Source organism: Gavialis gangeticus, unplaced genomic scaffold (genome assembly GCF_001723915.1).
Source record: "Gavialis gangeticus isolate Ggan-Ray unplaced genomic scaffold, GavGan_comp1, whole genome shotgun sequence".
NCBI lineage: Eukaryota > Metazoa > Chordata > Crocodylia > Gavialidae > Gavialis > Gavialis gangeticus.
This window is the reverse complement of record NW_017729032.1, coordinates 203,834,517-203,900,933: the sequence shown is the minus strand read 5'-3', so window position 1 is coordinate 203,900,933 and position 66,417 is coordinate 203,834,517. Positions and strand designations below refer to the sequence as shown.

Here is a 66,417-nt window from a genome sequence, read left to right as displayed (position 1 = left end):
TCCGACCCTTAATCTATGAATCTATGAATCTATGAAATCTCACAAGAATAATAAAGATCCCTCCCCCCCTTGCTTCAACGAACAGCCCCAAATATTTTTGTTCCCCTTGCCCCACCTGCAGTGCTTTGGTATTTTGTGAAACAGAAAGCAGTCTATATAAATAAAACCTCAGCTAGTCTTCCCTGCTTCAAAGTAGGTGGCACAATGTCACATTGGCCCTTATGGGTCACGTCCACATGAGTAGGGGCATGCATTTGCAGCAGCACAAATAGTAGCAGCACAAATTTGTGCCACTACTTTGTGTTGCAGTGTAGACCCCTGCTCAAGCACTTTGCGGTGGGACACGCTGTCCTGCTGCTCCATGTGCTGCAGTGGGAGCTGGTTAGGGCACAGGGTGCCTCGGTGCAGGGTTAGCCAGCAGGCAACCCCCCTGCTGTGGCACCCTGTGCCCCAGCCAGCTGGAGGATGACATGTGGAGATGGGGGACCAGGTAGCCTTGGGCTGCTTGGTCCCCCATCTCCGTATGCAGCGGAGCCCCCATGCTGAGGCATCCTCTGCTCCAACCAGTCACTCCCCAGCTGGCTGGGGCACAGCGTGCCTCAAGTTGCGGGATCCACATGCCTCAGCATGGGGGCTCCACAGTGGAGCCCCCACACTGAGGCATGCAGAGACAGGGAAGCAGCCAACCCAGGGCTGCCTGCTCCCCACATCTTGAGGCACACTGCACCCCAGCCAGCTGGGGGAGTGGCTGGTTGAGGTGCAGGGTGCCTCATCATAAGGGCTCCGCAGCACATGGAGGTGGGGGAACAGGCATCCCCGGGCTACCTGCTCCCCCATCTCCATGTTTGTTCTGGCACACAGTACTTTAGCATGCTTTGTGCACCTTTTTTTCTGGTAGCAAATGTTGCCTTGGTGCTGCAAAGTAGCAGCACCGCACACTGTTTAATATGCAACATGTGTGGTTTGTGGCTGTTTCGACATTTCGCTGGGGCGGCTGGGCTGACTCCCCATCCCCAGTGCTAGATCATGCTGGGGAAATGAAGCAGCTGGTGAAATTTTGAACCAGCCCTACTAGGCAGTAGTTTTATTACAAAAGATTAGAAGTGAGAAGAATTTTTGACAATGTAGTTTTCCATTGGAAAATGCAGTTTCACACACACAATGAAATGTTTTGTGGAAAGTTGTTAATTAAAACATATCAGGAAGAAGGTGAAATAATTCTTTTTACTTTCTAGTCTTGTTCTGCAAATATGAAAATATTTTATTTCATTTTTAACATGTTGATATGTTTTGGAAAGATATGATATGATATAGTTTCATAGTTTCATAGTTTCTAGGGTCGGAAGGGACCTGAGCAGATCATCTAGTCCGACCCCCTGCCATGGCAGGAAGAGCACTGGGGTCAAATGACCCCAGTAAGGTGGTCATCCAACCTCCTCTTAAAAACCCCCAGGGTGGGAGCCTGCACCACCTCACTTGGAAGCTGGTTCCAGACCCTAGCCGCCCTGACCGTGAAGTAGCGCCTCCTGATGTCCAACTTAAACCTTCCCTCCGCCAGCTTGTGACCATTGTTCCTGGTCACTCCTTGCAGCGCTCGGGGGAACAGGGACTCCCCCAGCGCCTGCTGATCCCCCCTAACCAGTTTATAACAGGCCACAAGATCCCCCCTCAGCCTTCTCTTTTGAAGGCTGAACAGGTTCAGGTCCCGCAACCTTTCCTCATAGGACCTACCCTGCTGTCCCTTGATCATACGAGTGGCCCTCCTCTGGACCCTCTCGATGCTGTCCACATCCCTCTTAAAGTGCGGCGCCCAGAACTGGACGCAGTACTCCAGCTGCGGCCTGACCAGTGCCGCATAGAGGGGGAGGATCACCTCCTTGGACCTGCTCGAGATGCATCTGTGGATGCACGACAAGGTGCAGTTGGCCTTCCTAGCCGCCTCCCCACATTGCCGACTCATGTTCATCTTGGAGTCAATAATGACTCCCAGATCCTTTTCCACCTCCGTGCTGACAAGAGGGGAGTTCCCCAGCCTGTATGTATGGTGCCGATTGTTCCTCCCCAGGTGCATCACCTTACACTTGTCCGTGTTAAACCCCATCCTGTTCTCCTCCGCCCATCCTTGTAACCTATCTAGGTCTAACTGTAGCCTGTTGCTCCCCTCAATTGTGCCCGCTTCCCCCCACATCTTAGTGTCATCAGCAAACTTGAACAGGGTGCTTTGCACCCCCTCATCCAAATCACTGATGAATGATATGATTTTCACTGATATGACATGATATGATATGATATGATATGATATTCAACATCAAAACAAAATTTACTTTTGTCCAAAAACAAGATGTATTGGTGGTCTTAAGTAGAAATCAACATTTCTGAAATGGTTGCAATTTTCATTGTATGGGAAATTTTACATTTTTAGCTTTTTGTTCCAATTCAGAATGAGAGAGAATTCCAACTAACAGCTATAAACCTCTGCATAACATAACAATAAGTTGCAACTAAATCTTGTGACAGCGCCTTAAAGTAATGTCTCCCCACATTTTTCTTCCGTTAACAATCAACAATAGCATCATCCACACTTAAAGACCCATAAAGCCCCTACTAAATAACAAAGTACCGAAGTGCTGTCATTTGGCTTTGCAGCTTTCCCCAAGACACCAACCTCACTGTGTTCATACAGCAGTAAATTCATTAGCTCTGGCTGTGTCATGTCCTGGGGCTCAACCATCTTAACCTGCTGGGGTGTTGCCTGCCTGAAACCATCATGGGCAAAATGGCTGAGTTCCCCTTTATCTTCCTTTCTTCTGGCAGCTGAAACAAGTGCCGTCTAGTCCTTTGCAGTATGTGTCTGTCTAGGGTGACAGCCTCATAAGACTATGGAGCTATTTCTTGTGGCACCACTGCTGTTTGCAACCATTGTTCCCCATCATAGATATGCATAAATGAGTGCTGTGTTTTTCTAAAGGCACCAGCCAGAACCCTGCTGATGCATCGGTCATAGAAAATGAAATGGTGGCAGCTCCTGGGAACTCCCCAGCATATTGAGTTTTGTTTTGCCCTCTCTGGCTGTCTATACATCTGCAAGTGCCCAATGACATTGCCCTCAGTTTCTGACATTCTTGCTAATTGTTTTCCTGGACAGGGTGTCAGTACATGCAAACCTATGCTTCACTGGTGCTGTTCTATAACTTTACAGTGCTCAATGCAGATCAAAAGCTGAAACCACAGCCTTTTTTTAATTGGTTGCTTTGTTATTTTGACACCATTTTCCAGCAACCCATTAGACTAGGAATTCCAGTTCAAAACCCATACTTCACTGCAAACTGATTAAACACATGCCACTAAACTGTCACTGCCTGAGAGACATGCTGTGTCAGGGAGCCCATGTTTAGTGACAGCAATATATCTTGGACTTTTCTTATAGTTTACTCAGTCCCTAAAAGGCGGTAAGGTATCCTTTTGGGCAACACTTTTAGAAAACACCATCGTGTTGCCTTAACACCAAATTCTGTCTGGAACTGAGAACTCCCCTTCAATTGGTAATAGAGGCTGGGAATATTGTATGTGGCCCATCCTGTGCTAGCAGCCTGGATTATTTCTTTCAGGTCATATCCTGAACAGTAGCTTGAGTAAACAAAGTCCACATTTCATCTGTGATTGGGTAGTGGGTTTTTTTTTTCCTGTATTGGATTGATGTGCACCTTCTAGCTATGGACTTTGCTCCACTGTATTTTTGCTCATTGCTTAGAGACTGTAACCTTCCATTCTCTCCTAGGTTTGAATTTAATTTGCGATGCATACATTTGTAGCTGATCAAAGTAGCCTCTCCAGTGTGCACTGCACTGATCTGCTGCTACAGGGCTGGTGAGCAGGGACATGGCTAGGAGCTGCAAGTCTACTCTGTGCCTGTCCAGCTTGCCAGTTCTCTAGCCATAGCATAGGCTCCAGGATTCGGCCCCACTGCCTGGGCCTGTCTGGCCTGGATCAGGGCCTGTTGCCTCCTGCTGGCTCAGATCAGGCAGATGAGCACCCAGCCATGGGGCAGCAGGGACAGTAGGGGCAACATGATCTGGATTCAGGTGTGCAGAGAGCTGTTGAGCCCACCCACCCCACTTCTGCACCTGTTCAGCAACTCCCCACCTACCCATTTCCCTTCCCCTCTGCCTCCTTTTGCCTGCAGGGCACAGGCTGGATCCAGGCATGCAGGGAACTACCAGGCCCACCTGCTCCCTTTCTGAAGCTTCCTGGCAGGTCCTTGCCCACCCTCTCCCACCCCCACCCCTACTTCTCTTCCTCTCCCTGTTCTGCCCTCCACTTCTGCTCCCGCTTTCCCCTCCCCACCTCACCTCTTTTACTCTGCCCTCCCCACTCACTTGCTGCCCATCTGTCCCCGGTTGTCAGTTTAAGGCCACTGAGTTCTGGAGGCCATCTAGTCCAGGCTCCTGGCATGCTGGAGGACTGCAACTGATTGTTTCATCTCAGTGAGGCAGGCAGAAGTTAAGGTAACAGGGTTCAAAGACAATCCTCCCTCAAAGTGGCATAACTTTAAGATACCGAGGCCAGATCCAGATGTGGTGCTGCAAGCCTCTTTGTGATGCCACCAACTGCATGTGTTCCACGTTAAACCGCAGGTGTGCGGTGCTGCTAATTTGCAGTGCTGGGCCAAATTTGCTACTGGAATTTCCTAGCAGCAAAAAAAAAAAAAAAAACCCTGGAAAAAACGTTTTGCAAAGCACACCAAAGTGCTGTGTGTTGGGTCAACATGGCTGCCTGCTTCCCCATCTCCACACACTGCAGAGCTTCCATGCTGAGGCATCCTGCACCTGAAGATGGGGGCTCCATGTGCCACTGTGGGGGCTCTGCAATGGAGCCCTTGCACTGAGGCACTCAGAGACAGGAGAGCACCCAGGCCAGGCCTGTTCCCTCATCTCAAGGCACACTGCACCCCAGCCAGCCAGGGAGCAGCTGGCTGAGGTGCAGGGAGCCTCAGTGCAGGGCCTTGCTGCACACGGAGATGGGGAAACAGGCAGTCTTGGGCTGCCTGCTCCCTTGTCTCCATGTCCTGTGCCCCAGCTGGCTGGGGCACAGGGTGCCTCAATATTGGGGCTGCCTGGCAGCTAGCCCCACACTGTGGCACCCTGTGCCCCAGTCAGTATCCCCTGCAGCACACGGAGCGCAAAGTGCACAAGCAGGGGTGTGCACTGCAACACAAAGTAGCAGCACAAATTTGTGCCACTACGATTTGTGCTACTGCAAATGCATGCCCCTATTCATGTGGATGCGGCCCTAGAAGGCACTTAGCATTTGTTAATGAACATTAATATGTCAGCATTATCATTTTAAGACCCCTTAATGCATGAACACTGCATGCCCCTGGAGGCTGGGTGGGCACAGCAAGCTCTGGCAGGCAGTGGCAGGCACTGTCAGGGGCAGGAACATGGTGGTCGGTGGTGAGAGGTGAGCTCCCGCAGGCAGCTGTGGTGCCGTTGGCGGCGGTGGGTGTGGGAAGCAGGAAGGTGGCAAGTGGGGACCTCCCACACGCACCTCTGGCAGTGTTGGTGGCGACTTTTTGCAGGGAGTGCACTGCCATGCTCAGGGAGTACAAATGGCCTCCAGTTTTAACCAGATTATTGAAGAGTATTGCACTAATACCCTGCTTGGAGGCGTTTTTGGTCAATTTGGTTTTGCACTCACTGTCACAATGCATTCAGGACTGGAAACCCCTTCAGTTTTTCTATTATTTGATTACAATTTTCATTCTGTGTCCATTGAACGTCTTTGTATGAAGTAGTACTCCAGGCTTCTGGTTCAGGAAGACTAGGCATTAATTTTCCTACATAGTTCACCTTTCCAAGGAACATTGGTTACCCCTTCTGTGTCTGTTGGAGCTGGTCATGTCCTCAAACTACCCATGATCTTCCTGTACAGCCTGCTGTGTTAATTTTTGTCTCAGGCAAATTTCTCTTGAGATCCCTTCCAGCTGTCTTTCTCTATGACTCTGTGGCTCAAGGTATTTACTCTTTCTGTTTGTTTGGCTTTAGCCAGTAGCGTTGGCTTTTTCCAGAGCTACTCAGAGTTTCTGGTTATACTATTTTACACTTTTCTCCCAGATTCAAACATCATCTATGTAGACCTGAAAACCCACTGCAGCAGGTAGTTGTATTTTCCTGTGAAATACACCGGATGCTGAACACAACCTTGTAATCTGAGGAAAATGGCTCCCGAAGCGGGTGAATGGGCACCAGAGTATGTTCCATATTAACAAGAGCACTTGCCAGAAGCCTACTAATGTGTAGACAATAACTTGGCATCTCCTTAGAGGTTTCTCCCCTTGTAGTTGTAGGGGAAAAAAATCCCTTTTTTAACATATGTAATTGATATAAAACCAGAAGGTCCTTTTAGTTTGTTTTTTACAATGATCAGCTGCAGGCTGTATAGTTACCAAAATACTGAGCCTATTTATCTCTTCTTTTAGCCTCTGCCTCAGAGTGAGAGGAAATTTTCCAGGGGTATGAGCTAGGAGATGGCCAAACTTTTAGACCTCTATTCTTTGTTTTGTTGAGAGCTTCCCTGCCTCTTGGAAGACATCCTCAAACTTCTTCTCAGTTGATTTGTTCCTTTGTGTCTCCAGTGATTACACTTGAGATCAAGATAGGACCAGGGTCTTGACATATTTTCAGTGGATATGCTCTTCCCTGGTACTATTACAACTCATCTTTTCCAATTTGATACTTACTCATGCATTTAGTTCACATACTCCCTTAGTGGATATAAAATCACAGCTGGACTTTTGCCCATTTACCTTCTGCCTGTGGTTCTTATTTCAGTGCTGATATTGCTGTTTCTGGCAGCACATTGGCTTATACAGCTATAAACAACTAAAACTTTAAAAATGTCCCATTTGTTTTTAGGTCGCTCATCCACTCATCTCCTTCTGTGTCATTTTCTATAGCTCTGCTGAAGTGTTCCTTCAAGTCAATCATGCTGTTGTAGTTCACTTTATCTATGCAGTGCAGCCTATGCTGGTGCTTGCAAACTCTTGTAAAGTAATGTAATTCCTTGTTGTTCTTGCAATACTGAGCACTATCTTGACTCATGACATTTGCTATAATGTGGTCCTTATGATGCTTTTTGTGGATTATGAAAGTGCATGCTTTCCAGCCAGAGGTGTCTTTCCTAGTGGTATTTTGGATTCTCTGTAGCAGCCATAGCATTAGAGCTCCATCCACCCTCCCTAACTATGAGGTCTCCTGATCTGTGGCCCATGGACCTTAGTCTCTGAGAAGCTGGACAGCACTGCTGTAGGTCTTCCAGTAATTTCTCTCTCTCTTTTCTTTCTCTCTCAGTGCTCTTCCCTAGATTCCAGTCACAGTTTGGCCTCTTATCTGGAACTCAGCTAACCTCTGCAAAATTGCAAGATAGGCTAGTCAGCCTTAGGTCAGTTATCAGTTTAACTCTTATTTCTGTTTGGTGTGGTAAAACCCATCACTCTTATATTTTATTTTCACAAGGAATTCAGTACTCCTCAGATTCCTGTAGTAGTTTCATAGTTAGCCATCCTTGCCATAATTAACTAAAAACTATTAAAGACATCAAGTGCTTCAGAACTGGCTCTTCCTGTTTGCTGGCACCTACTGCTTGTGGATGCAGAATGAAGCACTGCTTAAATCTTTTTCAGCTGTGTTTCACATTTCTGGAGACTTTCAGCTCTAGTGGAGCTTACTTAACTTCTCCATTTCCCACTCATGGTATTTTCTGAGTTCATTTTATCCCTGGTACCATGTGTTGTTCAGCAATCACTCAATGCACAGACAGAAGTAACAATTTTCACCTGATCTGGCCACAGAAAGTGGTCTATAGCCATGACCAAACACAAGTGCATGACTGTAGACCACTTCAAAAATGGCTGATCAGGCGAAAATCTGAATCCTCATTGCCTTTTTGCCTGATAGGTCATTTTTGAATCTGTCTGCAGCCATGCATTTGTGTTTGGTGGGGGAGGGACTCAGTTCACCCACCCTACCCTCCAGCACTGGCTGGGAAACTCCTAGAATGAGCTCCCTCTGCTCTCTTTCCCCCTCTCATTGTGAAAACAGGGGCAGGCTGGGAGAGAGGAGAGGCCATTGCTGGGGGAAACCAGCTGCAGGCTCCCAGCCAGCAGCTAGATTCCCCTCCCCACTAGAACCAATAGTGAATTTCTCTTCACTATAGTGAATTTCCGGGGGTCAGTGTAACTCAGAACGCTTTCTGTACAGCACGGATGTGCACTTCTGTCTGTGCTCATAGTGTTATATAAGCCTTTACATCACACAGCTACCATTTCCAGCTGGCTCTTGTAAAAGCCACATCATCACTGGAACAAATAATATGGAGTATAATATTCAATGTTCATTCACCTAGAACTGTACCAGAATCATATATGCCATTGCTTGCTCATAGAGCCTACAAAACACAAAGGCTTGTGGCATAACACTTTAACCTTCCTGGACATTCGGTCGCCGACCTTGGGGTGGCTGTTCTTAGGCAGAAAATCTTTAAAAAACAATGGGAAATTGTGAAACTTCTGGTCAGCTGCTGGGGAACTCCCTCCCCTGCCCCCCCCCTCGGTTGGTGATTGGCTGCTGAGGGACTCCCTCACCCTCCATCGGCAATCTGGTGCCTCCCAAACTTGGGAGGCACCAGTCACCCATGCAAGAAATAGTCCACAGTCTGGACTGTGTTAGTTAAGGTTAATTACAGGGATTATGGATTCTTATGAATTACCTGGCTGTGCTTTTGTGACCTTTTTGTTCCTATGGGTTCTTTCTTGTTTGCTTCTTCCAGCACTGCCACCCTCCTTCTTTCCCCTCCCTCCCTCTTGTCCCGACTTCTGTATGCAAATCATTCTCTCCATTCTATACACTGTTCTGTGCTTATCCTTTCACAGCATCTGATGAAGTGAGCTCAAGCTCACAAAACCTTATGTGATAGCTAGCTAGCTAGATAGATCTGATTTAGTTAGTCTATAAGGTGTAAATCTACCTTGCCTTCTACCTGGCTTCAGACTAACAGAGCTAACTACTTCTCTTGTAAGAACTTCTAAAAGGTAATCCCTCCTACACGGAGCTATTGCAGCATTTAGAGATCACCAAAGTGGAAGGGCATCTCTGCTATGCCCCATTTTACCTGCACATGCCCACTACAGTACGGGCAGGAATGTGCTAGGTGGAAGAATGTTTAGGGTCACTTGTTGCTACCAGATGAGTCCCAGAATTTGATGTATCCTCCACTGAACAGCTTCCCTGGCTTTACAGTGCTGTGGACTTGGATACCAGAGTAAACGTGCTAGAATACATCCAAAGACTGAGCCCATTTGATCTCTGTGGTATTTTTGGCAAAGCAGCCTTCTTTTCTCTCACCATAAGATCTTTGGAACACTATAGTATCTCTAGCTCTAACACCTCAAACCTTTTCTCTCCAAAACTTTGTGGCACACCTCACTGTACCAGGGGTTTAGTGTTAAATCCAGCATAGTATCTTGTGGGGGGAACTGACATGGACCTGGGAGAGACTTCATAGATTTCATAGACATTAGGGCTGGAAGGGACCTCGGAAGATCATCGAGTCCAGCCCTCTGCCCAAAGGGCAGGAAGTCAGCTGGGGTCATAGGATCCCAACAAGATAAGCATCCAATTTGCTCTTGAAGGTCCCTCTGTACCTTAACTCTCTCACAAAAGTAAGCCGTTAGTAACATACAAAGGATCTAAGAGGATGTCTACACCACCTCTGTAGAAAGCCTAGATATTCCACTGAAAAGCAAACTCTGTTCAGAATGTTTCTATTCAGCCTGCACCAAAGCCTAGAAATGAGGCAATGTAGCCAGCTTAGAGAGGCTGAAAATGTCTGCCAAGGAGACACACTTGTGATGATGAGCCTGAGAGCAGGACTGGGAACGTGCTTGGAGCTGTTTTCACTGGCTACGCTGCCTAATTTTCAGGTTTTGGTACAAAGTGGGAGGGATATGCTTTTCAGTGGCAGTCCCATGCTCACCACAGACGAAATGTAGACTTTCTCCAAAATGTCCTTTTTAAAGTAATAATGTGGCATATTTTAAGGTGGCTGTTTTGAAGTTCAAAGAAGTGTAAATTTATAACTGAGTGCCTTTATTCTGGTTTTGTTCGTAGAGCCTGTCTCTGATTTATGGCTGCAGTTTTAAGGGTATGCTTTGTCATAAAGAAAGGTGTTCTTTTTCTTTGAAGAACCTCATAAAAATTGAACAAAAATCCAAAAAAATTACTTACTCAAAACAAAACCTATAACAACATCTCTTTAATTTTAGGCTTATTTGATGGTACATTGATTAAGTTCACATGTTTATTTTGACTGAATAAACTGGAGTACTCCAGAAGACATGAGCTCAGTGGTGTTCACCCCATACAGATATGGAGACTTATGAGAGCATACAGCTGTGCTGATACAAATATGGCCCAGGTCTTCAGGGGTATCAAGTCACATGATTTTGTTGAACTTAACAGAGCTTGGCCAATTCACATCAGACGATGGTCTGGATTCCTAGATTATCATCTTCTATAGTCTCATTCACACAGCGATGGATTTTCAAGCTTCGGCTCATGCCACTATGTGCATATGTTTAAGAACACAGCTCTCATGCATGCAAATGCAATATGTGCTTGAGTCCCTGGTCCTGCAAACACTTATACAGTTGGTAAGTCCATCTGAGTTCAAAGGGACTTTTGACACACATAAAGTTAATCACTTGCATAAGTGTGTGCAAGATTGGAACTGTGGGAGCAAGCATACATGCATAACCAATGAAGGATGAAATCCTGGTTCCATTAAAATCAATGGGAGTTTTGCCATTGACTTCACTGGTGCCAGGGTTTTACTTAATGTGACTAACTTCCCATATGTGCTTGGAAAAAATGCACAATTTCTGGGTATGTATGCATATTTATTTGTACAAATCATGCAAAAATATATGCACATGCTAACTGGATGTCTGGCCATCCATTTTAAATTATTTTTTCTAATAAAAGTTTCAATAATAGTAATAGTAAAAACTTAATATTTGCTCAGTTAATACAAAGGGTTTTATTTTCATCTTCTTACTTTGAATTGAGGACAAGTGTGCACATTGGGTAGCAACTGAGATTAAAGTCAATTATGAATTACCAGTTTCCTGCCCTAAATAGTCTTTCATCTCAATTATTGCATGCAGGGCAAACTGGCTTTCCATTTTAAACTGTCTTGTTTAGCTGAATCTGATTTAAATTTTATGTTTTCAGTTGACATGCTTGGCTTTGTACAGGCAATGAGCATGCACAAGAAAGTTGAGAACAGGTTGGGAATTTTTTATTCTAAAGTACTTTGGAAAAATGCCTGCACCATTTAGTTTATTTCATTTTAATTTCATGCAGGTATAAATGCCAGTATAAATGGATCTGCAAGCTAAACTGTAAAAATCACATTCTGATCTGACAGTGTTTTGCTGGAAAACTTTTCCGTGTGAATCAAGCTAAGCCGTGTCCTACAGCTCTCAAAACAACAGGGCAAATCCTAGTTTTTCTTGGTCTGTTCTCTGTTCTTTCTTGCACAATTTTTCATTGGAATGAGGGCCCTCTTCAGGATGTGAAGCTTAAGGAAGCTATGTGAGGTCACCTTTAAAAATGTTATCCTGAATTTCTGCTCAGGCAAATCTTACTTAGGCAAAACTTGATCTAACTTCAATGAGAGCTTCACCTGAGTAAGGACAAAAAGTCATATTCTGCTGGATGGATGCACAAGGCCTGAAATACAGCAGAAATACTGTATAATATTTCCATTTGGTGGACATGCAATAAGGAGCCAGGTTCTGCCAGATTGCCAGTGGTGTGAAAAATAGAGGATGCATCCAAACATCAATCTCTGGCATTGCTCCCAGGGCTGTGGGGGGTGCAAAAATTGCGGCAGTTGCACTGCTGATGTCTCTGCTGCCATACCACCAACAATGCAGCCTCTGATGCTACCCTGTGCATCACTACTACCCAGGGCGCTCAAGCATCCAGTTATGTCTCTGGACTCCATGGCTTGTGAGAGTAATGCACAAGGTGGTATTAGAGCATGTCGACAGCTTTTAGGTCCCTAATTGGAACTTTGGACTTGCTGATGTCTGGTTTATATACATGGGGACAGTGATTTAACTGACATGCATAGCTGGCCAATTTTATTTGGATCCATATCAGTGTGGAAAACAGCACCCACAAGTTGTGGTTGTCCAGCAATTTTCTAGATCAGGTGTCAAGCATATGGCCTGCAGCCCAAATCCAGGCCATGGAGCTGATCCTTCCAGTGGGCTGCTGTAAGTTGGGGGCATGGCTAGTGGTGGGCATGGCCTGCTGCAGAATTTTGGGCTCTGAGGCCTCAGTGGACATGGCCCTTGTCAGCAGTCAGGGGAGCAAGGGCTGTACAATACAGCCATTTGTTGCCCTGCACCTGCTTGTCCCATTGCTGTTGCAGTGACTGACACCATGGCTGCTGCAGTAGTAACTGCCACCACTGCTACAGTGGCCATGGCCAGTGCCCCATGCCCTGGGCCTGATCTGGCCCATGATGAGACCCACAATCCAGGTCTGGCCCAACGGATCAGGGAAGTTGGACATCTCTGATTTAGAAATATAAATTCTACAGCAAACTTAATTCCTAGCATGATTTATACTTTATCAGTTCAATAATAATCCAGTGCCCCACTCCAGAACATACCTTTCCCCTCTATATCTTTCTGTCTTCAAATTCTTGCAGTACTTGTACATACAATTTTTCTGATTTTAACTGGAGTTAAATAATTCGGGAGGTCTCTACCGGCGAAGTCAACAGACACATCAAGTACCTATTCTGACGGTGCTTTTGACAATGTGAAGAGTTGCTGCCCAGTGACAAAAGAAAATGAGACTATTAAATGATTTTATATAAACTAGATGGGCAATAATTTGATAAAAGAAGAATTTGAAATACTGATTTCAAGGTGAAAGGTTTCCTGGTCTGATAACCAGTTACCTAAACTCTGCTGTATCTCAGGTTCTTAAACCATTGGCTATAGACTTTTCATTAGTGTTTTCAGCTTGATCACACATGGTATTGGTTTTGAGAAATAAACCCATAACTAAAGAGAGGTGTTACAGTTGTCTTCAAATGGAAAACTGCCAGAGGAAAAGATATGGAATGGCAACAGATGAGACTACTGCAAATTAAAAATAAATTGATTTGGGTATAAAAGCTTGCAATGCATGTCACAATAAATCTGTGACACAGGGAATGTAAGACTGCCCCCCCTGGATGTCAGTGGCAAAACTCAAATTGAGTTCAATAGGACAAAGACTTCTCTCCTACTAAATTATAGGAAATTCTAAGATCCTGACTTCCTATAGATGAATAGGAGTTAATAGTTGCTAGAACAAGAGCATGCCATAAAGGAATATGGTAGAAATGAAATCAAGGCCTCAGTCTTGCAATGAGATGCAATGCACTGAATCCTTGAGTTCACTAGAACTTCAGGCAGATGAAGGGGCTCCATCTCCTGAATACTCAGTGCATGTCAAGGCCTAAGTCACCCCCGGTATATCTATACTGCTGTGGTGACGGGGTCAGTCAGGCCATTGAAGGGAATAATCCCATCAAACTGCTTCAGCTCTGTGTGCATCAACCCAGAAGCAAGAAGATGAGGAGACTTGGGGTATGCTCCTTGTCCCATTTCCAAAATCTGCATTTCTAGTGTCCCAAGAGCAGCAGTGTGAAACACCCCCAGGTCATCCTTACTCCCTGATTTCAAGGATTGTTGTGAAAGGAATGGGAGCAGGTGGCTGGGGTTAATTTCTTGGCAGTGTAACTGAGTAGTCTTTCACCTCAGTGTGGCCCATGAGTGGATCTAGTATTTTGAAAAGGGGGTGCAAATGATGTATCACATCAGTACATATAACACATCACTTATTTTTCTCCAGTTAAAGAGAAAATAGATGCTTTACTAATCTGCTAGGGGGCTAGTGCTATATTATTCAGTTTAACAACAAAGCAAAAACACATCTATTAGAATGTGCACTAATTAGTTAGGTTATATCTATTTTTAAAAACACAAAAACCTAGACAAATAAGAGTTAAAATAGTAAAAAAAATTGTGTCATTAGCCCTGTAGTCATTATAGAAAATGTATGTCTCTTATAAAACAAAATCTAGTTTCCTTGAGTGCCTTGACAGTGCTTCCAATATGTCACTGTCAGTCAATTCTACATCTGAGTTAAGGTTTTCACCTGTAACTAAAGGCAGTCTGCAGGACTGATGTAAAAGGGGGCCATTTCCAGGAAAGGTTAACAGATAGCAAAATTGCAGAAGAAAGGATAGTTTGAATAGCGGACCTTCAAGACCATTAAAAAGCAGAAAAGTTTTTAACACTTATGGAGTAAAGAGACATTAGCAGGAATCAGGGAGATAATGAGCCATGAAATTATGGGCACAAGCTGTTGGAGAGGAGGTATAGATTGAACATCCGCAAAAACTACTTCACCGTTAGGGCAGCTAGGAGCTGGAACCAACTTCCAAGGGAAGTGGTGCTGGCCCCTACCCTGGGGGTCTTTAAGAAGAGGCTGGATGCCCACCTAGCTGGACTCGTTTGAGTCCCATTTCTCTTTTTGGGGTTTTTGTTGTTCTCCCGCCCTGGCGGGGGGTCGGGCTAGAAGATCTACTAGGTCCCTTCCGACCCTTAATCTATGAATCTATGAATCTATGAATCAAGTGACTTTCTCAGGGCTACTAGAATAGAAATGCCTATGTCCCTTCCAGGATTTAAAGTTTGGGTGGAGCAGAAATCAAAGGGGGTGAGGGGCAACTGCACCTCCCATCTGCCCCTGCTCTGGATCTGTCCTTGCCGTGGCCTAAGAGCCAGATTTTCAGATTGCCTTCAATGGGATTTTGCCATCTATGGTTCTGAAATACTTTTGAAAATCCCAGTAGGCATCCATTTTCATCTTCAGGCATCTAAACTACTTTGATAATTATCTCTGAGTCCTTGAGACTTCCTTTTTAAGGTGTTCCTTCCAAATTTCCATTTTGCATGGTGATACCAGCCCTAATGACTGAAGGACATGAAGAGCTATGAATGTTAAGCAAATGTGGGCCATATTTTAAAGGCTCCTCCAATTTTAGGCTTCAATTTGGTGAGAGTTAATTTTGGGGGTTCCAAATGGTAATATATACAGTAATAACCATCTGATTTGTAAAATTGAGCAGGTAATTAGAACTCAGTATTGTATTGTTTCCTCCCACAAATGGATACAAAATTGAAAGTGAAAAATTAGAAACATTTTAAATGTATTGTCCCAATATTTATGGTGTCCTTTTTTCCTTTTGTAGATATTCAGCATTAGAATAGAAAACAAACCAGTATTTGTCATCACCATTGAGGTTCGTTGGATTATTATTATTTACTAAGTATCATAAGCGTGCACAGTACCTAACAAACAACTAACAGGAAGTGTAGACAGGCTCTGCTGTAGAAGACTTAAAGACACCCTATCTAGGCAGCACACACACAAATAACCTAGGAGATATTACTTCAGTAAAGACTTTGGGCACGACATCTCTTGTCTTATGAAAGGCTTGCATAGACTCTCATCTTCCATATTCCAATTCCTTTATGCAGGGGACCAATAGCAAAGAAGCTTTCTTTCTACTGGAAAATGGAAGAGACCTTCATATTTATTATGAACCTGGCATCAGAAAAAAATTAAAGAAACCATCTTTGGTGCCTTTCATTTTAAAGGTTTGTGGTTACTGTATTAAAAAGATTTTCCAGTCAAAATTGGCAAATTTAAAAACAGAAGGACTATATTCCAGTTAAGTATTGTGTAAGATCATCACTGTAATATTAAGTGCCAACTAAAATGAAGGTACTTTAGGTAGAGGCTTTAGAGTATGCACTTCACCATCCCATACCTACACAATCAAAGTTGATGATGGCAGGGAGGGAGTCACAAAGTTTATTTGCACAAGGTAAATGGCATGCAGGCAACTGAGAGAAGGACTAGATTCGTATAGAGAAAAGACAAAAACAAGAAAAATAAAAAACCTAGCCGAAACTCCAGTTCTGAGACTGAAGTTAATATGGCCAATGTATTCATCCTCCATCTGACTCCATAGTAAATCAAGCCAAAGAATGTGTTCTTTATTGTTTCCATGATACCTACTCATTGACAAGCCATTCCCCTTTTAGATTATTCTATTTTTAAGTCATAATTTCCATCTGTTCTTTGATCTTATACCACATAAGATATTTAGCTAATAACATCATCTGTCAAATAGCAACTTTCCTTTAGAGCTGAAACACTATCAACCCAGGATTCAATCCATCTGGTGATCAGTGCCTCTTAACAGGTATGTCTTGTGAATGGCCACTTCTATATACAAGGTTATCAATTTATTTTTAATTATTCAGATAGCTTTGTTGTTACTTATGTTACACTTCTGCAGTCACTGGATTGATGTTTGGGTGACTACAATTCTGTGGCAAATGACTGAAACACATATCATACCTCCAGTATGCCCCAGTGGAAATACAGGAAATATTGTCATAGCTACTGTATTCTGTCTATCAGACGAATTCATGTGGCCCTTGTTGTTGTTTTTTTTTTTTTTTATAGATTTGGCTCTGTTTTCAACTTCTTAGGAAATTAATGATTATTATGCATGTCACAGGTAATATCTAAACAAATAAATTAATTAAAAAGTCTGAGCTTTAAAAGCTGATACTCTATAGAAAAGATGAATAAAGTGAAAAAAGAAATTTGTAAATATCTGCTTGAATTTTTAACCACAAATATTGACAATGCTTGTATTCCTTGTATGAGACATTTCAGAGCTGCAAGGAGGATTAACTGCAAAAACTGTATCTGTGCATTTAAGTATGTATATAGGAAATGTTTGCCGACTCTTCCAATTACAAAACAGAAGAAATACCATGTGACTTGTTTGATGACTTGTAATAAAGTGACATAGCTTGAAGTTGGAATATCTGGAAGGAGCCTATAAAGTAAAAAGTCCTCAATGTTATTTAACAGGGAAAAAAAGAATAATAAATAAGCCCAAAGAAACTGCAGTTGCCTTATGGCTATTTTCCAAGCACAAATACAAATACATTATTAGTTGCAAATTATTCACTCAACACAAGCATCTTACATCTCATGCTGACTGTGTTGTCTTATACACAGAACATCTGAGGAGGGAATTCCATTCAGGATATTTACTTCACTGCCTTTTATGGCATGACAATATATCTCCTGATTTAAAAGAAAAAAGTACATTTACTTCTATTTCCTGGATCTCCAATAATAAGAAGTCCCTGCAGAGGGGAGCTTGGCTGGTGGTGTTTAGTGATTTCTCAGATAACAAGAGCTTCACATTTCTGTGGAATTCCCATTTGCCAGTGAGCTGCTGCTGCCGCTAGCCTGATTGATATATGACTGCAATGGCACTTTTCCATTTGACATTCTCTCTCCCTCTCTCGCACTCTCTCTCTCTCTCTTAAACAACAGCCCTAACTTTTGTGTGTTGCAAATATAAAAGGCAAGCCATGTGACAGAGGACAGAAGAACAAAAGCATTTGGAAGTAACAGGACCTCTTTTTAGCTCTCCGAAGAGTGTAAGGGAAGGAAGGAGCAGCACATTTCCCAAAGGTAAGCATAAGAGCTTTCACCAGATTTCAACATACTCAAATTGAGCATTTACTCTCTTCATCTGACAAGCACACATTCTTCATCTATCATATTTTAAGTTAAAGTGTATTCACTTAAAATATACTTCAGCTCTACTGCCTGCATCTGCTTATCATCATTATTTCTTTGCTTATGTGTCTGTATGAGGATGCATATGAAAGCACCAGAAAGTAAATAGGTAACATATACAATGGTTCTGAATAAAACAGTGAAGTACTTTTCTTTTGGGAATGTGCTGGGCTTCTGTCTGTGACTTGGCACTGATACTCAGTTGTAAGAATTTGGGGTGAATGGAAGCACTGGATTCTGTCCTGAATTCACAGAAAGAACTATAGTATCCCCAGCACTGTCTTTGTCCTATTACAATAAGGCTCTATGAAGACAGGCAAGCCTGCTCGTTTAAAATGGAACTGTTTACTTTTATTACTACTTATGTATGCTGATCTCTTGCCAGTCATCTGCTGGAGTGCTTGGAATAATTTGAAACAATAGGCAATATTTATTTCTAGCTTTGTGTGTCATGCTTTGCAGGGGCGCTTTTAACTTGCATATTATTATTTGTTGAAACTTCTGGGAAGCTTTACCAGGGACTGAACCAAACTAGTTATGGATTAGAATGGATTTAATGTATGTCTTTGATTGGCTAAAAACTCTGAGGAAACCCACAGTGTTTGTCTTGGCATTAGCATTGAGTGGTATATTTAGCAGTTAGCTTACCCCCACAGCACAACAAACAATGCGATGTGGATATGCGGTCAGTAGATCAAACTGGAGGATGCTCAGGCAGGGCACTGCTTTCTTCTGCAATCTGCAAGACCCCGAAACATTTGCAGAAGAACATAAGGAATCTTTCAATCCCCTGAAATCATTGTTTTCCAGGATAATATTTCACTTTAAAAGGAGTATCTCTGCAAGAGGCATGAACATAACTGTTTTTTATGTGTGTAGAACAAAAGAAGAGTATGACTGTGAACTGAATGATAATGTATCAGAGTACAGTATAACTGGAATTCATTGTAATGGATAAAACCTCATAAGAACTTAATTAAAGAAGACAGAACCATGTATCTACTGAGATTCAGGTGAGTCACTCCTGTAAAAGCTAAAATGTTTTGCTTAAATAACAATAATAAAAAACAGAAGGATAGTTAAAAACATATCTCAATCTTATTTTAAATGTATTAATGAAATGATCTAGTATTGATGTAGCAGATCAGCAGTAAATGAGTGAATGCAAAAACATTTTACTTTTTAATTTTTTTAAATTTTCAAATCAATAGTCTGGTGCTTATTGCTTGAGACTAGGAGTCAGAATTCTAATAGTCATTCTGAAGTTTATTTAAACAACTACCACAGTTTTCTTTTCTTTAAAAAATAGCCTAAGAGTCAGTACTTATTATTCCTACCTCACAGGGATGCCATGAAGGTTAATTTGCTGATGTTTGTACTGCTCTTTGAAGACAAAAATTGCAATAAAAATGCTAAGTGTTATCAGCAATTTTGTATAACTTCATAACACAACCTGTCATAATGGGAGCATGGAAGGGACACCATGTACTAGAACTGAAAGGAACAATCAAAGTGATCATTTAAAATTGCAGTGAATTCTCTTCATACCAGTGCTGTGTTTTAAAATGATTTCCTAGTGGAAGCAGCCCAGATGGTTGGTAGAGTTACTACATGTAGGTATAACAGGCATGATTCTGTTATCTGTCCCAACTTAAAAGAACATCTTGTTTTCACAGGATCTCATTTTTTTTTCTTTTGAATTTGTTAGCAGTACTCACTTTTGCACAGATAGTGAGATCTTATTCATGCTAGCAAGCAGTTATGTACATGAGCAATCCCATGGCTTACCAGTTTGAATCAGAACTTTGCAATCTAAACTCAAATGACATAAAAGTTGACCACCTCCTGCTGGAATTATGAAATCTTATTTCTGGTATAACTATCTTACTAAGGCATGTTCAGACTAATTTGGTTTTAAAACATAAAGGGGATAAAACAGGTATTTGTTGTTGTAAGTTTACTTTGTGAAAATGTATTTTTATTAGAGTTAAAACATTTATCAGTGGAGTTTGGCCAGATATTCTTATTATGGAATCATTATTTAAGCGGTTGCCTGTCAGTCCTACATCTTTAGATGCAATTTTTTACACCACCTATTTTTAAACAGATGCATGTATGTAGATTACCCATGCCTGATGAGCAGACCAGCTTGGTCTGCGTACTGTTTATAGCAGTGGTATGTCATGCAGCCATCTAAGCACGGGCAATTTGCACAATAGCAGTTGGCCTAACCAAGAGAGTCCCAGATGTGCCTGGAGGCTTTAAAGCCTGTTTATCCTCACTTGCTTTGATTGCTGAGATGGTAACAGCATTCCCCTAAATGGGAGAGATTTGTGGCACCTTCTCTGAGGCTGTCATCAGTGATCCTCCATGAATCATTTGACAAGGAGAGCTTATGTAGTCAACTTCATTCACTACATCCCCTGGATCCAACCATATTACCTCTCTGATCAGTCTGCTCTTCAGACAACCAGGAAGTGAGAGGTTATTCCTAGATCTAGACAACCCTGAGAAAAGCCTGCCAGATTGGGCTGATGTCAAGCCACCAAGACATCTTCTTATCCAAATGTTATAGCATATTTTAAAAAAGAAAAAGCAAAACTAACCTCATTAAAAATCCCTACACCTCTCAGACTCTGCACTTCACCTCACAAGATAATTAGAATTATTGTTTCAGGAACATAGGAACTGCTATATTGGCATGGACTGCTGGCCCAGTTAGTTGAGTGCTGTGTGCTCATCAGCGGCTTGAATAATCCACTTCACAGAGAGATACCAAAATCCCTCTAATAGGCCGTTATCAAATAACCTATGTACCAGAAAATGTATCCCTATGCCACTGACTTAAAAAGTTGGCATATGCCCTGAAGCATGAGGGTTTCTAATCTTTCTCCAAACTTTTCCAAAAATGCCTTTGTTGTAACTCTAGAGGTTCATATCCTTCAGACAGAAAAAATCTAATCCTTTCTTGAAGCCTCAGTGCTATTCTGTGGAACTGAGTAGTAGAGCTATTGTTCATTATGTAAAAATATGTGTCCTTTCATTGATTTTAAATTTGCTGCCTTTCAGTTTCATTGACTATCTCTTTGTTCTCCTATCTCAAAAGAGGGTGAATAGCAGTGCTTAATTCATCTTCTCCTTACCATTTGTGATTTCATATAACTTGTGATGGCTTTCCACTGGATGCTTGTTGCATTGTAACTCAAGTTAATTCCAGGATAAATGTTTAGCCGCAGTCAAATTAGCTCATTTCCATGACTCCCTGTGGGCAAGCGGCATATTTTAATTACCCACAATTCTGTACATGCATATGAAGAGATGCTGTTGCCTGGCCTGATGATGATCAGCTGTTATTTCCTTTTTATATGTGTCAGTGTGGAACATATTAAAGTTTCTCAGTAATGGAATGTTTGGAATCCCTCTGTTGCCCCACCTCTAACTTAGCAGAACAATAAAAGCAAGGTTGGAGTAAGCCTTTGAGCAGCTGGTAGTCTATATATTCTTTCTTTTTTCATGTAATCTAATTCAGAATAGAATTGGGGTAGCACTGGCAGTGCCACTTCCAAACACCATCCGCTTTCATCCTATTTACTAGGATCAAGTGCAGGGCATATCAGACTAAAGACCCTTTATATTAAAGGGAACATAGCGTTTCCTCTGGTAACACACTGATTGTCTATCGGGTACATTGTTATAGGGGAAACACAGCTATTAAGAATTCCACTATATCAAGATTCTCCACGTTCATGTTTTGTTTCTGCTGATGAGATTTTCATGCTTATTATGACTGAGCTGTAAACTATGACAAATATGGCAACGTAGAAGGCAGCACTGGTTATGTTGCCCTTTAAGATGTATGAGTTTAAGATTGGAGGCACTGCCTGGGCTCTGGTTTGGCAAAGGTTAAGCATGCCATGACACTGACACTCACATGACTGTTGTGGCATGTACGGAGGTGTGCGAATGTTGAGCTAAATGGGACCCAAGAGTGTGGTGCCCCTTGTTAAAATACCTGAGTTGCTCTCATGGGCCAAATTTTGACATTCTTTATCACTGTTTGTTCCTTTGGGCAAGCTCTTAGAGATGCTAATGTGAGGTCTGCCAAAGTATAAGCTTAATTAAGAAGCACAGGATTTGGTGTGATGGCTCCATGCTGAAACCACTGGAAAGGATGTATTTGCTGAATAAGAATCAACAGAAAATCATGATTATCTTTTTGTTCCTGCACCTGCCAGTTCTTTGGGAACTTAAATAAAATCAAACCTCAGTTACCAGTCCAAGATCATAACAACTAACATGGAATCAAAAAGCGCCCACTTGTTGGTAACTTACTCCAACATAGACAGTACACACATGTTCTAATGAATGTCCCTTGCAGCTCCAGGCTCCAAAGTGACTTTGAATCTGGTCAGAAGTCTTTTTTTCATTATTTGTGTTAGGCTAAAGCAAAGGCAAAGCCAACCCAAGATCAATATTTGAATGTGGGTATTGCCCTCAAAGAGCAGATGCCTCTCCTGTTTCTTGCATAGTATGATACCTAGTGAAGGTTTAGAATTCCCAGTCAGAAAAGTTCAGCTTTGCCCATTATGCTTCACACCCAGATGTATAGCTGTTCAGATCTTCTGTACTAAAAGGCATGAAAATATATTCTTCCCTTGTCTTTTGCTAAACTCTCCATTAAGCTGCCTGAAATTCAATTAAGAAAAAAACAGGCTAGAGAGTGAACACAAATTTAGTATATCTCCATTAATGTTACTTAAGGCTTCATCACAAAGCTCTACAAGCTCCTGGGCTCTAATGCGAGTTATTCTGTGCAAGCCACTAGGGGATCTATTTAAAGACTCCTGGCAGCATGAAAGAGAAAGGGTAAAAATACAACTCCTTTGTCTACCGATGGTTTTCTTTGGGAGTATATTAAAAACCTTCCCATATTTCTGTCTGTCCCTGTCTACTGGCAGAGTGCCAGCTAATAGTACCTACAACTGGTTTTCATTTCAAGATTGCAGCCATGAAGCACTGTATCTTTTTCTTCCAGCAGTTAAAGGATGGGAAATATTCTTGCAAATTTAGAAGTGATGAGCAACTAGCTCAAGAGCTACCGCCAGAGGTTTGCCCTACTTTGGGCACTAGGCCTCAATCTGGTAAACAAGTGGACTTTGCCTTATGTGGTTAATCCCAGTAACTCAATGGGACTGATCACATGAACAATCACATATATTTGCAGCACTGGACCTTTGTATTATATTTGCTGTAAACACTGTTCAATGGGCTTTTTTCTCAGTCCTAATGTATGGCAACCTTGCCAGAGTGCACTTGTGGGCACTGATATTTTGTTACTACAAAATTAGAAGAGCACTGAACTGGAAATTGAAATGGGTTTGGGTTTCTTTACATTATTGTCATGGCATTTGTAGTTTCCGAATCTTGAAGTTTCTTAAATCTTGACGATAGCCGTCACATCTTCCCATTTTTAAAGCACAGCATTCTATACCTGCTGTTTGGTAGGATCAAAAATACGATACTCTCTGAGTACTGCTAGAAGATGAGCTTTCCTTCTTTAGAGGAGAAGATCTACAGATGTAAATCTCTTTATTTAACCTGTTTCCCTTTCTCCTGCCCCTATTTTTTACCCTATACTATTATTTTCCTGACACTTGCTTATAAGTATCAAGAATCAAGTTCTCTGGGTATGCCTATGCCATAGTGGCAACACATCCCAGCAGGGGTATCCCTAGGGCCCTGGTAGATGTTGAACTAAAGGTGCCATGGGATCTGATGCACAAGTGTGGGTTGGGGACCAGATCCCCATTGGGCCTACTGTTGTACAGGGGGAGCCTGGGATCATGATCCCGGGCTTCCCCTCTACTGGCAAGTAGGAAGCCAGTCAGCTTAGCCCTGCTCCCAGCATATAGGAGTCAAGTGCATATAGGAGTCAAGGGCTCTGATGTGCCTCTGCAGCTGGGACCACTGATCAGCTGACTGCTGCTTCCAGCCTCAGGGGCAGACCAAAGACCTTGACTGCAATGCCCCTACAAGGCCTGATGAGCTGATGCCTGGCCACATGTGCAGTTTAAGGCACAACAGGAACCAGCCAAAAAGTTATTATACATATTTTGTGTAGTAACTTTAGAGATTATTCCTTGTTTTATCACTCAATTAATTGCATTAGTGTCTGGGATACTGCTTAAAACATGTTTAACTGGTTAATTATATCCTAAGTGTAATGTTTGCCAGGGGCCCTAAAAATATGGAGACAGATTTTCAAATAGCCCAAAAGGCTTTCATGTACCTATCATTTAAATCACTCCAAACCAGAGGGCTTAAAAAATCAAATGTGCAGTTGTTCTTTAATTCAGTTGCTGAATCTTATCATGCTTGATCTGATTCTCATTTATATGGAGGTTTCTAAAAGTGAGATTCTTAAATTATTTACACCCTCCGGGAGAGCAGTGCTGAACTGGTCTTAATGCAATTGAAAATCAGCTCCATCAGCTCATATACAGTGGGTGAATCTTGGCTCCATTACAATAAATGGCAAAGCTCCCATTGACGTCAGTAGAGCCAGGACTTTACCCAATGTTTATACTAAATTACCATATGTCAGTGTGGGACCCAATTCTCAGCTGGTATAACGTGTATCAGCCTCTTGAAACTAATGTGCTGGTTTACAGGTGAGGGTCTAACTTAAAATGTTTAATCCAGTGTTTCAAGTAGAGGAAACATCTATTTAAACTGTAAACAGGAATACCTTAGGAATAACTTACTTCCACTGTATTCACTTGTTTCTCTCTGGATATCACACAGCTACCTTATGATCTCATCAGGCCTTTACAAATTTGACTGCACAGATTTTGAAGGGACTTTTAGGATCACGTGACTGGACCTCTAGTTAATTGGCGGAACAGAAATTTCAAACGCTAGCATAACCAAATGGAACGACAATATCATTTCGTGGCTGAACTAAAAGTAGTCACTGGATCACTGAAGGATGGAATCTTGTTGATTTTACTGAGAGCAGGACTGGGCACAATATAGATTCATAGACTGTTAGGGACTGGAAGGGACCTTGCAAGATCATCAGGTCCAGCCCCCCTGCACTAGTATTTTTAAAGTATTCTAAAGGATTTTTAAAGTATTCTTTTAAAGTATTCTAGTTTTAAAGCACACAGGCATCTTCATGGAAACACACTTATAGAATGATGTCCATCTTCCTTGGATACTTGCTGAAAGAAGCAAAGTCCTGTTGCTGCTATGTCCTTCTGATAGGGGAAGGTTCGGTATGCAGCAGGACCATAGTGGGGGCTTGTTCCAGAGGGCTTGTCTATAGCAAGCCTATGTTGGGTCTTGTAGAGGATGGGACTGAGCACTTACTGCCCACTTGAGCTTGCTGACTCATTTCAGAAATAGAAGTTCACCCATGAGACTGCTCTGCAATTGTGTCCAGCACCTGCTTTCAGATCCATTGAATACTGAGGGTTCAAGAGTAGGTAAGGGGGATAAGCCCAAAGCAGCCTTATGGGCAAATGTATGGCTTTGGATCATGTCAGTGGAATCAGATGTGTGGAATGGTCTCATTCCCACCCTCCTCATTACCCACTGCTATCATGATATAGACAGGTCCAGAGAGGCTGTATACAGGAACTCTGAAATGAACTGAGTCCATTAGTTCCTCACTGTGGGGAGAATAGTACAAGTGCCTGCTCTGCAGGTCCATCACATGTGTAATAGCACTAACCATTTTTCCTGCTTATAGGAATGTAGTGAGCTACTACTTCCCTTCTGCTGGATTGGAAGGAAATTCCATCCCTCCGGTTTCTGAAGATTGATGGTCATGTCTACATGGTAGCCAGGCTTACTGAGGCTCGCAGTAGCACACTCACTGCTTTAGGGCTCGTGAGTGACACTGCCAGTGACTCCTCCCCAGTCCCAGTCAGCCTGCCCTTGGTAAGGCAAGTACCCAGCTACACAGTTTACATGTTAGAGGGCACTGTAGCCAGGCCCAGTAAGTTTATTGTGTAGAGATGGCTCATGGCTCACTAAACCAAATGAATGTAGTTGTCATTTTCACAGGAGTGGCAAACTTTACCTAAAGGACTGAATAATATAGTTTATTCTACTTGATAATATTGTTTAACAGGCATCTCATTGCAATAATATAGCAAGGAATAACTTATAGTTGAGAATGAATAAACATTTCCATTCTAACCCAGATTTGAGTAGCTTCCCAAAACTTCAATCGCTTTGGTCTAAACTTTTTAAGGCTTGGTAAACTTGCCCAAGCATCTTTTAAAATAGTCACGTCAGCATTTTGGAGAACAAGCACAGTGAGCCATATATTTTGTCATAAGAATTTTGTGACACATTTTTACAGCTGCAATGCTGTAAGGCTGAGCAGTGTTGTGTTTTTTCCTGTTTACATAATAAAGACAAAATGAAGGAACCACATGGGAAGGGTGGGATCCAAATAATCATGTTTACTAAATATACAGAACAGGCAAGGCAGAGCTATATATTTATACACTGCTTCTCTGGCTGTGTTTTGGCAGCTTTTAAAACATAGAACACACTGAATGAACTGAATTGCACCTACCTTTGGCAGGAAGTTTTCTCAAGCTTTTAAAATACACACTTAAAAAAAGCCAAGCGGTACATATGTGCATGACTAATTTAGCTGTACAATGGAAAACTGTCCTGAACTACCCAATAAATGAGTCCTTGCCTCATTCCCTTCACATATTGCAAGACAAAAGCTGTGCAACTCCTACAGATTCCCGGAGGATTACTCAGTCTTGTGCACTTTCCAAATTATACAGAAGAAAGGATATTCTCTTCTAGATCTCATAAAATCACACCATCTTGCCAAAGAATCCCAAATCATAGCAAGGGCATTCATTTATTGTTCTAGTCCTTGCTCCCAGAGTTATTTATGGGTTTTGTCCAATGACTTTCTAATATAAAACACATAAACACTCCTGGGACTAGGGGCATGATCCCAGAACTTTCTTTTTCCTAGGAGTCACTTTCTTCATAGGGCTACCAAGGTGTTCTCCTTTTTGCTTGTTCTCTTTCTGGCCCCATAGCTCATGCAGTTTTTTGGCAGCTGCCCAGTGTCTCAGCTTCAGTAAGAGAGGGGGAAGGGTGCTATTACTCAGCCTGTTTTATAACTCAATGGTTGTGGTACTCTTCTGAGAAGTAAGAGATACAGGTATGAGTCTGCCCAGGCTGAGGAAGGCCATGAACCTAGGTCTTCTGTGTGGGTGAGAACCACATAGAAGACCTAGGACCACATAAGACAGACACCCTCAGCATCATCTTTGAGATAAACTCAGTGCTCTCAGTGGGTGCATCTACACATGATGCTATGTAGTTGTAGCAATGCACTATGGTGATGTAGCATCCGCAGGCGTCTACATGTAACCAGCAGCTACTTTGTGGTAGTGATGCACTCCTCTGGTATAGCACACCACTATGGCGAAGTAGCTGCTAAAAATAACTGTGCTTTACTCAAACAGCACAGTACAGGCTGTTTTTGTGCCATAATTTAGTATTTCCAAAGGATCACACTTCCTTTGAAAGTACTACATCACACGCAGTAATAACATCACCATAGCGACTTGTGTAGATGTGCTCCGTGTAAGTTAGGCATGCTCCAAGCATTTCACTTAAATAGAATTTTTGCCATGTGAGAATTTTGTCGTGTCCCCCCCCTCCCAAATGTTCTGATCAGGAGAAATGAACCATGAACATTTCCTTATGGACAATACGTTGAAGGGAATGCACATTTTTTTTATTTTGGGATGTCAGTTTCAAATGGAATACATCTTTTTAGAATGTGAGTTGCAAATGAAAAAGAACATTTTATGTGTTGAATCAATTTGATGTTTCTGAACTGAACCTTTTTCAGAATGTTTTATTATGTAAGATTTTTAACATTTTGATTTTTCATTTTGATCTGGAATAGAAAGTAATTTCTAAATGCCTATATGTTCCATTCAGACCAAATCCATTTTCCAAACAGCTCGTGTGCATTCAGGTGTCTTCATAAATACTAGCAAGCTGAGTTTGAACCTAGAGGTACCATGATTGCACACACACACGAAATCATGGTAATTGCATGTATAAATAACTTCTTATTTATCTGTGCAGTTGCATACATATATACAAAAATATACACATACACACATTTAAAAAGTGTGTGTGCAACTGCATAGATAAATAAGAAGTTGTTTATATGTGCAATTACCACGACTGTGTGCGCAGTCATTGTACTTCTACATTCAAATTTAGATTGCCACTTTATGTGCAGACAACTAAACACACATTTTTGAAAATGTAGTCTATGTTTTTATTTAAAATCTGTCTCAGCTAATGAAGTGCAAGATTTTAATTCTGTCCTTTTGTCTCATTGGCGATGTATTGCCAAGACCCCATAAGTTAGTCTCTTCCCTCTTCCTACTCTTAGGGCTTGTCTACAACACTTTCAGATCAGATTAGCGAACACTGCTGTGATGCATGCTCACCCATTGCACATGCCTTGTACCCCAAAACATGTAAAGTAACTGTCTGAGAGCAGCACATGCTAGCGCAGTCTTTTCTCAGTATAATGCCCTTACAGTGTTAGAACCTGAGAAGCCATGTTACCTTTTCATGGATTCCATGGTATACTTATGGGGACAGGAAATGAGAGGCAAACCTATTTCTCCCGTCCAACCTTGTTCCTTTATATGACACTAGTTTACAATGAGGGGCAATTTCATTAATCAGTCTCTATGTCCTCCATTTCTTAAAAATTACTTAAAGATAAGATGAAAGCAAGCCAAAACTTCAGAATGCACCTAGCTGTGTTCATTTCAACTAGTATACTAGGCAAATGTATTTGAAGATACAAGAAACCAATTTTAGAGAGGAAATATATGTTGAGAGACATAAAACAGAAACTGAAAATCTCTAAGCATATAATTACTGGGGCTATGAACTGGAGTTTTCATTACAGAGAAATGTATTTTGAAGAAGGGGGAATTTCTGGGTGGGTAGTACTAATTAATTATGTCAGAGAGAGACTGACAAGAATGCTCAATTGGTCAGATACTTTATAAAGGAGAGATGAGATGGAAGGAAAAAGACAGAGCTATAGCTACTAACTAACAATATTTTATATAGCTAATAACTAACAGTCCTATTCTTTACAGAGATCAGCTTGATTTCTTTGGGTGGAGAATTTCTGTCATAGCCTGATAAATTGTAGAAGACTATTTCATTGACACCACTAGGAGAGTTCATAACTAGATCTCAGTTCCTAAATACCTCAGGGTTTTTTTAAATTTTTACCTTTTATGTACAATACCTCCTTTCCAATATAATTTCTCTATAGCTGAAAAACGTTTGTTTTGGGAAACATCAAGGCAATAGCCCAAATCAAGGAAGGGTTTACCATCTGTAACATACAAGTTTACATTTTCTTTCCCTGTTAGCAAGTAGATGGTACTCTGAAACTCAAGAAACATTATTTTCTTACCTCTAATACAAAAATAATATGACTACTATTTTTTACATTATGAATTACATTTCCTCCAATGCAAAAACTTCTTAATATCAAGATTCTTCCTAAAAAATGTTCAGTCCAAACCTGTATTAACTGAGGAAGAGCTTACTGCTCATCCGTACTTTCCTTTTTGTCTTACCAAAGTCTGAAAGCAAGGTATAAAGCTAGATACAAACCACTGGGTTATGGCATTCTGAGGCCTCTTCACTGTATTCCACATTAGAGATGAAAGCAGTCAGTATAAAATATTGCCAGCAAAGCAGAAGACATCAATGAAGGGAGCTTATGTTTGTCAATAAAACTGGGCATCATCTTTTAAAATAAACATCAACTTTGTTTGTATTAAATATATGTTATCATAAGTTTGCTATGTATGTTCAGCAAGTTAATCTACTTTTCAACTGTGCTTAACACGTTACTTTGCCTTCTAAAGTTATGTTTAGGCCAGTAATTTACAGTTCCCTCAAACTGCATCTGTTAGTAGTGAATATAAGATTACACATGGCCAGTTTAAGGCCATGTATCTTCATAACAGCGCTATCAAGGGAATGTGATAAAGACATTTAGGGAAGTGCAGTACTTTCCTTGTCGGAGCAGAGCTCCAGTTGTGATGGCTGCTTGGTATTCTTTCATCCTTGGGACCCCTCGCAGTTTCTAATGTGCACCTGAAATCCAGATGACTAATGTGGCAATCCGTGTGACTTCATCTGCAAATTTGTACTTCCAGTGGCTAACTGGGATGTACTTGCATATTATGGTATATAATGTATTTTTTTCAGGTCCTGCCCTTTCATTAATGATGGAGAGAAGGAAATTCAGGAAGTGCAAGCTGATGAGCAGGTGTGTCAAAATTGTCATTGTAAACCTTTCTGTGGGTGACTGGTATTCAAGAAAGTGAGGTACTGAGAACACTTGTTGGAAATAAAATAAATGCAGCTAGGTGCTCTGCAAATTTCCTTAGTGAGCACACTTCTAATGTACCTCACCTTGGCTTGCCCTTCCATTTGATTAACAGGCCTCTTCTGAGCAGAGGCTGTTCTTTGTTTCAAACTGTGTGATGTCTTGGTGATAGAGATATACAACCACTAGAGACTGGGATGAGACCACCAAATCCATTCTCACTTGTTACCTGATCCAGAAATTCCATCTTTAATGAAAAAGATAGTTTATCCTAGTCCCTTGGAACATGCCTTTCAGTATTTTAAGTGAATATGCAATTCTTTTAATTTGCAGACATCCTCAGATGTGCTACAAATCATCAATGTTGAAGTGTACCCGCTGGAGATATTATCAAGTAAAAAACACTGGCATCACAGCACATGCAACATTTAAAAAATCTTCATTATTAGAATGATAGAGCAGTGCTTAAAGTAACGAGGCCTTGACCTCCTCTTTCTAATCCCATATACTGTACCTACTGTGGGAATGATGTTCACTCAGTGAGTGTATTTTGGCTAAGACAAATCCTAAGAGCCTTGTTATTATTTATGTCTGTTTTTCTCAAGAGCTCTTTTTGGTCAAGATTGTAATTTATATTGTTTTTATTCCAGCTATGGAAGAGAGTCTGTGATGGATTACAACTTCGGCAAACTCTAACTCAAAAAGAACAATGACAACCAAGAGATTTAAACCAGATTTTTCAATGTACTTCAAAGGAGCTGGATCTTGTTTGGCGGTTTTTTAATACTTTAACTCCCTCTGCTGTTATTACTGAGAAGTTCTTCAACAATGGGAAATCATGTACTGGCAGCTTCCATTTCCATGTTATCCCTTCTGGCAATAATGGGAGACACAGACAGTAAAACAGACAGTTCATTTATGATTGACTCTGACCCAGGTCGCTGTATGAGGCACCATTATGTCGATTCGATCAGTCATCCATTGTACAAGTGCAGCTCTAAGGTATGTGCCAGTTAAAACCACTGGGGCTGGGACATTGGTACAAAGAATGTGTGTGAAACAAGCTGTTTTGTTTATTTGCCACTATATCAAACTATTGCTAGCAAAAAAATATTATTTGCTGCTATATCAAATTATTGCTAGCAAATATAACTAGGGTATAACTCCCTCAAAGTTTGGATGCTTTCTCATTTGCATAAGAAACTTATTCACTATAATTAAATAAATAACTTTAAATGGAGCAATGTTGAGGATGAGCAGCTTGTACAATGCTTCTAAGACTGGAATTTCAGGTGTCTGATTAACCTTCTCCCTCAGTTTGTAGGCCATCTCTAGAAAATAATATTTGGAGCAGGGCAAGAAGAAATGTTGATATATGTGTGTCCATACAGCCAGATTTGAACTATTCCAAAAAAATTCAAGCTATGGAGACTTGTGCTAGATTCCTGGATTGTGATCCAACCTATTACAGAGAAAAAGCTAGCTGTAAAGTTGAAATCATTCCAAAGCCATAGAGCATACAATTGGAAATCCACTTCTTGTTTTGGGTGACTCTCTTAATCTGGATCACATAAACATGTGTACTTGCCTGCCCCATGTTTTGGGTGAAAAATTGAGCTGTATAACAATAAGGAAAAAAAACATTCTGAAAAACTGTATTTAGACACCCCCCCCAACACACGCACACTAAAAAAACCCCAACAAAAACTAGCAAGATTAAGCCTGACTGAATAGGGAGAAATTTAGATGACACTTGGAACAGTTCTGGTAGCAGTAGCAAAGTCCTCTGCTTTTCTAGGTGAATTATCTCAGTAAACTGAAAGAATTATAGATTAATATGACAGTACACTGCTCACAGACAGTTACAGGAAAGGCAGTAAGGGAACATAAAAAATAAGCATCAGAGACCAACGGCCTCATCTACTTTCTGAGCACTACCAGGGTCCCCTGTACTAGAAGCACTTGTGTGGGACAGTACACCAGGTTTTCTCTGTGTCTGGCTTCCTGGGTTAGTGGTAAGTCCAGAGAAGCAGGGTGGTGGAGCCCTTTTAGAAGTATATTTTCAATCCTAAAATTTTAAGATAAAATGAGGGTTGGAGTGTTGTTATTCCAGAAATTATGCCACAATGGTAACAGGTGATGAGGAATGTCATGTAGATATGCCCAGTATGAGATAAAAATCCAGTCCTCTCAAATTGCAATCAAATTACTTTGGGTTGTTACTCAGTTATACCCCAGCTCTTCCTTGGGTGTTCTGGCATTACACTTCCACCTGCAGAAGAAAATCCAGTGCTTCAACATACATAATTTAAAGCTGCATCTGTTTATGAAACTTTGGTTTTACTGCAGCTGGCCCCAGTGTGAGGCAGAGCTGTGCATGCTGTGCTGTTCCAGTCCTCACGATCAGAGGTGTCAAACACATCCCTGGCCTCAAGCTGGAACCAACTTCCTGGGCTGGATCCATGGAGCCAGCAGCTGCAGTGGGTCTGGCATTGACAGTGCAGGTCTGGGATTGGGCAAGAGTACGAGTTGGGCATTGAGTGGCAGCGAGGGTAGTGGACCAGGCAGCAGCACGGGTTGGGGAAGTGGGCGTTAGTGCAGGTAGGGGAGCAGGCTGTACCACTGATGGGGGAACAGGTGGCAGCATGGGTCCAGGAGCAGGCAGCACCACGGGTCCAGGGCCCATAACTGCACAGCTGTCACTCGCCCCCTGTTGCTGATGGCAATGTCCATCAGGGTCCCCGCATTCTGTGGCAGGGAATGGTTCAGTGGCCAGACTCCTCAACTTCCAGTAGCCCACTGGACTACTGTGAGGCCAGATGGAATGGCTGTGTGGGCTGGATCCGGTCCATAGGCTGTATGTTTGATACCCCTGCTCTAGTTGGATTGTCAGACTTGGTATACCACACAACTGGAGACCAGCACAGTAGACACTCTAACACCCTTCAGAATATAGTCCTCAGTGGGTTCCCATACACACTCACAAAACCAAACCAATAACAAAGGGTGGCTTTACTAGGGCTGCCAGAAATACAAAGAGCAAGTACCGTACTCATGTTGCTGCAAAGTACAAACAAAAGGTGATAAACAGAAGGGGCTCTAACCCTGCCCTTAAGGTCAATTTAATGTAGGGCTGTGCCATGTAAATTGATAATCAATTCTACTTCAGACCTGAAAAATGGAAAGAACCTTGAAATTTCCTATAAAACTTTTTTTTCAGTTCTTCAACCAGCTTTGCTAGTTAAGATGTTAGGGTTCAAGGATATTGCTGATAGGTGAATGACATTGTATTCTATCCTGGAGATACTGTATGCTACTAGCACAATATTGGATTCCCTTTTGCAGATTGGACTGAGAATGTATTTAAAGAAGTGCCTTATCAATATGTTGGTATGAAAAAATACATGTATATCTCTTATATATGTGCCACTCACCAAGTCTACCTATATCGCTTAGTTACCCTTTGTCTTGTTCCTTTGTAGAACTCACTGATAACCTGATAATTTGAGCCAGAGATTCTGATCCTAACTTTTCTGTGATGGATTTGTCCTCCTGCTCACCCACTTTTCCACATGGTTCTTCAGAGGTTCTTCAAAGATCTTTCTTGATCTTTCTTATCTTTGCTACTGGCTTACAGAGCAACAAAATTGAAAGGGAAAATCTTTCTTAGGTATTCTCATCTGTTCTTGGTTGGTACTCGGTTATGTCCTGCAGTATGCTAATAAAAATGCTTTGCCTCTCCCGTAGAAAGTTTTTTTTTTTTAAATTTAGGCACATCCACCAAATGGAACTTGATCAATCAAATCCCACTTACCAGATGTTTACCATAGATTTCCAGAGGTGAAAAATCAATGCAGAGTACTGTAGTAACTTAATATTCTGTTCAGTATGTAAAAAAGATACCACAGAGAGACAGAAAGGCATGCCTGTCTGAAAAACAGCGTTCTCCTTTGACAGAGAAAACATTTCTTTCCTTCCATAATAAATTGAATTCCCTGATCAGTCTGAGGTTTTATCTCATCTTTGTCATTAAGTCTTATTGGTCTCTAAAGCATGTCTCTTCAATTTTCCAGGAAACAATGGTAGCATTTAAACGTGCACTTTAATGCACATTAGCCTATTTTAATGTACATTAAAGTGCCACTTAAACTATAGGCATTTTTACATGGGAGGCCTGGGGGTTGATTTAATTAACGAGCCGCACTAATTAAAAGTGCCCAAGTGTCATGTGTATCAGAATCTCTGCCCTGAAAAATGGCAGCAGGTTAATTTGAACTAAAGCACATTGAACAAGCTTTAGTTCACAGTGCCCCACCGCCGTTTTTCAGCACAGGGACGCTGATGCATATGATGCTAGAGTCTGCTGCAGCACATTAATTTCTTTGCTCTGTCAGACTCAATTAATCAAGTCTGCTCCAATGTGCTGAATTTCCAGGGTGTCAGAGCAGGCTCCCTGCAAGTGTATAGAAGCCCTGTTGGGCACCTATACACCTGCAGGGAGACTGCTCTGATATGCTTTAATTACAGTTAGAGTGGACTAGATTAATTGAGTCTTTTGGAGCATGGTAATTACCAGCTCTAGCAGACGCCAGTGTCATGTTGCTCATTCAGTGAGACATTGGTGATTCAATGAGCTTTAGTTAAAGCGACCCTGCTGCTATTTTTCAGCGTGGGATCACTGATGCACGTGACACTCTGGGTGCTTTAATTATAGCGGCTCTTAGAGCCACTCTAATTAAAGCATCTCCTACCCCCTGCGCATGCACGCATGCGCACATGTGCGCACACACACACACGCGCACACACACACACACATATGCTCCCGGAACACATCTATGACACCCATTGTGAGATACTAGGTAAATGTGCATTAACCTGTCTTAATGCGCATTAACTAATGGAGGTACTAGATTTAATGTTCATTAACTAAAATGCGCGTATGTGCCCAATGCTTCCTGAATTACAATATTACAATACTGACACTTATGGCACTTATTGGAGACCGGAGGGGACGGGGGGATGACACTCCAATTCACCCACCCCACCCTCCAGAGCTGACTGGGGAACCCCTAAAACTAGCTCCCTTTTCTCCCTTCCATTCTGAAACAGGGACAGTCTGGGAGAGAGGAGGGGCCATTAGTAAGGGAAACTGGCTGCAGGCTCCTGGACAACAGCTAGATTCCCCTGGCTCCTGAAATTAAGTGAACTTCTGTTTGTTCCAGGAGATTGTTGTAACTCAGAGCACTTCCTGCAAAGTGTTCTGTTACAGCGGGGAGCTGCACTTCTGTCTTCACCCATGGTTGCTCAGTTGTTCCATTAACTGTACACAGGAGCAATCCTAATCCTCTCCATTGTTCCTATATAGCATTAGGAAAATAGTACTGTACTTCCGGGAATAGCATTACAATGTGATATGTACATGGTTTTGTGTGGAAAAGGAGTGGGGGTTGGAAGGCTGGATATCAGGTTATAAAATACCCACATATTTTTACTATATATACACTTACTCTATTACTGTGCTATGCCATCATATCACTACTAATTGTTTAGGTGATAATCTCTATTGCACCATAGTGTACGATGCAATAAACAGCTGCAGCAATTGATTAAATGGCAAACAAAGCTTTTGAAGTACATGCTATTTCCAGCTCATTTGCACACTTGCCAACATATACTGGTACTGTTCTGGATTTATGTAGAGGAGGTTAAGTTACGTTGGCCTTTGTGGGCCAACCTGAAAAACTCAGGTTGGCCCCCACTACAGGAAGGATGTAGGTAAATTGTAGAGATTCCAGCGGAGGGCAACAAAAATGTTGACAGGGCTGGGGACATGACTGATGAGGGAAGTCTGAGGGAATTGGGCCTATTTAGTCTAGAGAAGAGAAAAGTGAGAGGGGATTTAATAGCAACCTTCAGCTACCTGAAGTGGGGTTTAAAAGAGCTAAGCTGTTCTCAGTAACGGCAGCTGACAGAACAAGGAGCAATGGTCTCAAGTTGCAGCAAGGGAAGTTTAGGTTAGAGATTAGGAAGAATTCTCTCACTAGGAGGGTAGTAAAACACTGGAACAGGGGAATCTCCATCCTTGGAGGTTTTTAAGACCCAGGTAGACAAAGCCTTGGGTGGGATGATTTAGTTGGAGATGGTCCTGCTTTGAGCAGGAGGTTGGACTGGATGACCTCCTGAGGTCCCTTTCACCCTTAATTTTCTATGATTTCTAGTACATCTAAATGTTTAAAAGGCCATGTCAGGGTGAGATCAGAGTATTTTCTCTTCCCCCAAATGTATATGATACCCATGTTATAGTGCCACTTGTAAATTTACCTTGTCATCTAAAGTATAGGATACAGGAAAAAAACCCACTCAGCCTAGTTTTAGAGAATATTAAAAAATAATAAAATGTAGTAATCTCTAGGAGTATAAACAAAATCAGCAATAACATAATCTACAAAGTTTGGCACAATGTGTCTTTAAATCATTATGCTAAATGTACTATCATAAACAATAATAAAAGCTAAATGTGGATTTACTGAAAAAAGAGAGTATTGATTATTTTTGTGAAAAAAGCTATTTTAATAAGAAATCTATGAAGTACTGATATTGACATGTCAAAACTTTCTTCTTGTATTTGTATCACATAACACTTATTCTGTCTCCCAGTCCCATTCCCCAGTTCCATTGTTTAATGTTGCTTTTTTGCAAAACCTGCAAGTTTAGGTGTAGAAACGGGTGATACATTTTGGGGGTAGAAATGAGTAAAGGTCACCAACCATTACAGTTATCCTTTACAAGACAATTCTTCATGCAGCCTATTTTGTAATTTTGCAGTTGAAATGTGTTGTATCGGTCTCAAAAACCTTTTCTGCAATAATAGTCCAGGTGGCATAGAAGAAAGGTAATATCAAATTTACACCTGGTTAGTTACTGCACAGACACCTTACTGTGCAGTAACACTGTGTGTGTGGACTGACTTGGGATTAACTTTAGTCCCAAGTCAGACGACACACAATATTAATATGCTTTAACGACTGCTTTTAGACGCTGACCCTCAGCTTCCTGAAATTCAAGTCCTAAAGTCAAAACTGCCCAAGCAGATCAAAACTTTTGGTTGGATAAGATGTAATATTTCTAGTTAATAGAGCAGGATGTCATTACAGCCGGCTTTTGAGGACAACTATGAGAAATGCACACTTTAGAAATACTATGGACAATCCTAATCCTCATATTTATAGACCATGTCTACGAAAAGATCTCCTTGAAAGTGTCTGCTTACAATCTAAACTCTCTGCTGAATTTGAAAGCTTATTACTGAGTTTTCCTAAAAGTTTTGAAGTCTTCCTGTGCCTTCTCTTCCTCCACCACATGAGCCATGAGTAGACATGGACATGTTACATACCAAGAAACAAATAAAGATGAGATAAGCCATGTATATCCTTTCCAAAGAACCTGCTGTACAGCAGTGGCGAGAAATCAAGGATCTGCTAGGACTGTTTAGATTTGGCTAAACACAAAGGAAGTTGTATTTTAAAACCAGGTTAGCTAACTTGAGTTAAATAATGATGTTTGAAACATCCCTTCAAACCACATATATACATACAGGGAATATTGAATGTCTTTAAAGTTTTTACAGTGTTTTGCAGATATTAAATACTGTATCCGCTTGAGGTTTTAAATGGGAGTTTCAGACTAAATCAGCTAACTTTGGAGTTAGCTACCTATGCCATTTTTAAAAGCACCTTTCTGTCATCTAAAAAACCCTCAAGTGCCACATACGTAAGGAAGCAGATAGAGGTGAAAGAACTCTGATTCTCATTCTAGATTTAAGCTTGCAGAAGAATGATATTTTAATTATGTTCACTGAAGATAGACAAGTCTTGTTTTGTCTTTGGAACAAATGGAGAAAGTGCTAGCATATATGACTACTGCTGGGCAGTGAAGACTGTACAACAGTTAACATTAGGAAGCAGCCATGTAACATAAGTACAGTTAATTGAGTAGCTCTGGTATTTGTATATGTATGTCAAGTGCTGATTCCTTAGTAGCATGTCATGTGGCAGAAAGCCACCTTGGTTTCTCCCCAAAAATCTCTGCCCTGTGACACTGTGATTTAAATCTCTGTGCTGTGACCATTCAGTTAGGATGGGCCCAGCGCACAGGGGACCACACCCTCAGCCTGTCTCTTTAGGGAACTGGAGCTGGCTGCATTCCTGAGGGAGGGGGAAACCTGCTCCCTCTGCTTACCTGACTTGCATCACTTACCTGGGTAAGGGGTTTCTACCTGGGGAGCTGGGTTCTGCCCGGTAACAGGTGATGCATTTCAGATTGGTTGGCTGACAGCCAACTGGGGCTGACCTCCGCTGGCCCAGGTGAATGAGGTCACAGGGGCTATAGAAGTTAGGACGGGGAAAGAGGCGGTCTCTCCAGCCATGAGGTGACGCAGCAGCCAGGCAGGGGACAGAGAGACGCCTTAACATCTGAAACTGGCTCTCTCCCCCCAAACTCACGAGCTAGGAACCGCCTGCCTCCAAAGGGAAACTTCACCTGCCTTTGGAAGATGCTTGTGAGTAAGCTACTCAATCTGATTAGATATTTAGCTGGAAGTATCACAGATGCGTAATCAAAAGGCTACCACAGCCAGACTGTTTGCTCTTTAGGATTTCTAGATATTGCTCTATCCTGTACCCTAGTTTACCCTACCCCCTGTAATCAATAAAGTTCTCCTTTTTGACTGGTGTGGGAGACTTATTGAGGGGTGGGTCTAAATTATGCCTAAGAGACCCCTTAGGTCTGTGGACTAAGGGAGACTATACCTTTTTGCCCCCGGACTTGGGGAAGTACCCCAAGTGCCTGTACTGGGTTGAGTACCCGTGGGACTTTAGGCCTGTGTTACCCCAAGGACACAGGGCCGCGAGACAGTCCATTCTTGGGGTGGTGGCGGCACGTTACCCCCAGACTAGCGAGTGTGCTCCGGGAGAGGGGTCAGCTGGACATAAGGCGCCCCTAGGGAGGCATTCGGAGCCTGGAAGGTGGTCGGGCACAGGGAGGTGGGTAGCTCAACGCAGGAGCACCCCCTACTGGCCCGCCTCACGTGGTGGAAACAGCGGAGGGATACGAATACCCAGCTGTGTTCCTGAGGTGGGATCTCTGCACCTGCCACATGTCACATTCACATTTCTTTAGATAAAATTGAGAGGGAAGGCATTAGAGAGACGAAGTTCACAGAACTAATAAGGAATATTTCATCTGATACTAATGCCAGAATCCTATGTTCAGTCATAGATCATGATGCAGACTACACACACAAACCATCTTGGTACAATGTGCAAAATGACTCATCAGTCAATTCCTGCATGGCAAAAAGAATAGCTGTAATATTGAGAATTTATTAACAGATGCATTATCCTTTTATCTAAGCAGACTGACCCCAAAGAGGAAGTGTCAGTGATCTAATCTGCAGGACTTGGTCTCCTTCTTCTCAGTCTAGGAAAGAAACAGATTTTTATTCTCACTACTCTCCATTAAACCCTTCATCAGTCATATTTTACAATATGGTTTTATTTTTTCCTTTGTGCCAATCCAGTGATGCTGCATTCTCACAAACACCCACATCCAACTTTTTCCAGTACCAGAAGGTCAGGTTAGTCAATATTTGATTATCCAGTGCCTATGAGAACTTTGTCAAGGTCAGTTATTTCAATAGTTACTGAAAGAGAAAAATCCATCCATGTGCACTCAATATCACTCTTGTTGTTATAGCTAGTGTAAATCATCAGATGGGCCAAATTTGTTAGCAGATTTCTAGTCCTGTCTGAGTTTCAAGCAGGACAAGGAGCCTTTTAACATTCCACCTCCCCACCAATCCTGAGGGTAATAGTTATTGCACAGTTACTAATCAGGTATAAATTTGATACCTGCAAGACATTTCCTAACTATTCTCTGTTTCATTTTGTAGATGGTGCTCCTGGCTCGCTGTGAGGGACGTTGCAGTCAGACTTCACGCTCTGAGCCAATGGTCTCCTTCAGCACAGTCCTGAAGCAGCCTTTCCGTTCTACTTGTCACTGCTGCCGACCCCAGACCTCCAAGCTGAAGGCAATGCGATTACGCTGCTCTGGTGGCATGCGGCTTACTGCCACCTACCGCTACATCCTCTCCTGCCACTGTGAAGAGTGCAACTCCTAGGGATGCACCCACTGCAGCAGGGAGAGGGGGACACTGATGTGTGGAAAGACAACCTTCACCAAGGTGTTCTTATGAGGACACTATTTCAGTGTTATAACTTCCAGGGCTAATCAAGCTAGAATGGTTTGGGAAACAAATAAATTCTCATACTTGTCTGTGCTGGAACCCCAAGGATTTATTTTCAGGAGCCTTTCTTTTCCCTGGGAGGATATTTTAGGGGCATTTTTTCAGACTTCACCTTTCTTTTGCTCTAAGCACAGAGACCTGATTCTAATTTTCTGCCAGTGAACAATAAGGACAAAGAAAGAGAGCAGTGGGTGTCAGTATGATGGAGACACTGTTCTAGAAGAGCCCAGGAGGAGTATGGACCTCAATTACTGCGCACACATCCTTATTCTATCATTTTGTTCTCCATCTTTTACTTACATTTTTCTTCAAAATAAACTGTGCTGTTGATAAAGCCTATACAGTACTGATCCAGCAGCCAAGTGCTGGATAACATTAATGATGGTTTAGCTGAAGTTACAATAAATAATTGAAAAGTGAACTTGATATCTAATGTAGCATTGGGATTTTCCTGCCCTAGACAGTTGAAATGAGTATTGCATCAAACTCAATGGTTGAATGACTCTAACAAAGTAAAAGGTCATGTAGTTCATCCCTCTTTTCAGCTAGCATTGTAGGGTTTATTGTTACTCAAAGTGTGAATGACACAACAGCCACTATATAAGAACTGGAAACTAATCACAGGTTTAAAATTAAAATTCAATACTTTTGAATGGAGTCTTTTCTTAGTCATGGTTGGCCTTATGTTACATAGAGCCCAGAGCTGTCAGGATAACAACAATCATACATAGTACTGACTTTCATTCCCAGATCTCAGAATATCACCAGCATGAGTAAAGTATCGCTAATCCCTCTTTTAAAAATAGGGAATCTAAGTTACAGGGAAATTAACTGACCTGCCCTCAGTCTCACTAAGTCGATGTTGTGCATGCTACCTAGAGGACTGCTTCTCTCCAGTAAGAAGATCAGGCCAAAAATAGTCTTTTCTTCTAGGACCATTGCTGTAGAAGGAAATAGGGCTAGCTTAGGAGTGACTGATTGCATGTGACATCAGGGTTTAAAAAACCAGAGACTCCAAACTACACATTGCTTTATTTATGCTTAGAGCCTGGCCCTGCTCTGAAACACACAGCTTTTGGAAGGTCCAGTTGAACAACCAATATTCGAAGCCACCTATGATCTGGAAGCTGTATTAGCTGATATGAGCATTAATGTCTCTTAAGGATGATCTGATCAATAAAGGAGTCACCCTGCTATACAATACTTTTCTAAGCTGTTCTATATAGGAAAGTCATGGAGTCAAAAGGCTCTCACAGGAGCATCTCTCAGGGCACTGAATGTCAGCTTCAGTCCAGGTTGAGGATCTCCCCTCTATAACCATATGGAATATTGTTTAAGTTCAATAGTTACTTCAATAGTACGCTGGAGTAAGTCTCCTGAACAGTGATGAACAGGAGAGGCAGTGAAGGAACAGGGGAGTGGGTAGACAAGCCCAACATTCATCCCAGCTACTGAGTGGTATCTAACCTATCTTGGAAAATTGTCGTATGTAGGGACTAGGATTTTGACAGTGAGCTCATACAGTTTCCATTGAGCATGCTCAAGGAGTACCCAGGTTCTATTTATCTGATGTACAGGAGTAGCACCCTAAAACTTGGAAGGGAACAATTATGTTATAGATAGGCATTACTACAGGCAGCTAGGCAGAGTCAAAATCCTTTGTCACTTCCTCCCCATGAGCAATATGGGGAATGAAAACAAGAAGGAGACATAGACAGCTCTCCTCAGCTGAATTCTGGAGCAGGATGTCACTCAGTCGAATAAAAAAACTAACTGGGTTAAATGCACGTATAAACCTATGTTTGGTAAGGGGCCCCATTGACTGAAAGGAATAGCTTCTGTCAGCAGGATAATGTCTTACTGTTGTTGGCCAGTTCTAAATGAGAAATCTTTTGTGGACAAACAAGAAAGAGTCAATCAAATTGTTGTAAGGTATAGAGCTCATATTAAAATGCCAGTGCCATGACTGAGCAACTACAATGAAATCATTGGACATCATTCATTGTTTCATTCTGACTGTCATACATTTCATGTCTGGTGAATACTTTGAGCATGAGAGAGAGAGAAATGAGAGTATACTGAGCATTATCACGTCATTAATTTATACCAAATAACATTTGTCTGTGCCTTTTTTATTACGGTTCAAGTCAATATTCTAGAGGTCTCTTTTATCTAAAAGAAGATCATGTCCTCTATTGATTACAGACAATTCTTTTAATTATTTAAACATTAATTATTAAAAGTATAAGGGTTGCCCATAAAAACTTTCTGGTGTTACTTTCAATAAATTAATATCATCATGTCCAAATAGACTCTGTCTCCATACTTTGTAAAGAAACTATGATGCATGCTCAAGTAATTCTTTAGTGAATAATTTAGTGAACCAAGGCAATAGAAAGTGTTTAAGGGCAACCATGTCTCTCCTTCTTCCACCACATAACATCTAGAGGCAGATCTACAGCCAGTGTAAGCTGCCAGATGTATTCAATGGAGATATGTAATTGATACAGGCTGGCAATTGACCCCCGGGGAGTTTTTATTGGGTAATAACCAACATCTCAAGCAAAGTAGGACAAGAATGGAGAATGATGCCCAAGAGAGCATTCTTGTGCTGTCACACTCTCTCTTTGGTAAGAGAATAGGGGGAATTAAAAGAAAGATTTGCATGCCACAAGCAATTTAGAAAAAAAACAGATTATAGGGAGAAAGAAACTCTGGTGGTACTGTATTTATTCTCACATCCCTTTGCTATCACAAAGTAAGAGCTATTCTTGCTAAATTTGGTCTCTCAGAAGATAGCTGCATTTTAACAAAAGCTTTCTCTTTCACACTGTTGGTTCTTTCCCTTTATATTTGATTCTGAAGTGAAGTCATCTCTTTCTTCTGACATCAATGTATGTTGTCAGGCAAAAATTGTAGTTTCAATTCAACATTTTTTACTTAATTATAGAATAAAAAATAAATAAAAAATTATGTGCAGGTGGAAAACTATTAGCCAAATCTTTGAGTACTTATTCAGTTGCTGCTTATTCCTTCTTTAGCTGAGATTCATAAGGGCTAAGGACCCAATTTTCAAACTCAAGTGCATAAAATTGGGCTTGTTTCCTGAGACTTTGATACCCCCATATTGATTCTAGACACCTAAGTGCTGAATGAAGTACACAATTCATCACTTGTGTCAAAATCTGGACTCAAGTTTCCTATGTAAGGCAACGATCCATGTTTGAAAATGAGGTTCTGAATAAAGACCATAGGATTTGACTCACGGTGAGAAGGAATATGAAAGACATCTGGAAATCAAATGATGCCTGACACCGTGCTTGATACATGTGATACATTTTGAAGGTCTAATTGCGCTAAATACATCTTTATTTATGTTGGTCCTTGACAACAAAAAGGTAAAGGGCCAGTAGTGCTCATGAGGGCTTTTCTTTGAAGTAGTGTTTTTTCCTAAATATACAGATATGAGTGTCTTTGTGGATTTTCTTTGTTCTTTGTTCTTGATCCTTACTAAAGGAGGATCCTGCTTCTCTTGTATGATGACCAAGACCAAAGCCCCATTATATCGGTGGTACTAATTGGACTAATTGTATTAATGGAAATGAGGCAGAGAAAGACATAAAAACTCTGAGCCTAAGAAAATTAGAGTATAGTGAAGAGCTTCTCTAGTATTATTTATTTATAAGAATGACATTATAATAAAATATATTATGTCTGTCAGGAAAAGGTTGTGATGTGCCTGAAAAATAAGCTAATATATTTTGAGTACTATGGCCCCAGTTTTAGTTTGATTACTCATATACTTAAAGTTACATGCATGATTAAATGCTTTGCTGGTTAAGGCCCTATAACACTGTTTTCTTGAAGATGTCCTTAGTAATTTTAATTATGCTTTCCTGTACTTTGTGAGCATGAAGAACTTTTATTAGATAAGGAATCCTAAGCCTGATTATCTCTGCTTAAAATTATCATGTGCTTGTGTGAGTTGTTTGCTCAATCTAAGTACAAGGGCCTGATCTGAAGTTTGTTAACATCAGTGGGACTCTGTGACCTTTAATGGGCTTTAGATGGAGACCTAAATGAATATTTCTTACTGGGTGTGTCTACGCATGTAATTAATTTGAATCAATAAACTCCGGCACTTATTGTGCCACAGTTCATTGCTCCTGGGTGCACCGTTTGATCGTATGCTCTGGACCACAGCGCACTGAGCTGGGTCAGAGCAGCCCCGGCTGGCAAGGGAACTTCAGGGGTAAGCCTGGCACCCTGGGACTGCTCCTGCCAGGCTCAATGTGCTGTGGAGGGGCTGGCAGTGGCTGGGGCACAAGGGTGCTTCAGTGCAGGCCTAGCAGGCAGGCAGCCCCCACAATGAAGCACCCTCACGCCCCAGCCAGCCCAGTTAGCATCCACACGTGTGATGCTGCACACTAAAAAACTCTGCAGCAGAACAGTACTTGTATTTACTAGTACTACCCTGTAGATGCTGAGACACTTACTGGACAACTGATTAGGCAGCTCTGCAGTAAATGTCTTGCATAGACTGTCCACCAAGTAGCAAATTAAATAATTTTATAATCCAACAATGGGCATATAACAGATTTTATATTGCAGATTTTAATTTAAGCACTAAAACACAGACAAAGAGGTGTCATTTGCAGTTAAATGCATTTTTTTGAACAGGCAAGAAGAATAAATTATAGAAGTTGCAGCAACCGTGGAAAGTTTCAGTGTCCTGGTCTTGTGTGTGCTTCTTTTCAGTGCTGTATCTGTGCTTAGCATCTGATTTGGGAAAGATTGCTGCCAGGAATGTCAGTGTGTTCTTCTCTATGTTGCAAGATGTATCCCAGTGCTTTGCCCTATGCCATTGACATCAGTGGAAGCTTTGTAATTGAATTTGATGGAAATAGGATTGGCCCATAAAGAAAACCAAGCTCTGCTTAGCAGGAAATTTTCCCTCCAGCTCTGCACATGGGTATTGTTCAGAAAATCCAGAGACGGGAAAAACAAAGTAACAGTAAGATAATGTTTTCCTTGCATCTTTTGACTCCATAGTTCTTTAAAACACAAAGGTTGAAACAAAATCATCTACGTGATGCAAATGACGGACAAACTTCCAGGACAGATCACTCTTCTAGCTAATGGATATCAAGACAGGTAATCTAAGAAAAGTGCTGTAGGCTGTTTGAAACTAGCTGCAAATATTTCTGTTATTCTGTGCATGAGGGAAGGAGGGTGGCTGGAAATATGAAGTGAGTCTATTCTTTGTCTTATGTAGGCAACTGGTCAAAATCTTTATAGACAGTTCAACAGAGGGATGGAGAGATTATCACCATCTTGCAAACTAGGTGGTCAGGCAGCTTAATGAACAGATAATGAGTTTTTAGCTTCTGTAAGGAAGGAGCTTTTAAATGGGTCAGAATGGTTTTAAATGTTTTTAAATGGAACCAGTGTTCAGGGGTATCATTGATAGGACTAAGCATTTCTGTTTAGTCTTCACAGAGAAAAATACCCCCCCATAATACAGCTTTTGATAAACCTATCACGTTGGAGCATCTGGCAAGTTCAAGAGCATAAATGATTTACCTGAATCGAAATCAACTTGCCTTTACCCAACTGATGGAGAACAATCAACAACAATACCTCTCATTTAAAAAAAGTTTAAAATTTAAGAAGTAAGCTATAGATGTGCTTTTTTCTAAGAAAAAAAATAAAGAGTTAGATACATTTCTTTTAGATGTACTACTGCAATTGCAAGCTATATATGGATTTCATGACTTCCTAATTCTCTTCAGGCTCTTTTGGCTGGACTTTACTCCCAAAAGCGAAAAGCAGCTGAAAACTTACAAGACGTAATCCTCTAATATGCAATTCACATTATTCTTTTACAGTGATAGTCTTAACAGTCATCACCGCGTAAAACCCTTTTTTCTTTAACCAAAATAAGCTGGTGAAACCTCAAGTGTGCAGTATAGGCAAGAAAATCAGATCCCCATGCATCCATAAATTTGGCAGTGGGGGCATGGTAGTTGTGTGAAACATCTCTGAGAACCAGGACTACTGATGTTGCCACTGCTCCCTTCCCACAAAATGTCTGGACTTGTAGAAAGCCCGTCAGCCAGATGACATAGTTTCTTGCTCTGGATTGGGCTGGCACCTAGGATTAGTTTGTGGCTGAGGCCAGCATGTGGAGTTGGACCCAGTGGTGTGAGTCAGGCGCAGGCCAGCACAGCATCACACTCAGTGTGCTGGATCTGTCTGCAGGTGCTACCTAATGCCTACAGCTGAAAAAAGTCAGCCCTCAGGCTGCTGCTACTCAGTTTCTGCAGGGAATATTTTTCTACTTCATCCTACCTCTTAAAATTAAATTGCCTATTATTATAAAATAAAGTAGCAAGGCATATGCAAGAATATATGGTATTTAAGAGCAATTCAGCATCATTAAAATGAGATTTCTTGTTCTTTTGCTAAGGTAGATAACATCCAACTTGCTGAATGGCTGAGGCATTTCTCTCCTGCTTCACAGCTCTCTCTTGCTCACTCAGAACACTACAAATATTTTGTTTAATTGGCCACTGAGTGTCACTGTCGAGCAGGATGAAGCTAGTCTCCCCATGAGCTGACACATGGTGATATATCTATAGTCAGCCAAGACCCTTTGGATTTAGGAAGCCAGAGCAGAGCTGTGTGAATAATTGATTTTTTAGTTCAGTGGCTGAATGAAAAATTTAAAAGAAGGCTTAGTGTTGGCCTGAAGGGAATCATTTTAGTTTTCTCACCAGAACAAAACAGTTGACCCAAAATAAAATATTTTTAGTTTGGGGGAATTTAACTGATTAAAAAAAAATTGAACACGTTTAGTTTTAAATGTCACCTCAAAATGAGAAAACAGGAAACATTTATTTTTTAAAATGTTTTATTTTTTATTTGCTTGTTTATTCTGATCGAAACTGTTTACTAAAACTGGCATGAATTCATGACTGGCTTTGGTCCATTTTTCAACAAATAAATGATTAGTCTGAAAAATGTCATCCTGGTTCTACACAAAAATCTAAGCTTGACACTGACTTGTAAACTACCTTGCTTCCAATGATTAGAGGGCTTAAAATGCTATGGAAAGATGCCAATAACTCCAATAAGTAAACAAATAAATCTGCATACACATAACATTTACAGTGCGTGTGCACATGCACACATACTTTGTTGCTATAGTCCAAACATATTGCACTATTGTTACAATGTGATGATTAAGAAACTTTTGCACAAGCATTATTACATGTTTGTGAGCATTAAATATTGCATGAAGAAAATGATTTGCTATTTAGATGTTGGTCACTTGGGTTTTGTCCATAATCCTATCATTTCAGGAGTTGGGAGTTACCTACTGTGTGGCAAAGGTTCAAATATGATCATTCTTGCAGATGCTGGAGCAACATGCCTCTCCCCTAATAAATATGTGAAAAGTCCCATCCTATAACCACTGCCATCCTGAAGACCAGAACTGAACTTACTGTAACTGCTAGGGGGTAGTATTTTGCTTAAACAGTGAACATTTGGCATGTTGTAGCGTAGTGTCTTGTGAATGCTCTGTAACTGTGTGTGTTAAGTTATTACATATTAGGGAAGGCCTAACTATTCTTCAAACATGTTTTTATTTTATTTTGTAGCTGCAGAAGGCCACAAATACAAAAGAACAGAATGGGCAGGTGGGTTGTTTCTATTTTTACAGATTCATAGGATTTGAATTCCATTCTGTTTATATCTGTTTTTCAGATCCATTGAACCCATTGATGTCATTTCTGATTTACACCTGAAATGAGACTCAGGCTGCTTGGCTGGATTCTACTTTCTTAAACACAATTGTAGTCCATTCTGCTCAAGGCCCTGAAACACTGTTAATATATAAGGTGGGTCACCCCTCCTTTTCCTTGCTGCTTTTTTGTGACTCAATCTGAAAGGTAAGGTGGCAGATGTTTTCAAACCCTTAGGGCATCCAAATGATTTACTGCTTCCTGAATAAAATTGTTGGTTATGTCATTTGCAAACTGCACTTCCGTTAGACGTGTGTTATGTTAAAAAGTGTAGACTTTTTTTTCATCATCAATCACCTTAGGAAGAAGAAGAAAAAAAAAGAGGAGGAGCAATGACCCCTCATTCCTTTCATCAACAATTAATCATTATGTTTTTGGAGGTGATGACAGCATACTCCAAGCTCTATTGAACTTGTGGCAAGAGATAGCCCTCACCTAAATGAAATACAGATGGAATTTTTCAGTTGCTCCATGCTGGCTTGATTTGGTTTCTATTCATGCCAAAGGAAAAGCTCCCATTCACTCCAGCGGAAATGCACCCAGGCTGTCATAGACAGCCTTTGGTAGTTCCATTGTAGGTGTTCTGTCCTGCGATGCATCTATTTGCATGTATAATGACTACTTAAAGGAGCATGGGTGTGCAGTTCTTACTATTTCAAGTTGAAAATTAAGCTAATATTCATGTAGGTAAATTCAGTTTTATGCTGAATCAGCTTTCCCTCCTCTTTTTGTTTTCCCTGCCCACCCACCTCAAATACCTCAAAGCTGTATAGCTTGGAGATCTGGGTGCTAATACACACACAGATTAGTGTGTTAGCATATGAAGCTTTGGCTGGGTTTGCAGTTTGGGAAACCTGGGGGGTCCTGAAAGCTGCTGCCACAAATATGTGAGGATGGAGACTATTAGCATAATGTTGCTACTGGCTTCCTACATTTAGTTTCCTTTGAAGGAATACAGTAGATTCTCTATATTGTCCAGGCCTATTTAAATCACAGTGGGCATGTTTACATGAGACGTTGCCCAATTAGCTCCACAGTAAATCTCAGCATCTACATGTGTGGTCCTATTAGGCTGCAGTAAATTAATAAACACTGCCATTAATACATGTAAACATAAGAACTAGCCTGCAGCAGTGTTATTTAGTGTGCTGCAACACACATGCTGATGCTGATGGGACTGGATGGAGCATGAGAGTGCTTCAACGTGGGGGCTGCCTACAGGCTAGCCCCAAACTGAAATGTCCTCGTCCCCCAGCCAGCCCCTTCATAGCACATTGAGCCAGGTCAGAGTAGCCCCAGGCTGGCAGACTGACCCCCCGGGCACCTTGCTAGCCAGGGCTGCTTTGACCCAGCTCATTATGTTGCACATGTAAACATGGTGTATGGGAGTAATAAACATCAGTGTAAACTGTGCCAGAGTTTATTAAATCACATTTATAGCAAATGTAGACACACCCAGTGAGTTACTATCTCTGAATATCATTATGTCTTACCTGTTGTTCCTTTGGGTTTGCATTGTCACTTGCTGTCCTTCCTCATCCTGGGAAAATGGCAGCCCATCCTTCTTTTTCATTTTCAAACAAGTTGCAAGAAGAAAAAAAAATAGACTTCACCTATAATGAGGACCATCTTGATTTCCTCTTGATGGTGTATTCCAACCTGCAGTGATAATGCCATTGTGACCTTCCCCCAGCACCAGGGCCAGGCGCTATACCAGATTCAAGATCCTCAGGGTGTCAATACTTTTGGGCTCTCCCTCAGGCAGCAGAGCTGGCTGAGGTGTCCCGCCAAGAAGAAAGGTGTGCTCTTCACTCTCACCTTCCCAAGAATCCACTCCAGCCAAAGTAACAAACAGTGTTCTTTATTTTATCTATAACTATTTACAGAAAAAGAAGAGAAGATATTAATAACAAATATAATACATAAATGTATTACATCGGTTCAACAACACCCATTAAAACTCATAACCAAAATATTATCTATAAACCCATCAGTAGTAAATAGTCCATCTAACAAGTGGTCCCACATACAACAGCCCTATCCATTCACAGAATGGAGACTCTAAACATCAGTTCCTCTAGGAATTCAGTTCACTTTAATAAAAATAAATGGCACCACTGCTGTTGCTATGAGTGGTCACCAGACGGCAGTGTGCGGCTCCTACAGGCATCTCTGGAGTAGGGTGTGTGGTCCCAGTGTTTCTTTCAAACAGAAACCTCTGTCAGGACAGCAGCAGGGTGATTTGTTCCCTGTAAGCAAGCCTCTTACAAGCGCTGCGAGGTTAAATGCCTCCCCACGTTCCCTTTCCTTATCAAACTAGGGCTGCTTAATAGAGACTGCCTCCCTTTACTGGCAGGTCCCCTGTTCCTGCATCCTAAACTCCCCATGGCTCCGAACCAGCCGTGAGCACAGACTCCCCCCTCCTTTCCGGGGCATCTGAGTCCTGAGTTTGCACAGCTCCTCTCCAAGATAGGGGGCTCAGCTTCTTAATGAGCACCACAGGCTGTCCATCTTCCTTGGTATATTGGCTCCCCAGAGCAGGGTTTCAGTCCCCTCCCTGGGCAGAGACGCTGTCCCAAACCCTCCTCTCTCTTTCCTGCCATCTGCTGTGTTTATATCCCGGACTCAGCCAATCAGACCCCTCTGTTGTGCTGACAATCCAATTAGTTGCATGCATATTTTTAGCCTTGTACCTTTTCAGAGCTCCTGCATGCAAGCCCCTTCCTGCCCTTTCTGCAAAGGCTGTAGCATTGCTTCCCTGCCCAGCTTGCTGTCTGCAGCTGGGCAGCTGTTACACTATAATTCAGCCCTTCTGTTCACAGGCAGGTATTACAGAGTTTTGGAGCCCTGGATAATCTGTCCTAATTCTGGAAACACATTAAAAGCTTATTCTCTTTGTGGTTTGTTTTTTTTCCTCTTTTTTCCCCAGTGACTGTGGATTTGAAATTCTAGTGTGACAGAAAGAGAGAGATTGTGTTTCTTCCAATTTTGTGAAAAGCTGTTTTTTCTCCTCTATGACTTGGGTAACAGCAGCTTAATGGAAATGGTTTGTAACCTTTCAGCTAGATGTTAAAATATACCCGTGGGTTTTAAACTTTAATTTTCCTGTTGCTTCCAGATAAAATGGCTGCATGAATAACCTTGAGCAGCTGTGACATTCTAACAGATAAAGCAGTAAAGAGATCATGAACTACTTTTTGATCAGAGACATTTTCTGGTATGATGAAGGAAGACGGAGATTATGCTTCTGCTTATCCCTGTCTATCAATAATATGCACTTCTCCATGGAATCAGAGTGCAATCTCAAGCACAGACAGCAATGAAATTCTTGCTGGTTTTTTGCATCCGCTTCTGAAAGAGAATTGGATTGAGAGCATGGCCTTTAGGTGGAGCTCATGTATCGTTGCAGTTTGAGAACAGTGCAGCCCTCCTCTCCCTTCTTCAGCCTGCGGAGAGGGCTGAGGTAGTAAAGCCATTATCATTATTTTCACAGCTGGATTTAACTATCGCACTCCACATAAACTGAAATATAGTCTAGATGGGAGACTGTTTTAATGAGATTTTTGTTCTGAGTACCTGGCTTTGACTCTGGCATAAACTGGTTGGGGTGCTCACCTTGCTTAGACTTTTTTACCACTCTTGTTGCTGCCTGGCAAGGTGCTTGAAACCCTCCATTCACTTGCACAAGTCCCCTCTGTGCTGCCCTCCCAGTCCCTTTATTTCAGGGGCTCCAGGCAGTGCCTTTTCCCTTCATGCCAGGGGTTCTGTGTGCACCTGCATTCCTTACCCCACCATACAAAGGGCTATGGATACCCTTATTTCCCATCTTTCCCCTGTTCCACCCCATAAGATGGTCCCTCCTTCTTTCTCTGAAGCTGGGGGTTTTGGGTACACCTTCCAATTCCTCAAATGCCAAGGTAACTCTCCCCCCATCATTGGTTCAGCACACCCCACGTGTCTACAAGAGGAAAAATGTCATGTATTCTTGTGCAGTCCCTATAGTGAGAAGTGGTCGGGGGTTGTACAGCAGCATTCAAACCTGTAAAGTCAAAGTGTTAAAAGGTAAAATCAAGAACATCCCCTGCCCCTTTTATTTTCTGTTATCACTTTAACAGAAGCTTCCAACAAATTTAAGCAATGTTCAGGGAGAAGCTTGACTGAACCAAAAACACACATGGCATGATCTGACACATCTCCTGGGATAGACAGTTAGGGAGAGCAACTTTCAAAAGCCTTGCATAGAAAATTCATTGCTGCCAGCCAAGGAACATTGGCTGCCTGTACCTGTGCTGGTTTGTGTTCTGATTAGAACGCATCAGGACACACTCGATTAATCTGCTCCGTGCTCTAATCAGAAAGCTCCCGCATGGCCTCATCATCATGTTTATAAGCCCCTTTATAAGCCCCTGTGCATATTAAAATGGCCACAGCGTTGCTTTATCTAAACCTTGTTGAGTGAGGTTTAGATAAAAAAATCCCTCAGCCATTTTTAAACATGCAGGGGCTTAATACGTGAGACAATGAGGCATTTTATTTAGAGCAGCTCTCCAAGAGCTGCTTTAATTAAAACACTCCCCTACCACCCACCAAGCTTGTGTATAGGCAGCCATTAAGGTGCATGGGTTGATAGCCATGGCCCCTCAGTAGGTGTCAGATCTCATGATAGAACATTGGCAGGAAAGAAGACATAGGCCATACCCACGCAAGTGCAGACATTTGTTTCCCCAGGGACAAATAGCAGCGGGACACCTTGTGCCACCGCTAGTTGTCCCTGGAGATCACCTGTGCCATGCACCCTTTGGTGCCTGGCAGGTTACCCCAGGTGGGGTAGAGGAGGCTGGGGCCAGCACTGGGCTGACCCCAGAAGCCTTAGCTAGGGTCCTGGATGTCTCCTGGGGCTGCAGCAGTGGCGATCTGCTGCTCAGATCCGGGCCGGCAGATGGAGCATAGCTCCAGCTAGCTGGTCTCCTGTTTTGAGCAACGCACACTACCTCCATGTGTGCCACTCTGCTTTTTTTTTTTTGCATGAGTTTTTTGATCCTTGTGATATATATGATGTTTGAGAGCAGGCCCAAAAGCCCACAAAGAAAAATACTGCTGAGAGGCCACAAACAGGATAATCATAAGCTCTCTCTATTCAGTATGACATTGGAATGTGAGCTGATAAACAGGGATGGTACAAACTGAACCTACCTTGAACCCACTAGCATAAGTAACAGTGCTGAAAAGAAAGTTGCATGTTTGATGATAAGGAAGATGCTTCTGTGTAAAAACTGCTCAAAGCCTATTATTGTATAGCTATAAAAATTAACTAACAAGACCATAGATAATAGTATAAAAATGATCTACAAAGCAGACTTAGTGCTTCAAAGACACAGCTGGAACAATCAAAGATGCCGTCCTCCTCCCTATTACTTAACATTTCAAAACAAGCATATAGCCAAAAGCCAGTTTGAACTAATTAAGAATTTTCTCACACTAACCTGATATCTTGAGAAATTCCCACCTGCGCGCGTATCGTGTCATGTGCACTAGAAGTTTTTAACTAACCATAGAGGTTGAGTCAATTAAGTGTAAAATCTGTGACGCAAAACTGTCTATATAAACTTGCTTACTTGTTATCAAGGGGAGCTGGTTCTTGGAGGAGATGGGCTACTCCTTGTTGTTGTATGCATGCTTCAATAAAGAGCTTTGAGATAAGACCTTGCTGGTGTTGCCTGTCTCTTGCGGTCAGACAACGGACCTAGGAAGTTGGGGTTTGAGTCCCTGACACTTGGATATTGAGGGGTCAAGCCCCTCCACTTGCCATGCTGCTACCTTGCAGCACGGAGAACGGCTGAACGTGCAGTATGTGGTGCCACCAACATGTCTGCAAGGCCATATACCACATGTCTGCACTTATCTGGATGTGGCCATAGGGTTTTAATACTTGTCATCAGCACATCAATGCATACCTGAACTAAACAAATCAATGTTAAAGTGAGTATAGCACGGTGAACTCCCCCACCCCATTCTGCTTCTGTAGTCATGAGGTGTATCAATGAAATACTTGTCATACTGCTACTATAATAATTTAATATATGGTATCATGATGTTGAGCTGTTTTCCTTTCTTCCACTTAGTGTAACCTGACTTGTGGTGTTTTCCTGGGACAAATCATGTTCTGACCAAGAGACTTCTACCCTCCTCATTCAAGAAGAGGTTTCCTTGCAACATCCTTGGTTACATAACTGGGCAATTATCCTGGGGATAATGACTGCAAGGCAAGGATTAGTGGCAATCCTGGTTACAGCTGCCCAATTACGTAAACAAAGAAGTTGCAAGGAGAACTCTCCTTGAATGAGGGGTGTTTCAATCTCATGGTCAGAACATGATTTGTTCCAGGAAAACAGCACACCAGCACCTTGGAGCTGTGGTCCCAACATGCTATACAACATGTATCATAGAACCCAGAACAAAAGGACAGGCCCTGAGCTTGCATTCATAGTAAAACATGGGGATAGCAGGGCATCATAACGGTTTCTGAGACTGTAATGACTGCATAGACCATGACTGAGCTTTGGTGAGGAGAGAGTTAAACGAACCTCTTCCCAAGCAAGGGAGTTATAGGTGTGTCCCTGAAGTACTATCTTACAGTGGTATTAATTGTTTACTGTGGCCTAATATTGTTACATGTGTAGATAGTGACGCTTTACTCTGCAGCTAATTAGCCCACTCGGCAAAAAAGCGCATGTGTAGACACAGCCAGTGGCTTCTCAGTCACTGCTGAAGCCCAGCTGAAATGCCAATAGAGAGATTATCTGAGTTTTAAGACACCATAATACAACAGACATGAGCTCAGATATGGTGGCTACACATGGCCTGCACTGGTTACTTTCCTAAAAACATAAGCTAAGGGAAACTGTTTCTTTGGTATTACATTTTGACCACAGGCAGCCTAATTTTAGCTTGTAGCTTCTGAGCAGTAATCATGAGTTCTTAGAGCCTGGTACAGATATACAGGAAGGTTCAATATGCTGAACGATTCTAAGTTCAAACTCTTTGGATGCTTTATTCCTTTAATCATGCCTTCCTATACCTGTTCTTACTTGATTTTTTTCTTGCCATTATACCAAAATTTTGCTTGCTTCCACTCACACTGACCCACTTTTTTCTTCTTATGACCCTAGGCAGACTCTTGTATTGTCCCCCCACAAATGACTTTAACTTTTCTTGTCATGTACTCGGAAGGGTTAGCTATCTTTGAAAACTGAAGGTCAAGGAATTCCATCTGGGTCTTTGACTCTACCAGAATCCTGATTTCTGGCTAAAGTGATGTGCTACTGTTCTAACATATCAAAATGGGAGAGGAGAACAATCAAATATCCTCATGGCACAAGATACAAAAATAACTGGATTTACAAAAAGAGCATGTAGGAAAAATACTCAGAACCTAGCCCAGAGCAAAAATCATTTGAAGAGAGAAAGCAATCGCTTTTGGGTTCAAAATTCATAATTCAAATAAGAGGCAATGCTGGCTCACTGGAGGAGATATGAATGGAATACCAAAAGCCACTTCAGTTGTTTCCCAGGAGCAATAAGGAATCTTGATCCCTTCACTTCAGAGGGCTCATGGAACCCTTTCTGTGCACTCATTTCATAGTTTACTAAGACTAGATCCATTAAAACTAAACATGCTCACGTGGAATACTACTAGTTAGGCAGTTTATATAAACTATTAATCTGCTCCCCTCCAATTGAAGGTAGAGGCACATTTGTGGCAATGTATATTACTTACCTTCCTAACCCAAAAAGTTCTAGACTCCTCAAATAGTTTTTCTCCCCTGAGGCAAATCAAATTAAAATAAAATTCTCAAGGCCAAATGTAATCTGAGGAGAACACAGTCAGAACTTTAAGCTAAGTCAGGAAGCAGGGAAGGCAGACAAAAAAATCATAGAGAAGTAGGGCTGGAAGGGACCTCAGGAAGCATCTAGTTCAACCTCTTCCTCAAAGCAGCATCATCCTTGACTAAACCACCCCATTCAAGTCTCTGTCTAACCTACTCTTAAAAACTTCTAAGGATGGAGATTCCACAGCTTCTCTGAGTAGCCCATTGCAACATTTAGCCACTCGCATACTGAGGAAGTTCTTCCTAATATCCAACCAACGTTTCACTTGCTACAATCTACGACCATTGTACCTGGTCCCATGTCCTACAGCCACAGAGTATAGTCTATCGCCATCCTATTTTATAATCCCCATTTGTATATTTCAAAACTGTTATCAAATCCCTCCTCGGTCTTCACTTCTTCAGGCTAAATGATCCTAGTTCTTTTATCCTTTCCTTGTAAAGCATGTTTGCCAGGCCTTTAATCATTTTTGTCACTCTCCATTGGACTCTTTCTAATCTGTTTACATCTTTCTTGAAGTGTGGGGCCTCAAACAAGACACAATACTCTAGTTAAGGTTTCATCAATGCCTAATGGAAGGAAAGAATTGCTTCCCTAGATTTGCAAGTAACACAACTGGTAATATAACCCTACATACTCTTGCCTTTTTTGCAGCAAGATATACTATTAGCTCATATTCAGCTTATGGTCCACTGTAAACCCAAGGTCCTTGCTTCTCTGCAGTACTACAGCCTAGCCAGTCATTTTCCAGTTTGTATTTATGCATACAGGTTTTTCTTCTGAAGTTCAGAACTTTGCACTTGTCCGTGTTCAATTTCATCCAAGTGATTTTTGACTATTTCTGTAATTTATCGAGGTCATTCTGAATCCTAGCTCTACCCTCCAGAGTGTCTGCAACTCCACTCAGGTTGGTGTCATCCAAAAATTTGCTAAATATGCACTCAATCTCATCCTTCAATCATTAATTAATATTAATGGTCGGACCCAACAAGTGGAACTGAGTTGACGTGGCGAAAGGCGACCAGTGGTGTCCCTCAAGGCTCAGTACTTGGATGAGCACTTTTCAACTTTTTCATCAACGATTTGGATAAGGGTATGGAAAGTATACTGGCAAAGTTTGTGGACAACAACAAGTTATGGGGGAGTGCCATCATGTTGGAAGACAGCATGGGCAGGTTTGTAAAGTGGGCAGATCTAAACCTGATTATGTTTAATACTAAGAAATATAAAGTGCTTCATCTGGGCAGAAATAATCCATAACATACTTAACAGCCAACACCACAACTGAAAGAGATCTGTGGGTCATGATCGACACAAAATAAACACGAGCCACCAATGCAATGTTGTAGCCGGCAAAGCGAACAACACTCTGGCACGCATCAATTGATGCATCATAAGCAAGACTAAAGGTGTCATCCTCCCGCTCTACTCAGCATTGATGAAGCCACAGCTGAAGCATTGGTGAGGCCACTGTGTCCAGTTCTGGGTGCCGCACTTCAAGAAGGATGTAGAGAAGCTAGAAAGAGTCCAAAGGAGGGCCACACGAATAGTTAAAGGTCTGGAGAACCGACCATACAAGGAGAGGCTGAAGGACATGGGACTGTTCAGCCTGGAAAAGAGAACACTTAAGGTGGACTTGGTGGCAGCTTTCAAGTATATAAGGGGTGAACATAAGGGGCTAGGAGAACATCTGTTCACCAAGGCACCCCAGGGGAAGAAAAGGAATAATGGTCATAAACTGATAGAAGATTGCTTCAGATTAGACGTAAGAAAAAACTTATTTATGGATCATGTCTCCAGAGTCTGGAGCAGACTCCCCCCAGTCACCTTCCCTGGAGATCTTCAGAAGATAACTGAACACACACCTCGCTGGGGTCATCTGACCTCAGCAGTCTTTCCTGCCTTAGAGCAGGGGGGCTGGACCTGATGATATCATGAGGTCCCTGCCAGCCCCTAACTTCTATGAATCCATTACACAATACCAGAACCAGGACAGACCCCTGGGGCATCCCACTTGATACTTCCTCCCAGCTGGACACCAAGCCATTGATGACTATGCATTGAGAACAATGATCCAATAAGTTTTGTAACCACTTTATAGTACTTCCATCTAGTCTGTATTTCCTTAACCTGTTAATGAGAATGTTGTGGGAGATAGTATCAAAAGCCTTGTTAAAAAGTAAAGGTAAATCATATTGACTGTTTTACCCCACATCCACAGAGCCTCTCAACTTTTCATAGAAGGAAATCAAGTTGGTCAGGTATGACTTGCTCTTGATGAATCTATTCTGGCTATTCCTGATCACCTTGTTCTCCTCAATGCTTAGTAATAAATTCCTTGATGATCTGCTCTATGATCTTCCCAGGTACAAAGATCAGACTGACTGGTGTGTAATTCCCCAGATCCTCCTTTCATTAAAGATGAGCCCCATATTTCCCCTTTTCTAGTCATCCAGGACCTTACTTGACCTACTTCAATACTCTAGGGTTCATTCTGTCTGGCCCTGACAACTTGAAAATATTCAGCTTCTTCAAGTAATCCCTGACCTGTTCTTCTCCTCTAGTTGCTTGTCTCCTTTCCTATCTTTGCTACCAAATTAACTTGTCATCTGGTAGCTTGCTTCTGTGCCTATAATATGGCCTTTTTAACATATAGCTAGTTCACCTGGACTCCTTTTCTCCTTAGACTTACTTCCCCGGGGGATCCTCTCCTTCTAAAGGTATGCCGTTCTGAGGTCCATTGTCTTTATTCCGCTGCTCTCTTTTGTTCTTTCCCTTAGGTCAATATCATCCAGGTTACCTACCAGGTGATGGTGCTCTTCTCTGAAATAGCTGCTTATAGTCATTCCTTTAACTAACACAAAATATAGCTGTTCTTTATGTAGGTAGATACAGGGCATGTCTGCACATGTGCTTTAATGCACAGTAGCCTATTTTACTGCACATAAGAGAATCGCAGCCAAAACTGTGCTAATACACTAATGTGCAATAAAATTAGGTTACTGAACATTAAACATCATTAAAAAAGTGTGCACTTTCACTACTGTGATTAGGGCAGCCTAATGAGCATTTAGTTAGTACCTCATATTAGAGGTACCAAATTTAATGCACAGTACCAAAAGCACATTAATGAACATGTAGATGCACCCACAGGGTGATTTTCTAGTCCTAAAAGAATTCCTAGTGACAGTATCTGGATTCTGAGAATACCTCATTCTATTGGATAATATAGGTTACTAGTTGGGAGACTGGTAATCCATCAAATATCTGCAAGTTATTTATTCTTAAAATTATGTAATATTTCCTTCTCAGCTCTGCAGGAATACTGTCAGCCTTCTGGATTCCTGTTCTTCCTACCTTTTGAACAGGTATGTCAACCTCCCACTTCCTTTTTGTTTTTGTGCCCTACTAGCTGGATTTTGCAGGCAATCTGAAGTGTGATAGGTCACCCTCAGGCTGCATTGAAACATGGAATTATAATGGAATTGAATTGTGGAGTTGTGGAGTTGCTTTTCCCTTTTTGTACTAATTCTAAATCTTTTAATCACCAAGAGATTAACACAAATTAACTTAAAACATAAGTTTTAATTACCTGATTCTGAGAGACGTCATTGCTAAATATTCTTACCAGACAAAACTACTGCAACTATATAGAGAACTGCATAGAGAGAAAGTCTCCTTTGAGCTCCTGTGAAATATGGAGAAATATGAAATACTTTGAACTCCTGTGAAATATGAATTTTCATTTCCACCTAGGAGAAATTTTACAATTTTTGCATTCTATTATGCCTGAAGAAGGGTGTGTGTGGCCGGAAGCTTGCAAATAAAGACATCTTTTTGCAAATATCTAGTTGATCTAATAAAAGATATCATCTCTATCACAAGTTCTGATTTCTTTTACAGTGAATGCAAATTAAAGTAACTTGTTAACGCAAAAATAGCAATAGGGGGAGAGAGGGAAACCATAATAAAACTGTTTGCAAAGTTCCTAAGTTCAATTTGTATTTTTAAAATATTTTTCAGTAATTCCTATACAGCTATCCCTAGAGAAATCCATTGTAGAGCCTTAACACCGTTAAATATAACTGACAATCTCATTGATGTTGAATACTGTTAATGGCAGTACAGAATACTATTTATGTGTAGATTTACATACAGCTGTAACCATTTGAAACAAACCTATTAACACAATGTGGGGTATATAAGGATTTTTGGAAAGATAAATGCAGGCTCTCATCTACAGTTATTGATGCAAGCTTTTCATAGCAAGACACAGTTTGTGAGTATCTTGTCTGTCAATAGCTGTAGATCCCTACTGAATATGTGCTCTGTAGGAATAACAGTCACAAGGCAGGGTATATATGCACCTTTATAGACTAACTAAATAAGATATATAGATATATATTTAGGGTTATTTAGAGATATATAGGTGTGTGCATGCGTGCGTGCGTGCGTGCGTGCGTGTATCCTAGCAGATCATCAGAGTTAAGCTGAAAACACCCTTTTCTCAAGATTATCAAGATGATGATGTTGATCAGATCTTATCATTCAGCCTTCATTACCTGGGGTAGAGATACTGCATGTTTTTCCTTACTAAGATGTTCCCTCAGCACATGATATGCTGGCTCATAGACTAGCTTCCTGTATGTATTTCTATAGCAATTAGTCAACACAAATTTGCAGCTCAGGAGATTATTGTGTGGACTGCTGACCACAAATATGTGTCAGTAGTGAATAAAAATTAAAACAAATAGAAAACAGACCAAAACAGAAAAAGAGATCATGCAACTTTAAACAGATATTCTAACAATGCTGTGCATCCAGATCAATTAATTTTTATTCTAGCTATTTTGTGCCACCTTTAGATACTCATAATCACCCATATCCTACTTTATTTAGGTCTTTACCTATGTCTCCATCTCAAATACAGTAAACCTGTTTTTTTTCAAGACATAGAATGCCACTGTGTTATTAAGGCAACAGTGCCTGGAGAACGGAGTGGCAAAAGATGATATCTCAGAATGGCAGGTACCTGCTAATCTTACTTTTTTAGGGTTTATGAACAAAGTTGCCTTGGTTCAGTTTCCAATATGAACATTCAGTATATGTGACGGAAAGTTATTGAGCAATTAGCACTCTTAGTAGAGATGATATCTTTTATTAGACCAACGAGGTTTTTGCAAAAAAACCCTTTAATTGCAAGCTTTTGAACAGAAAAACCCTTCATCAGGCATTGGAGAAAAGATTGTAAAAGTTCTCCTGGGTAGAAATGAAAGTTCATATTTCATAGGATTTCACAGAGGAGTCAATAGATGGAAAACTCCTCTGGGCAGTAAGTTCATAGCTGGTATGGAGTCTCTCATCTCTTGTGAGGATCTTTGATGATGCAAATTACTTTGAAACAAAGGCAGGAGCAGTGTCTCAGGTTTCAGGTGGTCATAGTTGCTTCCTACTTGGTAAAATATAAACTTTTCGTTAAAAAAATCAGCTAAAATTTGGATACCTGAAAGTTATTGACGCAGTCATGGGCAGCTATATTTGCATTACTGGGCTACACAAATACTTGTGCCACAGACATCAGTCCCATGATCTTAAGAGGTTTCACATGACCACCTCAATTTACAACCTACTGGGCATGTCTACATGTGCACTTTAACGTGCATTAGCCTATCTAATGTGTGTTAAAGTGTCACAAAAAACCTGTGTGTTTTCACTAATGCACATTTAAATAGGCTAATCAGCCTTTCCCTAGCACCTCATGTATAAGGTGGAGGGCACTTTTACACATGCTCAGGGATGTTGGGGGCAGTGCTTTAATTAGAGTGGCTCCAAGATCCACTGTAATTAAAGTGCCACTGCATCTCCTGTAGCAGTGTTCCTGCCCTTCAAAGTGGCAGCAGAGGAGTTTGAACTGAAGCTCATTCAATGACCTTTAGTTCAAGTGCCCCGCTATAATTTTTAACTGAGGGGATGCTACTACATGAGACACAGGAAGCTGCTGGAGCCCAGCAGTTGATTAATTGGGTCTGCTCTGATGCACTGTAATTACACCACATCAGAGCAGCCTCCGTGTTCATGCACAGGTACCAAATAACATATTTCATTTCATTGGATGAGTGTTAGTCCCCAGATTAATACTATAGCTTTGTTATATGTTATGGCTAATGGGGCACCCTGTGCCGTAGGAGACAAAAAGGAGGCTCAGAGGGAGGTGGAGAGGGAGCAAGCAAGAGTCCCAAGAAGAACAAGGGGAATGAGGTGGCATGAAAAAAGCCTTTGTTTGAAGCAGAGCTGTCTGCTGTGTTGTTTAAAAGTTCCGTACTCTAACACCTCTCTTTGAAAAGACAACCACTTGTTTATGGTGGTTTCTATTTTACCATTCTGGATAGTGATCATGGTGTCTAAAAAGGAAATGTTGGTGCTAAAGTATTCAAGAGATAGTCTGATAGAGAAGTGATGATTGTTGAACTTGTGATGGAAATCAATCAGAGACTGCAGGGTTTTAGTCCAAATGATAAAGATGTCACCTATATATCTTAGGTATAGCATGGGTTTGATGGTGCAGTTCTTGAGGAATTCTTCTTCCAGGTGGGCCATAAAAAGGTTGGCATATTGTGGGGCCATTTTGGTGTCCATATCTGTGCACATGGTCTGGAGGACGAGTTGGTTGTTGAAAGTGAAGCTGTTGTGTGAGGATGAAGTGTAAAAATTCAGTAATATCTTGAGGTCTGTACTCTGAGTTGTAATCTTGCTCTTGTAGATATGTGAGGCAGGCTTGGATACCATCCTGGTGTGGCATGTTGGTATATAAATTGGTAACATCCATGGGGGCTAGAAGTGTATTCTAGCCCCCATGAAGAAGGTGATTAGGAACAGTCCACATGCTGGGAAGGTGGTCTATATTTTTAAGTTTTCACAGGAAGTCTGTTGTAACTTGGATAAAAGTTGGTTTTTGGGTGAAGAGAGGTTTTCTGATGGATTCGATGAAACCTGATATTTCTTCAGTTAGGGTTCCATGGCTGGAAATTATAGGTCTGCCAGGTTCCCTTGTCTGTGGATTTTAGGGAGCATGTAAAAAGTCCCTGGATTGGGTTGTGGAGAGACCAGGGTCTGAAATTAGTTCAGATGGAAATGACGTGAAGGTGGTTTTGAGTTTTGAAGTGAAAAGGGGAGTTGGATTTTCCTTTAGTTTTTCGTAGTAGGTGGTCAGAGAGCTGTTTGTTGGCTTCTTTTATGTAGTCTTCATGTTTAAGGATAACTATAGCTCTTCCTTTATCTGCTGGTTTTATTAATGTTTGATGGTTGGATCTCAGATATGTTACATTTTAGCTTATATTAAGTTAGAATAGGTTGGATCTTAGAGATTCCAGTAACATTCCCTCACATATTTCCCTCCCTTCCCCACCCCCTCCCACCCAACCTATACCTGTTGTCTTCCAAAGTACCACTCATTTGCATTTTTACAGACCTACGTTACAAATTAACTTCTTTTTTACCTTGGAGGACACATAACACCAGCAGAGTCTCCCTATGCCTGAAGAAGGGTGTTTGTGCCTGAAAACTTGCAAAGAATATTTTTTTCCAACACTTTAGTTGGTCTAATAAAAGATATCACATCTACCCAAAGAAACTTGCCTGCCTGTATCAAAATGCATGAGCTTACTAAGAGCTGAACATTCCACAGCTCTGTTACAAAGTATGTGGTACATTTTGATTGTGCAGGGAGTTAATGCAGAAAATAAGCACAAGTTTGTTGTCAGTATGAATCCTAGCAAGTTGTTTTCTTATCAGTACAAATCTCATCAAGACAGTTACTTTTTCAATAAAACCTTAGCAAGGTTGTTTTCTAGTTCTATAAATCCTAGGAAGTAAAAATGTTTCTTCTTATCAGTAAAAGTGTTATCATTTGTGTTGTTTCCCAGCCTTCTAAAAATCACATTGCAGCAATATGCAAACTACAACTACAAATAGCCAACACATTACACAGTGCAATTTACAAGGCACAATCACTCCTTAATTCCCATGAGGTTGAAAACTCATTGCAAAAGAGCACTAATGGCACAATGAATTTGAGCATATCCTCAGGGCTATAAAATGGAATTTTAGATAGAGAAAGAGGATTCCAACACTGTAAGAGAGGGCCACCTTCTTCCTTGTTCCCACAGCCAGGACAGCTGGCTGTACTTTAAAGAAACCTTACTGAAGGCACAGGAACATAGCATCCTGACGTACAGGAAGATTAGCAAGTATGGCAGAAGGCCAGCTTGGCTTAGCAGGAAAATCTCCAGTGAGCTAGACCACAAAAAGGAAGCTTATAAGAAGTAGAAACTCGCACAAACAAATAGGGAGAAGTATAAAAGCATTGCTTGGGCATGCAGGGATGAAATCAGGATGACCAAAGAACAGCTGGAGTTCCAACTAGCAAGGGATGTGAAGGGTAACGAGAAGGGTTTCTAAACGTATGTTAGCAACAAGAGAAGGATCAGGGAAAGTATGAGTTCTTTACTAAATCGGGGGGGGGGGCAACCTAGTGACAGAAGATGCAGAAAAGGCTGAAGTACTCAATGCCTTTTTCGCCTCGATCTTCACAGGCAAGGTCAGCTCCCAAACTACTGTACCTGGCAGCACAGTTTAGGGAAGAGATGAGCAGCTAACATTGGTAAAATAACAGGTTAGGGACTATTTAGAAAAAGCTGGACATGTACAAGTCCATGAGGCCAGGTGGGGATGCACCCAAGGGTTCTGAGGGAGTTGGCTGATGTGCTTGCAGAGCTGCTGGCCATCATCTTGAAAACTGTGGCAATTGGGAGAAGTCCTGGATTATTGAAAAAGGGCAAATATAGTGCCCATATTTAAGAAAGGGAAGATCCAGGGAACTACACACCAGTTAGCCTTACCTCAGTCCCTGGAAAAATCATGGAGCAGTCTCTAAAGAAATCCATTTCTAAACACTCGGAGGAGAAGAAGGTGATTAGGAACAGTCCACATGGATTCACCAAGGGCAAGTCATACCTGACCAACCTGATTGCCTTCCATAACAAAATGATTGGTTCTGTTGATGAGGGGAGACCAGTGGATGTGATATACCTTGACTTTATCAAGGCTTTTGATATGGTCTCCCATAACATTCTCACAAGCAAGCTAAGGAAGTACAAGTTGGATGAATGGATTGTAAAGTGGATAGAAAAGGGTCTGGATCATCAGGCTCAGAGGTAGTAGTCAATGGCTTGATGTCTAGTTTGTAGCCTGTATCAAGAGGAGTTCCTCAGGGGCCAGTCCTGGGGCCAGTTTTGCTCAGTATCTTCATCAATGACTTGGAAGATAGAGTGCACCCTCTAGTTTGTAGCAAGTTTGTAGATGGCACCAAGCTGGGGAGAGTAGTAGATATGCTGGGGGGTAGGGCTAGGATTCAGAGAGACCTCAACAAATTGGAGGAGTGGACCAAAAGAAATGTCATGCAGTTCAACAAGGACAGGTGCAAAGTCCTTGACTTAGGACAGAACAATCCCATGCACTGGTACAGGCTGGGAACTAACAGGCTAAGCAGGAGCTCTGTGGAAAAAGATCTGGGGGTTACAGTGGACAAGAAGCTGAACATGAGCTAACCGTGTGCCCTTGTTGCGAAGAAGCCTAACAGCATACTGGGCTTCATTGGTAGGAAACTTGCCAGCAGATCAAAGGAAGTGATTATTTCAGATACCTTGTTCCAGATAGACCCAAACCCTCAGACCCACCACGACCTCTCCATTAGATGGGCAAATTTTATTGATACAGTGATAGCAGATAAGAGTAATTCAAACACTTCTATATACCTACCAGTCCCAGGGTTCACAGAGTCAAGGTACATCTGGCAAGTATGCAAGCTTCACTCTGAGGTTCTCTCTTGAATGTCAGATGTCAGCAGCTGAGGTTAAATGCTGACACCCCCCCACCACCCCCAGTGGAGTGGGTGAGATGGGCTGGTGGTATGCCCTCTGTCCACGGTGGCCTCGGGTTCCCCTTTTGGGAACCCTTTGCTGCTCTGAAATCCCTCCTTTTGCATCTTTTTCCCTCTGTGATGACTCTTCACCTTTCAGCATCACTGACTGGTCTCTCCGTGGTCATCATACTGTTCACGTTCTGTCCTGTCAGCATATTCCTTTGTTTCACAAACCCATCACATGCACA

The 66,417-nt window shown here is 41.5% G+C and overlaps 1 protein-coding gene across 4 annotated transcripts; it reads left to right on the top strand.

Moving 5' to 3' along the window:
* The first annotated feature begins 17,277 nt into the window (after positions 1-17,277).
* NDP (NDP, norrin cystine knot growth factor) lies at positions 17,278-42,856 on the top strand. 4 transcript variants are annotated; one of them, XM_019525414.1, is made up of 5 exons: positions 17,283-17,699; positions 18,687-18,820; positions 30,129-30,189; positions 30,900-31,251; positions 40,199-42,856. In XM_019525414.1, exons 4-5 carry the CDS (start codon positions 31,078-31,080, stop codon positions 40,424-40,426), a joined length of 402 nt encoding a protein of 133 aa, XP_019380959.1. In that variant the 5' UTR covers positions 17,283-17,699; positions 18,687-18,820; positions 30,129-30,189; positions 30,900-31,077; the 3' UTR covers positions 40,427-42,856. The 4 variants fall into 4 exon arrangements, with proteins under 4 accessions (XP_019380957.1, XP_019380958.1, XP_019380960.1 ...); XM_019525412.1 differs by lacking the exon at positions 18,687-18,820 and having other exon boundaries at positions 17,278-17,699; positions 40,199-40,426; XM_019525413.1 differs by lacking the exon at positions 30,129-30,189 and having other exon boundaries at positions 17,278-17,699; positions 40,199-40,426.
* The last annotated feature ends 23,561 nt before the right edge of the window (positions 42,857-66,417 follow it).

Excerpts from the sequence above, each read along its gene's own strand:
- NDP (XM_019525414.1), top strand. The coding sequence starts at position 31,078 with ATGGGAAATCATGTACTGGCAGCTTCCATTTCCATGTTATCCCTTCTG. Across the intron at positions 31,252-40,198 it reads TGTACAAGTGCAGCTCTAAG|ATGGTGCTCCTGGCTCGCTG; the intron begins GTATGTGCCAGT and ends TTCATTTTGTAG.